At 34.1% G+C, this 70267-nt stretch overlaps 9 protein-coding genes and 1 pseudogene across 11 annotated transcripts; 4 read left to right on the forward strand and 6 right to left on the reverse strand.

The window, feature by feature from the left end:
* The first annotated feature begins 4637 nt into the window (after positions 1–4637).
* Positions 4638–5211, forward strand: LOC149512848 (defensin-like protein 37). Its single transcript, XM_089750980.1, has 2 exons — positions 4638–4748; positions 4847–5211. The coding sequence occupies exons 1-2, from the start codon at positions 4652–4654 to the stop codon at positions 5014–5016; spliced, it is 267 nt and encodes an 88-aa protein (XP_089607106.1). The 5' UTR covers positions 4638–4651; the 3' UTR covers positions 5017–5211.
* Positions 5212–8555: 3344 nt separating this feature from the next.
* LOC111306457 (B3 domain-containing transcription factor ABI3-like) lies at positions 8556–12484 on the forward strand. Of its 2 annotated transcripts, none has more exons than XM_089750316.1 (6): positions 8556–10978; positions 11134–11226; positions 11347–11447; positions 11596–11648; positions 11755–11831; positions 11925–12484. In XM_089750316.1, exons 1-6 carry the CDS (start codon positions 9233–9235, stop codon positions 12072–12074), a joined length of 2220 nt encoding a protein of 739 aa, XP_089606442.1. In that variant the 5' UTR covers positions 8556–9232; the 3' UTR covers positions 12075–12484. The 2 variants fall into 2 exon arrangements, with proteins under 2 accessions (XP_089606442.1, XP_089606443.1); XM_089750317.1 differs by having other exon boundaries at positions 11602–11648; positions 11925–12200.
* Positions 12485–13749: 1265 nt separating this feature from the next.
* LOC111306154 (uncharacterized) lies at positions 13750–17947 on the reverse strand. The gene is made up of 2 exons (XM_022904059.2): positions 14921–17947; positions 13750–14518 (listed from the first exon to the last, which is right to left on the reverse strand). The coding sequence occupies exons 1-2, from the start codon at positions 17862–17864 to the stop codon at positions 14025–14027; spliced, it is 3438 nt and encodes a 1145-aa protein (XP_022759794.2). The 5' UTR covers positions 17865–17947; the 3' UTR covers positions 13750–14024.
* A 1730-nt stretch (positions 17948–19677) lies between these two features.
* On the reverse strand, positions 19678–21799 carry LOC111305381 (alcohol dehydrogenase 1-like). Its single transcript, XM_022902868.2, has 7 exons — positions 21400–21799; positions 21234–21316; positions 21033–21108; positions 20846–20907; positions 20621–20716; positions 20254–20415; positions 19678–20151 (listed from the first exon to the last, which is right to left on the reverse strand). Exons 1-7 carry the CDS (start codon positions 21569–21571, stop codon positions 20035–20037), a joined length of 768 nt encoding a protein of 255 aa, XP_022758603.2. The 5' UTR covers positions 21572–21799; the 3' UTR covers positions 19678–20034.
* Positions 21800–33129: 11330 nt separating this feature from the next.
* LOC111305380 (alcohol dehydrogenase 1-like) lies at positions 33130–36745 on the reverse strand. The gene is made up of 10 exons (XM_022902867.2): positions 36443–36745; positions 36009–36145; positions 35378–35424; positions 34652–34977; positions 34486–34568; positions 34284–34359; positions 34096–34157; positions 33866–33961; positions 33505–33666; positions 33130–33401 (listed from the first exon to the last, which is right to left on the reverse strand). Exons 1-10 carry the CDS (start codon positions 36627–36629, stop codon positions 33285–33287), a joined length of 1293 nt encoding a protein of 430 aa, XP_022758602.2. The 5' UTR covers positions 36630–36745; the 3' UTR covers positions 33130–33284.
* A 1545-nt stretch (positions 36746–38290) lies between these two features.
* LOC111305379 (pentatricopeptide repeat-containing protein At5g48910 pseudogene) lies at positions 38291–40437 on the forward strand (annotated as a pseudogene).
* Positions 40438–43095: 2658 nt separating this feature from the next.
* On the forward strand, positions 43096–45903 carry LOC111305378 (putative kinase-like protein TMKL1). The gene is made up of 2 exons (XM_022902866.2): positions 43096–44577; positions 45051–45903. Exons 1-2 carry the CDS (start codon positions 43176–43178, stop codon positions 45689–45691), a joined length of 2043 nt encoding a protein of 680 aa, XP_022758601.2. The 5' UTR covers positions 43096–43175; the 3' UTR covers positions 45692–45903.
* Positions 45904–46658: 755 nt separating this feature from the next.
* On the reverse strand, positions 46659–50800 carry LOC111306155 (putative pectate lyase 8). The gene is made up of 7 exons (XM_022904060.2): positions 50594–50800; positions 50377–50430; positions 49978–50049; positions 47736–48378; positions 47530–47633; positions 47279–47417; positions 46659–47201 (listed from the first exon to the last, which is right to left on the reverse strand). The coding sequence occupies exons 1-7, from the start codon at positions 50692–50694 to the stop codon at positions 46980–46982; spliced, it is 1335 nt and encodes a 444-aa protein (XP_022759795.2). The 5' UTR covers positions 50695–50800; the 3' UTR covers positions 46659–46979.
* Positions 50801–54872: 4072 nt separating this feature from the next.
* On the reverse strand, positions 54873–55855 carry LOC111305383 (protein LATE FLOWERING-like). The gene is made up of 2 exons (XM_022902874.2): positions 55675–55855; positions 54873–55570 (listed from the first exon to the last, which is right to left on the reverse strand). The coding sequence occupies exon 2, from the start codon at positions 55566–55568 to the stop codon at positions 54993–54995; it is 576 nt and encodes a 191-aa protein (XP_022758609.1). The 5' UTR covers positions 55569–55570; positions 55675–55855; the 3' UTR covers positions 54873–54992.
* Positions 55856–57263: 1408 nt separating this feature from the next.
* Positions 57264–69268, reverse strand: LOC111305382 (sterol 3-beta-glucosyltransferase UGT80A2-like). Of its 2 annotated transcripts, XM_022902869.2 has the most exons (14): positions 68870–69268; positions 67324–67505; positions 65534–65770; positions 64597–64708; positions 64071–64241; positions 62842–62905; positions 62607–62664; positions 62341–62518; positions 61977–62107; positions 59888–59990; positions 59713–59789; positions 58506–58553; positions 58214–58363; positions 57264–57666 (listed from the first exon to the last, which is right to left on the reverse strand). In XM_022902869.2, the coding sequence occupies exons 1-14, from the start codon at positions 69123–69125 to the stop codon at positions 57496–57498; spliced, it is 1938 nt and encodes a 645-aa protein (XP_022758604.2). In that variant the 5' UTR covers positions 69126–69268; the 3' UTR covers positions 57264–57495. The 2 variants fall into 2 exon arrangements, with proteins under 2 accessions (XP_022758604.2, XP_022758606.2); XM_022902871.2 differs by lacking the exons at positions 59713–59789; positions 59888–59990.
* Positions 69269–70267: the final 999 nt, after the last annotated feature.

Consider the following 70267-nt stretch of genomic DNA (forward strand, 5'->3'; position numbering starts at 1 on the left):
TCTTTAGGAAACCATTATGAAATAGTCTATTATGTTTTTTTTTCATCTTATCTTGGCATTTGTTTTGTTTGTTTTTTCATATCATGATGTATGATCAAACAACTTAATCTTACTTGAAAGGATTCATTGTGCATAAAAATCATTAACAACAGAAGATGGTAGTGATCAAGGTGGGAAAAATCTTTCATCAAATGGTAGTGTTCAAAATCTATGCAGTCATCAATTTCATACATTTTAAGTTTTTTATTAATGTACTAAAATAATTTAAATGTTATTGCATGTATTAAACTTTGTGTTCCATCCATATTGGAACAAATTATGTATTTATAATATTCAGTTTATGAATTTAAGTTCGTTTTTATTTCTTTTAATATTTTTATTTAATGATAATAATCAATATTAAAAGAAAATTTTAAAAAATAAATTTTTTAATTTAAAGGCATTTGTACCTAAAAATGCCTCTAAATGTCAAAATGTGACGACGCTTTCTACTATAAACGCCTTCAAATTTAACAGCATTTTATGATAAAAATGTCACTATTTTTTTCGACACAAGAATAGGCTATACTTTTAGCAGTGTTTTTGGTAAATATTGCTAATTCTTTAGTGATATTTATAAATGCCTCTAAATATGAAAAAAAAAAAAAAAAACGCTACTAAAAGCCTAATCCCTTGTAGTGAAATGATATCATGGATGTATTGTTTGAACATAGAATGGATGCATAAGGATATCAATCAGTAGGAAGGACCACAAGATATTTTGAATGGAAAGTTTATCATCATAGTGAAACATATATACGCATGATCATAGCTTCTTGTCCATCTTTTTTTTCGTTTTATTTAACTCAGTAATGCATGGGTATTAGATATTGATATTGGTCTGCATTATTTATATTTTTCATGTATCTTCCATTGATATTTTTAATCTTGACAAGTTATTTCTCGTGCCATCTCATCTCTTTATTTATGCCTATAACTTGTGACTCACGGCAGTGTGGCCTAGCATAGGCATTCAACAGAGAGAGACTAAAATAAGAGGGAGATGTTACCCAAAAAAAAAGGACTATCAATCCATCATCGATCCAAGCCAGTGTGTGTGGCACTGAAACGATTACATTCTCACCGACAGAATTGGGACCATGCAATTCAAATGGATACAACTGGCTTGTTCAGCAGTTAAATTCATGCATTGTGATCTTTTTAGCTTTGCTGTTAAATGTTCATCAACCCCCTTTTCACAGCTCCACGCCAAACTACATGTCTTGGCTGCCACTGTCTAACCAACTCTAGCTATAATTCATTACTCACCGGTAGCTAACCTTTATAAATGCTTTGGTTGGTATAATTGGTTGTAACTATTTAGGGATGTTTCTAGATGTCCTTGGAATATCGCTTTGTTTGTTATTTGAAACTCCAAAGTATAAGATGAAACACTGTACCGTTGGAACCTGATGTCTCCGCTCAAATCTCCCTTCATCCTTATCACTTGAATCAAACCCAAGTGGAAATTAAATTTTCTTAAACCTCTCATCAAAGAGGTAAGATATTTTATCATGGCCCCTTTTGGGGCCCCTGGGAACTAGATCTTGCAAAAAAGGATCTGGACCTCCAAGTTCAAATTCATTGCTGATTTCTATGTAGAAGAGATTAAAAGTTACCTGAATTTGGCCCAAATTTGGTCAAAAAGGTCCAAAACCATATCTAGGGATTAAACTTTGGGTTTGAAATTAGAGAAATAAAGCCTATCATATAGTCTTCCTCGCTCAACAGGATCAATTTCTTCACTCCTCTCTCCTCTGTCTACTCTTCCTTCCTACTCATGTGGATCTCAACTGAAGATCTGTTTTTGACATTTTGTTACAATCTCCCATGGTCTTGGTTTTGGTTCATCATAATTCATAATGATCTAGATACATACATATATATATATTTGTGATTTGGGCTATGATTTATTTGTTTGTTTTCACTTTGCCTAATTAATTAATTTAATTGATAATGATTTAAAGTAATTAACAATTACATATTTATTCAAGGCAAGAATATTATTTATTTAGAAGTGAATAATAATTGTATTTAATTATTTTAAAAGAATTATTTCTTGAAATAAAAATGTATCCCATAAAATAAATTTATTAAAAGACACGTAATAATTTTTCAAGACCAATCACATGTTAATATTATAGATTACTCACATATAATAAATTTTTTAACAAAACTTTGATTTTACGTATTTATATTAGATTAGTTCACAATCTTTATTGGAGGAAATTTTACGTCTTGTTGAAAGCACTCATTCAAGGGGATGTTTTAAAATGTCATAAAAATAAAACATCACCTTGTATAAATATATATATATATATATAATAATTTTATGTATTCCAAATATATAATTAAATAAAACTATTCATCACAAACAACATATTTAATTGCATGCAATAATAGCTCTTATATATGCTAAATGGCAAGATGAATAATACATAATCAAATTCAATTGTCTATCTCCCCCCACCCCCCCCAAAAAAGGAAAGAAATTGACAGAAAAAATTAAAATAGTATGTAATCCCTAATTACCATAATTAGGGATTACATACTATTTTTAGCTTGGTTCTTTCGTTACTCAGGGATAATCCCTTTTATATTTAGGACACTTTGTTGTATAAATTGCAAAATACACAATTGAAAATACAGGAATTGTTTTTTTCAGCAGAGGGAGAATGACAAGAGGAAAATTTGCACCTCTAGTTCAACAAATTCTGGGAATAATATGTTTGGTTTTACTATGGAATTTAGGTAAACAATCTCTCTATCCCAAATTCGAGTGTTTGATTATTTCTGTAGCATATATATTCACTGATAAGTTTTCTTTTCTTTTTTTTTTTCGTTCAGTGGCATGGACAGCGGGTGCTTTGAACACACCAGCTTGCTTGGGACCCTGTTCAGCATTTCCCGACTGTAACGAAGCCTGTACTAGCAAAGGATTTCCAAAGGGAGGTGTGTGCATGGGATTTCGAAATTCAACTCTGGCCTGTTGCTGTACTAGCTAGAGCCTGAATCCACCCTTTTCATTTCCTTTGCGATCATTTACATGTCCATAACCTAAAATAAATAAAATACTCGAATCATAATAAACTAATTTTCCTCTAAATTTTTAATATATATTACATTATATATATATATATATGTTTGTGTGTGTGTGTGTGTGTGTGTGTCTCTTGAGGGTTTCTCTTTCTTCTTGTTTTATTCTTTCCAAATCAGAAGAGTTTATCTTTTCTGACTATTCGACAACTTAACGGAGAGCTTTGCCTTGCAATCCTCGCATAAAAACCAACCAATACAGTCCCTTCCCTTTTTTTTTTTTAAATCCCAATTTCAAAACAAGGGAAAAAAAAAATCCTGAAAGCAAATGTTGACTAGCTTCTGTTTCATTTCCATTCATTTTCAAAAAGCAACAGCGGATATAACTTTCAATGGATTTATTCAACCACCGTTGAAAGTTACTATATAGGAGTAATAAAATATTGAACCACTAAAAATGTTCTACAAAGTTGGATGTCGTGTATGATAGCATTAACCATACAAAAAAAGAACACACACACAAAAAAAAAAAGAAGGGAAAACCTTCCATTATTGCAGTCCTCCATCTTTAGACGAGGTTGTAGACTTATTCAGTCAAACTTCTTTGCTTAAAGTTTCTCCAAATTGATAATGTTTTGCATTACTTCAGTTAAAGTTCCGCAAAAAAAGCTTTGTATAAGGGATGACATTTTCCTTAAATTAAGCTAACTTTTTTATATTTTATTTATGTTAGCTGTGCTTCATAATTTATCTTTCAAAATCAAAAGAAAATCCATTTTAAAATTTTTGGAGTTTGAAAGTTGAAAACAGACAATAATTTTTTTGGAGTAGGGATGTTAATAGGTAGGGTGGAGCATTCTTATCTTTATTTTCGGATTTTTATATTATATTCATTTATGTACCTATACTAATAAATATTTTAAATTTATCTTTATTTTTATTTACACGAATATTTAATGAGTACGTGTAATTCTCATGCTCGTAACTTTTAAAAAAATAAAAAATAATTTTTATTTTTTAATATTTTTTTATTTTATCTTGTATATTTAAATAATTTTTTACTAACATATATTTTTTCAATAAAATATATTAATTCTAATTAATCTAGCATAATAATTTATATTATTTAATAAAAAATATATTTACTAAATATATATAAAAAATGGGTACAGGTATAGGGTAGATACTCTATTACCTGTCATTATTCTCATACCCAATAAAAATTTAAAATTATATCTATTTCTATCCTTATACCCATAATATAATACATATTTTTATCCTCGTTCAAATGAAAAATTGAATTCTTCATTGAATATAGATAAAATTGACATCTCTATTTTTGAGTGTATAAAAATGATTATGGATTAAAAAAAAAAGTGAAATTGAGAGGCCAATAGCATAAAAAAATATGCTGGTAATTTGACTATGATGATGACCTATACCCACAATTGAAAATTCCAAAATCAAATAAAAATTGAACCAATTTATGTATAAGGAAAGGGATTTGGGAGTATTAATTGGCACTCCCATCCAATATCAAACTAATAGGTAGCAAGCTGGAGTTACAAGTGAGAGTATGAAACTTGGCAGAAATAGAATGGGTGTTCCTTCTCTTCCCCCAAAGTGCTTCTTCTTTCTTGGTCTTCTATGCTTGGCCATCTTCTTCAACATAGGTGAAACATCCTTACCCATACTGTATATACATCAAGTTTATCATTAAATAAATATACATAATTTTTATTTCTTTTTCTTTTTATGATTTGGGTTCCAGAGAAAACCAGTGCAGCAGATCGTCCAAAGGAATGGCAAGCAGTGATGGGGCCATGTTCACAGTTCAAAGATTGCAATAAGTACTGCCTCACCAGTGGATTTCCTTTGGGAGGATTTTGCAAAACATTGAATCCAATTGCTCCACCATTTTGTCTGTGCAAATACACGTAGCCGCCCCCTACCAACCTGCTGGGATTACAACTTCAAACTAGCTTCACATCATGGCTTTGAGATCGTCCCCTATTTCTCTCTCAATAATAATTCTGCATTTGAATTCAGAATTTGACAAAAGAAGAAATAGATCAACACATGTGGCTTTTCATATATACTGTTATTTTTATGAAAGTTTCTTTGATGAAACTTTGGTTAGCATTTTTTTTTGGATGAATTATTTGATAGTAGTTTGATTATTCATGATTCTCACCGAAACGCCAACGCGATCTCAGGCAGGTCCTAAGGCAGGTTGGCTGGCACCGAATTTGTCCAACCTGATCTCTTTGACAATCCCAATTAATGTGGATTTTCATCACATTTGACCTTTGTCACCCATGATCAGATATGGGCCCAAAGAACTTCACTAATGTGATTCTTTTGATTTAGTTGGAAAGAACCCATATTCATATGCGTACAAATCAACAATACAACTTACTAAAATTGATTCTCATTGTTAATTATATAAATTCTTTTTCATAATTTTACTCGAATAAAATTTTGGGTGATTCAATATTTTCAATTTCTAGTATCAAAGGGACTTTAACCGAGTCAATATCATTCACTAGTTAGTATTTAAAAATTTTTTTTTTTTTTAGATTATTGAAGAATTTAAGTCCTCAAATATAGCTGATATTTTTAGTTTTCTACACAAACTTTCACAAGTCAAGTTCCTATGATTAGCTCTACTACATGGGAGAGTTATGTTGCATGTGTATTAGTTGTATAGGATTCCATGCTTGTTAAAATTACAACTATCTTAGACAGTAGTGTGTATTAATGTATATTAATAATCATTAAATAAAAAATGTACTACTTTCCAAATTGTCAATATCTTTTAATGATATCATCGTAATTTAAAAATAAATATATATAATTTTAAAAAAATTAAAGTATAATTATTAAAAAATTTTAATTCAATTTAATTAATAAATATCAAATTTTATATTAGACATCATTTAAATGTATTTTGAATGATTTTATGCAAGTGCATTATAAAACAAATAGAGAAATGGAGTCCTCATCAAACAAAATTTATATGCTTACTTTATAAGCATAAAAAAAATCTTTTTAAATGTCATATGTCAATGTCCATCAACAAAATGACAAATAATAAGGATATTTTATATAGGAATAGATGGACAATATAGTCCAAAGTCGGAGATGAAACAACATTTGACATATCATCCCATAATTGCACATGAAGTCGTCCATGGCCCCCGTTGCCACGTGAATATCTTGCATAACAAAACAAAATAAATATTGTCAGCTTGCAGTTGCATACGGACGGAGGCGAAAACACCCAACGCCCCAAGTAAATGTAACGATTCGAATATTTATATTATACAAAATATTAAAATTTATATATTGATATCATATTTTATATAAAATTTATAAATCATATAATTTATGATGAGATAAAAATATAAAATATAATTTTTTATTTTATTAAATTTATATATAATATTATTATAATTTTATATTTTTATATTTTATATTTTATTTTTATATCATATTTTAAATCGTAAAATCTAAGTAAAACTCCTCCATCAGTCCTTAGCTTTCAGTAATAATCCAATCCCCAAGAAACAAAGATGAGTCAGAGTACACGTGGCATGCCCTGCAAGTCGGTCAGAATTCGAAACATACCACCTTCAGTTTGGATTTTACTATTGGCCGAGTAAAAAAAACAATAAAGGCTAAGGTTACGTCAGTTTTGCATTGACACGTAGCTGCAATTTGAGACCTCCGCCGCTTCGCCCACGAATCCTGAAAAACCCAATACATCCTCTTCCAGTCTGTCCTTTTTTTTTTCTCTGAAAATTTGTTGGGAGAGACAAAAGAAACCTCTTCTCTCATTGGTCAGACTTCGGAGCTTCCAGAGTTTTCTTTAACAATTTTGATTGTCTCAACCCAAATTTTCATTTAACTAAAACTTGCTGTTGAATTAATGTATCATATGTATATAGGTTCTTTTTTTTTTTTTTTTGTTTTGAATTTGACGGCACTAACTTCATTACGTCGGCAAAATATATGTATTGAGATTAAAGTACTATACATACGAAATACGATTTCTAGGAATTCATTTTCCCACATCAGTACTTAATATAACATATAAAGGTTTTAATAAAAGCCTACAGGGTGCCGTTGAGGCTTTGGCCGGTCAATGGATTTTGATATTGATATTTAGACTTAAATTTTATTATGTATGAGTTTTAATTTAATTTTATGTTGAATTTATTTAATTAAATATTGATTTGATATAGTTAATTTATTTATTTGATTAATTTATTATTTTTATATGAATATAATATTTAATTATTATAATTTTATTTATAATTTCATATAAAAATATTAAAAAATTCTCTCACATTTAATAGTTAAGAATTAAAGTGCGATTTATATGAGCTTATTGAGATGTTTGTTTTCAAAGGATAATACATCTATGATAATTTTTATTAGAACTTAATGAAATTAAGTTTCTAAAATTAAAAATTTTTCACTAAATTCATTGATTGAAACATATTTAGATGTTGTCTAAATTGTACCGTAACAGCTTTATCGAAAGAATCACTTATTATTATTATTATTATTATATAAAAGTTCTCCACTTCTTTTTATTTAAGAAAAGAGATTCCAGTGAACCACAATAATTTATGCAAAATTTTTTTTCTGTATACAAAAGATAGCAGTAAATTTTGAATCATGTCTAGTGGCAGATCATAATTTAGAATGTTCATTTATAATACATACAAGAGATTATAGATAGAATGTTAAAATAATATATTATTTTATTATAATAGTAAAAATTCTCATATTTTAAATAAAATATAATTATATTATTGTTAATATTATCAAATACATTATTCTTTATATACATAATTAAATAATCATTCATTTAAAAATCACTTATTCAACTAAGAATCACTTATAAGTTTACTAATTTCTTAAAAAATATGTACCAAAAAAATTTTAGAGTATTCATGAAATTTTTTCTTCTTTAAATTTTGTATCTTTCAATCTTAGTAGTTCTAAATGCTTTAAACTTTAGACACGTCTCTGATCATGTCTCACACCTCAAAGTGTGGAATAATTAAGCAAAACTAAGAGTACTAGTAATTTATTTAAAATGAGAAAAATGAATGAATTGCATTAGAAGAAGAGTCATAATTGCAAACTGGGGCATGATTAGAAAAGAGCAAAGAACTAGAAAACTGAAAAAAAAAAAAAAAAGGGGTATAGTGTCAACCACTTGCTATTCAATTTTGCACTTGAAGGCTGAGGCACCGCTGCTAGGCACCATTCAAGAGGGAACGCATAGCTGATTGCACAAAATCCGGAGTGAGGAACTGAGAAAGTAGCGGCACGAGGTTTTGTTTTTGTTGTTTTGTTGTTGTTTTTTCTTTTTCCTTTTGATCTCTCTCTCAAAAACTGTCCCCTTCTCTCCCAATTAAAGTCCGTTGTCTATAATATATAAGCCCAAAAAACGATCTGAACTTATCTTCAAAAGCAAAACAAAGAGAAAAAGGAGTTAGAAATACAATTGAAACTTCCTCTGGAACAAACCGCAACCTACACATGGGTGCTTTAACTTTCAGAGGTTTTGCACATGTGGGTGTCTTCAAAAATGGTCTCTTCATCATCACAAGGTCTTCTCGCTTGGCTTCCCGGTTCTTATTAATATTTTCTTTTCCTTTCGCTGCTATATATGTTCATTGGCAGCCGATAGTGTATTGGTTTCCTGTAGTTTAATTGGGTGTTGATGTTTTCTTCTTCTTTGGTGTTATTGTTGTAAAGAATTGTTTGATCGGAGCCTCTAATAATGGTAGAATTTATTAGTAATTAATCATAGTTTAGTGAAGGGTGATGGTCGGTTTCTTTGACGGTAATTTGGGGTAATTGTTTATTTATTTCGATAGAATCATAGAATCAGATGCTTTCAGTTGCTTCGCTCTGTTGAGGTTCAGATACCCAAAGCGGGCCCTTTTTCACTCTTTTGCTTCCTTAATTAGATACAATCTCTCCTTGCACTTATCAGTACACAGAAAACTCTCCCCTTTTAACTATTTATTTTCTCTCTCTCTCTCTATATCTAGTACTCAAAAGGGTTTCAAGTTGCATATTTTTAATTTTTTTTGGAACAAAAAAAGGGGAAAAAAGAGAAATAGTATCTGAAATGAAAAGTAAACAACAACAGCTGCGAGGTGAAGATCTGCATGCAGGGGATAGAAATGAAGCAAACCCTTCAGAGTTTGATGCTGTTGAGATGGAAAGAGGGATGGGTACTGAAGAAAGAGAGATCTGGCTTGACCATGAACAGCAAGATGACTTTCTTGATGTTAACGATGCTTCAATTTTCTATGGCGATTTCCCTCCTCTTCCTGATTTCCCTTGCATGTCTTCTTCCTCGTCTTCTTCGTCGACTCGGGCACCTGTTAAGGCCATTGCATGTTCTTCTGCTTCTACGGCATCGTCTTCTTCTTCCGCGGCTTCTTGGGCAGTTTTGAAGTCAAATGCTGATGAAGATGTGGAGAGAAAGAACAATGGTTATTGTCATCAACATCAACATCGTCATCATAATCATAATCAACATGATCTGGTGGATGGAACACCAGCAGCGTTATCTTCCACCACCTCCATGGAGATTCTTCAGCCGCCAGATCATAATGTCATGGATGGTGGTGTTGATTGTATGGATGTTATGGAGAATCTTGGGTGCATGGATCTGCTTGATAACAATGATTTTTTCGATCCATCTTCTATATTTCACCATGACGATACTGGGCTAGAAGAGTTTCAGAAAGAGCAAAAGCCACAGCAGGAACAGTCGCAACAGCTGGAGCAAGAAGCACAAATGATATATAGTAAAACTGAAGATCAGACCCAAGAAGAGAAAGCTTCAGATGATTTAGCCATGGTGTTCTTAGAGTGGCTAAAGACAAACAAAGAGACTGTTTCGGCAGAGGACTTGAGGAGAGTTAAAATCAAGAAAGCTACCATAGAGTGTGCTGCCAGGCGTTTGGGTGGAGGAAAAGAGGCCATGAAGCAGTTGTTGAAGCTTATTCTTGAATGGGTTCAAACTAATCATCTGCAAAAAAGACGCATCAAAGAATCACCTTCCAGTAATAAACTTGATCTTCCCTATCAATACCATGACCGTTTTCAAAACCCTAACCCTATTCCAAACCCTACCTTAAACCCAAACCTGAATTGCAATTCTCTCCCACCATCTGAATCAAACTCTTGTTTTTCTCAGCCACCCTGGATGCCACAAGCAGCATATGTAACCGAGCCGGCAGCAGCGGTGGTGCCAGGTTTTGCACCAATGGTAGGGTATATGGGTGACCTGTTTGTAAATGGAGCTCCTAATATTAATAGCCATCCTTACCAGCCTCCAATCGATTATCAAATGCTGGAATCGGCTCAAACATGGCCAGCTTCACAATTTGCTTTTGCTTCTCGATACAACTCATTTCCTGACAGTAATCTCCATCCAGCTCCTCCTCAGCCATCTGTTTTTCCTGTATATGGGAATCAATATCAGTATCAATATGTCCACGGGCACAATAACGACCAAAGGTTAGTAAGGTTAGGCTCATCAGTTACAAAAGAGGCAAGAAAGAAGAGGATGGCTAGGCAGAAAAGGTTTGCATCACACCATAGAAATCAAATTCATCACAGTAATCAACAAAGCCAGCACCAAAATCAGAGCCTTGACCAACATGCAAGGCTCGTGAACGATAACTGTGTGGTGGCAGCCCAAGCCAACCCCGGAAACTGGGTGTATTGGCCATCGGTTGCTGGCGGTGTAGCTTCAAACCCTCAGGTTCTGCCCAGTGAGGTTGCTATGGTGCATCCTGTGGATCGACCAGTCATGCAAGAGCAGACTTATCAGCGGCAGGTGGCATCAGATAGATGGCAGGTAGGTTCTTTGATCTACGATCATCTTTTTTTTTTTATTGTGATGATCAGTTTCATTACTTTTTGGGTTTTGTAATACTGATGCATGATTAAGAAAGAACATTAAATGTAGATATGTAATTAAAGATGATGTTTGCATTTTTGGGAGTGTTTTAGGGATGGAAACCTGAGAAGAATCTGCGGTTTCTTTTGCAAAAAGTGTTGAAGCAGAGCGATGTGGGCAATCTTGGAAGAATAGTGCTGCCAAAGGTACTCTCTCTTCCACCTCTTACCACATTTCAGAGAATATATGTAAGCATTAATTTCTATATATGATAATTTTGAGTTTTTCTAATGATTACAATTCTTTTGTTGTTGGAACGGAAACAGAAAGAAGCAGAAACCCATCTCCCAGAACTAGAAGCAAGAGACGGGATCTCCATTGCCATGGAAGACATAGGAACGTCTCGTGTTTGGAACATGCGCTATAGGTATTTTGAAATTTAACTTAATAATGCATATATATATATATATATATATATACTTTTTTAATATGATTTCCTTATTTCTCTTCCTCACATCAGTTCTAAATCACCTTTTTTTCCACTGCCTTTGTTATTCTTCTTTCTCTTTATGGAGTTTCAGATTCTGGCCAAACAACAAAAGCAGGATGTATCTCCTTGAAAATACAGGTGCAACATATTAGAGTTTTCTTTTATTATTATTATTATTAAAAGGTTTCTAGCATTTATTTTACTATATGCTAATATTCAACTATTTTTTATATTTTTATTTCAGGGCATTTCGTGAGAACAAATGGACTCCAGGAAGGAGATTTCATAGTCATATACTCAGACGTGAAATGTGGCAAATATGTATGTACATTCTCTGAACTTCTTCCTTTTCTTTTTCCTACTAATTTTTAAAGGATATCTTATGAAAAATAAAGCAAATGCACCTCATTACAGTTGATACGAGGAGTGAAGGTACGGCAATCAGGACCAAAATGGGAGACCAAAAGGCCTGCAAAATCGCAGAAAAACCAGCTTGCAAATTCTCCAGCTGCTGCCATTAATGGTTCGTCGTCGTCACCTATCACACAAACAATAAAGTACTAGGGGAAATTAAAAAGAAAAAGAAAAAGAAAAAAACACAAAGATGTTGCGTACCTCAACAAACCATTGCCACATTTCCTTCATGCATGAAAATGAATGGACAAGTGGGCGGTCAAAGATCATCTTTTTGGATCCCCTTGGATAGGATTCTGATCTGTCCTGCCACATTGGTTTCCCGTCAAAATGCTAGCGTTGGAATCCCAACTGCCGAGACAATTAAGGAGTTTTGGGCGACATTACGTTAAAGGCTTTTTACTGTGGTTGGCTATAGGAGAGTAATAGGAATCACAGTTCCACTGATCTGACCCACCCCTCTCTTGATTTCTCTGATATATGTACTACGGATTTTCCAACGTGTATGTTGTTAAAGTGCAGTCTTTACTTCACGCTAATACTATTACAGAGTTTGTTTACAAAAATTATACTACTGCTATTAACAGTACCCACAGTCTCGTATTGGGTTTATTAGCTTTTCCTATATCGAACGTGAATATATGAAAGAGCTTTTCCCAGTATATTGTCTGTTGGGTTGCTGCGTCTGATCATATCAGATGTTTTTGCACAATTCGCGTCTATCAAATCAGTTTGTACAAACCTCGACGGATGGAAAAAGGTTGAGAAGTAAATATATAACTGGGAAAAAAGAAGCCATCCAAATGATTTGGCCGTGCATTTAAGGTGTCAGGAAATGTAGACAACTAATTCAGATAGACCGAGCAGACCAATTCAAATCATATATAGAACCCATTTGGATCAGTTCCTACCCAATTACGTAGCTAGAAAAAAGATTAATACAAATTTGAGCTTATATATTTTCTTTCACTTCTTAAAATATTTCCTTTATTTTTTTCATTTTTACTTTTGATAGGTCATGACAATATTTATTATATATTCTTCCATGATTTTTCTGCTTTCTTTCTTATCAAACTATGGATCCGAATGATTTTTTATGGCTTTGCACCAACTGAAGGGAAGACTGAGATCCATTTGTTTGGGCTTTATTTTGCTATGACCAAGATGACCCAAAGTCCTCTTATGTCACCCTAATTAGGCAGACAAGCAGCCTCAAAAGTCACGACGATATTCAGTAAGAGATAATAATAATAACAACAATAATAATAATAATAATAATAAAATCCTTTTTCTTTTTATAATAAGACAACAACCAGATTAAATTATCTAAATTCACTCAATAATCAAAAGCAGGGTCAGTTTATTAGTAGAAAATAACTTCACTTTTCTGCCGCTCGAGGAGGCACAGGACATCACATCAAACTGGCTATGAAGTTTTGAAAGAGGTGTATTTCTTGATTATTTTCAATTTATTCAGTGATTATGAACAAAATATGATGACAACTTCAGGCGAAAATGCTAGAAATTTTTCTATAACGTTAATGAACTAACATCATCTTTCTGTTCAAAGTACTTCTAACTATTAGTACATAGTTTGGTTCCCTCATTGATTTAAGGTCACACTTCTGAGTTCTTACATCATTTGACTATGTTCTTTTTCTGTTTTGCGTCAGCGGAGAAAACTGGAAAGTGAATTAAAATAGTGGTTGTGGTTGCTGTAAAGTACCCTTCTTTCCATGGTTGCTGTAAAGTACCCTTCTTTCCAGACAATGGAACTTGTTGAATGAGTAACTTCATTAAAACTTTTTCTTCCATCCCATGATTTATGAAAATTTACCCCTTACAAGTTATATGTCATGATTTATTTATATAATCTTCTTCCATGATCTTTTGATTCATCTTGAAAACATATCTTTCTTTTGCTGAATTTCAATCACTTATTGCAAACTTTACATATAGAAACCACAGTTTTCAACCAAAATGGGGAAAAAATAACTAAAATACTAAAAAGAGTTTTGCAGCTGAACTAGGGTGGAGTGAATTTCTTTGTATCTAAAACATAACTGCCTGGTAAATAAAGTTATTCTTACCGAGTACTGACTATTTGGAAGCTGGTTTAGCATTGGAAGCAGATGAGTATAGCAATGAAGATGCAGAAAAGCTTGTACTGCTGCTTTGGGGATATGAGTTTTGTATCATTGATGGTGGAGGCTTGCTGTTTCCTTGATGATTACATTCCCAAGAGCCGTTGAGAACCATGCTGGTTTTCATACACTCCTCCCTCTCCTGCTTTATTTCCTTTAGCATTGCTGCTACATCTTTCATGGTAGGCCTATCATCAGGGGAAGGATTTACGCAGAGCAAAGCCACCCCTAAGGTCTGCAACATTTCCTCAATCTCGGATTCAGGCCTAGCTTGTAAGCCGGGATCTAGCACTTCAATTCCTCCTCTTTTCAGTCTGACCCAATCTACAATGTGGAGTCCATCCTGTATGGTTGGATCAATTGGCTGCTTTCCTGTTAGCACTTCTAACACAACAACTCCATAGCTATACACATCACTTTTTTCTGTTATTTTCATCATATAGCCATACTCTGCAATCCACCAAATATAAAACAACATGAGACTTGCCACTGTGAAATTAGTGATATTCATAAGTTGGTGAAACATCACAAACAGGACACAATTCCTAGAATGAAATAGGAAAATAATGAGAGAACTGAGAAAGATAAAAATAAAGTGAAACCATACATGTTTATCATATCACGTATTGTGCAGTATATAAGAATGTGTACACACTATGCCAGCATTAGTTAATTTGGTCATGATATATGGGTTAGTAAATATTTTATTCTGCAATCAGTGCTTGCAAAGTTTATGAGTACAAAAAATTTCATTTTTCATATCTGTTGACAATTATCGCATGTTCTTGAGAAAATGAAAATTTCCTTCTTTGCTAGGTGATAATTCTGATCTGAAAGAAATTTTGAACTAACCTGGAGCAATGTAACCATAGGAGCCAGCAACCGTGCTAGAAGACCTAGCAAAATCTCCATTATCAACAAGCTTGGCAAGTCCAAAATCAGCAATATATGGTTCAAACTGGGGACCAATGAGAATGTTGTTGGCCTTAATATCCCTGTGAACAATGGGAGGAACGCAGTCATGGTGTACGTAAGCCAAACCTTGAGCTGCCCCCAAGACAATTCGATATCTAAGTTCCCATTCTAAGCAGCTACCACTGCGATCATGAAGAAGACTACCCAAACTTCCATTTTCCATGTAATCATACATAAGCAATCTTGTGCTTCGGTTCCAACAGCATCCTAAGAACCTGACTATGTTTTTGTGACGGATTGAACCAAGAGTTTTTACCTCAGCAGAGAAGGAATCACGAACTCCACCTATTCCAGTTTTGTCATTATGACAATCATATCCTGCTGCCATTGTCGTTGGCCAAAGCTTCTTTACAGCAATGATTTCCCCATTTTCAAGTTCTGCACGATAAACAATCCCTGAACAACCCTTGCCAACTACATTGGCTTCCACCAAACATTTCAAAACTTGATCAACTGTGAAGTTCAACTTCTGGAATGGAGTGAATTGCCAAGGCCATGAATCCCCTCCGATCTCAGAATCATTATCATCTCCTATCATCTTCCTAGCTCTAAAGACCGCAAAAGCCCCAAAGATTGCTAATGCAATGGTCAAGGTAACAAGCAGTGCAATAGCTATTTTAAGTTTTTGTGACCGTCTGAAACCACTATCACTTTGCGTACCAGTTGCTGAAGCATTGCTGAGGAAGCATGACTCGTGGCCCTTAGAACATAGCCCTTGGTTTCCTGCCAATTCTGTTGCTGATAACTGTCTAAACAACTTGCTATCTGGAAGATAGCCAGTGAAATTGTTGTAGGAGATGTTCAGAGAAACAAGATTGTCAAGCCCAGAAAGTGCTACAAGGTCACCTTCAAGCTTGTTGTGTGAAAGGTCCAATATGGATAGCTTGTTCAGTGCAGAAATTTGAGGTGGGATTACCCCAGATAGTGCATTCCAGCTTAGATTCAGAGCAATATCAAGAGCTTGAATGTCAAACAATTCCTCTGGAATTGTGCCAGATAGTGCATTGTTGCTAAGATCAAGCAACTGAAGATTTAAACAATGACCAAGAGAGGAGGGGATTGCTCCAGAGAGAGAGTTTCTGCTAATGATAAGTCTATTAAGTGAAGTAAGTTGGCCAAAACTCTGGGGAATCTGTCCCTTAAACCGATTAACAGAAACATCCAATACCTGAAGTCTCATAAGAGAAGATAAAGAAATAGGCAAAGAACCTTCAATGGTGTTGTTGCTCAGGTTCAACATCTGCAACTGAGTGCAGTTACCTATCTCATCTGGCACCGAGCCACCAAGACGGTTTTCAGACAGATCAAGGAAACTGAGGTTGTCGAGGGACCCAATCTCTTTAGGGATCCCTCCACTGATTCTGTTATTAACAAGCCGGACTCTGACAAGGGAACTGCAATTACCAATCTCCAGAGGGATCATGCCCGAAATGTCATTAGAAATTAAGAGAAGCTTTGTTAGATTTTGAAGGTGAAATAAACTGGATGGCAAGCTACCAGTGAGTGCATTGTGTGATAAATCTAGAGCCTCGAGGCTCCTGCAACCAGCCAACGCTGGTGGAATGCTTCCTTCAAGTTTGTTCTGCCATGCAAAGTAGACTGTCAGCTTCGTTAACATCCCAAGCTCTGCTGGAATAGAGCCTGATATCTGATTAGTATCAAGCTGTAACTGCATTAGGCTTGTGGCATTAGATAGAACTGGTGGAATAGTGCCGGTGATGTTGTTGTTACTAAGCATGAGCTCTTGAAGATTTGAGAGGTTTCCAAATGACTGAGGTATGCTACCAGAAAAATAATTTAAGGAAAGGTCAACAGTTACCAAGCTTTTGCAGTTTCCTATTTCCTCAGGAATACTCCCATCAAAGTTGTTTTGCCACAGCAACAACTTCTCCAGCTTCTGGAGCTTACCCAACTGTGGTGGAAGTGACCCAGAGAGATCATTCTCATACAGATACAAGTCCACAAGCTCTGAACAGTTGCCAATGTGTGGTGGAACCTCACCTGAAAGCATAGTTGTATATACTGATAGACTTTGAAGTTTGCTTAGCTTACCTAGTGAAACAGGAATTGAACCAGAAATTTTAGTATCAGCAAGACCCAGCACCTTCAGGTTCTGGCAGTCTCCGAGCTCTTCTGGAATTTTTCCTACAATGCCCTTGTTCCCTCCAGCACGTATAACTTCCAGATTTAACAATCTACCAAGTTCAACCGGAAGATTCCCACTTAAATAGTTATCAAATATGAGGAGATTCTTAAGGCTGCTGCATTCACCAATCTCTGCTGGGATCTCCCCAGTGAACTGGTTGGAATTTAAAATCAAGTCCTGTAGATTTTGGAGCTTCCCAATACTTAAAGGAATACTACCAACAAGACTGTTTGAGCTGACATCAATAACGGTTAGTTGCATGCAGTCTCCAATATTAGGTGGGATTGTTCCAGTGAGATTAGCACCAGAAATGACAAGCTTTTGGAGGGAAGGAAGGGACGAAAGATTGGCAGGGAAGGGAAGAGCTAACTCAATAAACTGGATATTGATTTCAATGACAAAGTTTTTGGTAGAACAAGTGATGTAAGACCAGCTACATGGGTTGGGGTCTGAAGGATGCCAGTTGGAGAGTGCTGAAGGAGGTGAAGGGGAACTGTGAAGCCAAGATCGTAGTGCAATAACTTCATTATTTGCTGCAGAAACAGCATATGGTAGAAGTGTAAAGAGGAAGAGTGGTAGAAGGTGATAGTAGCGGTGAGTGGTAGAAGATTGCCTTGGCATTGGCTTCTGCTTGTAGTTTTTGGACTGCCTCGGCATCGTCATCGGCATTGGCATTGACGACTGCCTCAAATCCCAAACCAGTCTTCTTGGTTTTGCATTGGGTCTCACTGTCTCTCTCACTCTCTCTCCCCTTTTGCTTATCTAAAACTTACTCTACTTGAGCTTCTAGTTAAATTAGTCTATTACTATTACTACTAGTCTAATACTATGGTTGCTTTGCAGGCAAGAAAAAAAGGTAGATAAAGAATGCTTTAAAGGTTTGGAACCACACCACCATCACTACCTTCACCTCGGGGTTCTGTTCTTTGCTTGTAATCTTTTAATCTTTTACATTTGACTATGTTTTGTTGGATTACTCATGAGCAGATACACCATGTGTTTTTGCATTGTTTTCCTCAGAATGATTAGTAGAATGGGCTGGTTTATTCTTGATAATTGAGCCAAACCTTTGAGGGCAGTCAAGCAGCTTTGATTCTTTTCCTTTTATCTCAAAGAAGAAAAATTGATCTCAAAATTTCATGAATGCTGTTTCCATTGTGTTTACCATCATTGAAAAATCTCCATGAAACTTTTTCTGTGAAGGATTCTCCAATCCCTTCCTAACAATGCTAAAACAAATCACCCAACTACCTCTTTTGGACAGCTGTTCTCCTCTCCAGCCATGATTCTTAACCTGGGATTTCTCATTCCTCAAACAGATGACTATCGCCAAAATTATAGTATAACATAAAGCAATTTATGGTACACGATTAACAAGATCAGCATCATCTTTTGTTTTTGGAAAAAGAAAAAATGGATGCAAAGCATAATCTATATTTAATTATAATCAGTGTAAGAAGTCTATACAGATGCATCATCTTCTATTTGTCCTCAGCCAACCAACCTAGTAATCAACCTTGATGTCAATGCCTCAATGGAGATTAATTGCAATCGGTTTTCCAACCATTGGCATTTGCTCTGTTCACTGTCCTGTTTTTCTTCAAATAAATTATGTGCTTAATTTATATCCCTTCAACTTGCTAATTGCTACAGTACTTTTTGTTTCCTAACTTTAGCTGGCCTTGCGTGTTAACCAAAACCAATGCTTGTGCCGGGTATATGTCTTGCTGAAGGAGCAAATGGTCAGGGTCCTCTAGATTTTAATTACTTGAACTCAACGAATGTAGTTCACCTTGATTGTCTTATTGATTTAAATCCGAATATAGTCCGACCAGACATATTACTTATTAGCCTTGAAATCGACTCAGTTAAACAGGAAATTTATTAACAAGTGTGTTCAGTTGAAAAGCAGAGACCATTATCAACACCGGGAAATTATATAATGAAATCCTAGCAAGTAGATAGAAAAAAAATTTGATCATATTATCTAGTTTGTTCATGAACAAGAGAAGATTTTAATGGTCGCATTAAACTCAAGAACACATCCTTCAACCAGAAGACTCTTTTCCACTTCTCACCAAGACGATCATTATGTCAGTATAAACCAAGAAACGTTCAAAACCTGAATAATGTTCCTAACTCTGAGACTAAACCCATGTGAATGAACACATTGTGTTCAACCATTAGCCTGACTTAAAACCTGCTCCAACTGCAAACTTTTAACCCTAGTATTATATTATTAAATCAAAATAAAGAAAAAATGTGAGACTGGCTAACGGCATTCAGGCTTAAGGGATTCAAAATGCTGAGGCAGAGCCCAGAGCTCAAGGTGGTGACCTCGGAAATCTCCCCTCCAGGGAATCTAAACACGTTTTGTTCTGTTTTGTCAAAGACCTGATTAAAATAATAGCCAACTAACTCCACTTTTAATAGCTTCTTTGTAAGCTAAAGCAGCCACATTAAAAAATCAAATCAAGAAGTCAAGAACCCACAATTTTTGGTTGGGCTTCTACAAGTCCAAGTCCACCCAAAGCTTCAGTATCTGGGCAGGGCTAATCTGTATGTGGACTCTTTCCCTCGGTGGACAGGAAATATCAGGATTCTTGACACTTACAACGGAGACAACCGAAAGAATTTCAACTAATAACAATTTTGAGTTTTAACAGTCAAATTACAATAAAAAACTACGCAAATTTTGATATATTTATTAGTCACATTTTTTTTTCAGAACGAAGGTTCGCCTTCAAATTCTTCATAATTGAAGTACAGAAAAGCTAGTCTCGATAGAAACTTGTACCCTTGTATTGAACAAGCTAGATTGATATTGCAAGTGGGCAACACAATCCTAGTCTTCCAAACTAATAATGCACCGCAAACCCTCTCCCTTAACCATGAGCTCAAATGCCTTGTTAATCTCCGAGAAAGGGACTTGATGAGTTATAAATTTATCCAACTCCAGCTTCTGCATGAAAAACCATCAATAATTTACAGTAAATGGCCTGCGCTTGTGAGAAGCAAAACCTAAAATTAGATTGTAAATGCAGACAACAAAATTGTCAAGTACCTTGTTCATGTACATATCAACAACAGATGGGAGATCAGTCCGGGGTTTGTAGTTTCCAAAGAAAGTTCCTTTCAATGTCCTTTCGTTAAGCACATTGATGGGCCTGGTCATGAACATTGCTTCCTTGCTAGGCACTCCAACAAGAACAGCCGCACCCCACCCCTGCATAATCATGAAATTAATCCGAGGCAAGGACAAATATGATAACATGACTTAACTACTGGAAGTTATGAAGTCTATTCATTTGAACAAGCTAGAGACTGAACAGCTTGTCAAGTCTATGACAGATAAACAGCATTTGCCAACCATGAATCAAGCGAATGTCATTTAGACAAGCTGCGTTGTTACATGAGGTTTAGACACATACATCATGGACACATTCAAAAGCTGAAATCATGGCGCTAATGTTGCCAGTGCATTCAACGCTCCTGTCAACCCCACCGTTGGTCATCTCAGCAATAACCTGTAAAGATTTAAAAAAAAAAAAGTTTCTGCAAACTGATATTGATGATGTCTGAAAAAGGATGCAGATAAGTGTGTGTAAATTGAAATGAACCAGGGTGAATTGACATAGAAGAGATGAAAATTTGACCTCTTGAACTGGCTTGTCATAGTCCTTGGGGTTCACAAATTCTGTTACTCCAAACTTCTTGGCTAGCATCAACATTATGGAACATACAGAGAGATGGAAAGAAAGAAGTTAGGGTCATTATTCCATCGATTATTTATACTTCTAAGTCTAGAAACAGAATTGAATAGCCAAAAGCAACATGTACTACCTTCCTCGAACTTTCTAGGATTGACATCCACCCCTATAATTCTAGATGCTCCAGCAATTCTTGCACCTTCTGCAGCCTACCAAAGAAATATGAAAAACAAGTTTTTATTCTTTTATTTTTTCCCACTTCTTCCTGTTCCAGTTTAGAAAACTTGGTGTAAGTTAAATGAACTTCTAAAAACTTTTAGGAAACTTTACTTACTGCTAGTCCAACAGCTCCCAATCCAAAGATAGCTACTGAGGCACCCTTTTTGGGTTTTGCCACATTTAGAGTAGCACCCAATCCTGAAATTTTGAAAACCAATAATTTCATTCAGTAGAGGTTTTTACAGCAATGAAGAAATGGCAATTACTATAGTGAAAACAACCTGTTGAGATGCCACAACTGAGGACACAGACTTTGTTCAAAGGTGCCAATGGATTGATCTTTGCAAGACAGCCTGAGTGAACGACTGTATACTCACTAAAAGTTGATGTGCCAACAAAGTGATTTATTGGTGTTCCATTGATTGAAAACCTAGACTTTCCATCATTAAGCATGACACCTCTGTCTGTATTAATCCTCAGCAGGTTACACAGATTGCTTTCCTCAGACTTGCAATGAGAACATTCTCCACACTCCCCTGTGAACACTGTAAGCACATGATCTCCAACCTCAAGGCCTGTTACACCTTCCCCTACACTCTCCACAATCCTGTTAACATAAAACTCAGTCAAACAAACAATTGCAAGGAAAAAATAAAATCAATCAAGTCGTCCCAAATTGGATTAATAGTATGTGAATTGCTTAGTTAGTTCCTCAATGTAGTTCAGGTTTTAGTTTACTTTCAGTGCCCGCATTGCATTTGAATTATTTTGAAAGTTGCATATGTAACACAATTTTGCTTATTATCAAATTTCCCCTACTAATTATTGCTTTTTTTTAATACGATAATGGATTTCAAATAACAGATTAAGGCTTTAAGTCAATTTCCAAAACGGGGGAAACAAAATGGAAAGTTCTAATTCCAAATTATGTCACTTGCAGCTTTATTATCCAAAGTTGATTTAATATACATAGATTCGCTAATTGCCGTAGTTAACATTTATTTCATGAAGAACCAAAATTTCAATACTGTTATGTAATGATATTGTGAATTCAATTGCTTATAAAAATAAAAGTCTATAGCATACCCGCCTGCTTCATGGCCAAATATTCGAGGAAACAATGGCGACTGGCCCTGTAAAAATCCAAACCAAAAATCTTTTTCACTAATTAAAATTGCTAAAAAAAAAAGGAATATGAATCAGTGAGAAACTCACACCAGCACCAGATAGTTACGTAGGCAGATTTTATTTTTGAAAACCACAATTACCAGAAGGGAAGAGTAAAAACTGAAAAGACATGTAGCATAAAATAAGGCCCTGAATTGTGAATTCGTGATATTCAATGACTCCTAGAGATATTTTATAAAAGGCGAGAAGACATGTTGGCATATCGCTCGTCACGTGAACCAAGAAACAGCTTTTCAAACCAAAGGTTTTCTCAATCACAAAAATTAAGATTGAAACTGAAAGGTCTCTTTTAGTTTTCCCACGTAGGAAATTGATAAGACCTTACAGAATCAGATTTTTTTAAATTCTAAACCTCAAACATGTGATGAATACATTTTCAGAATGTAGAATCTATTTGGATAAATTATGATTCCTTGGAAGAAATTATTAAAGCGAAAAAAGGGCCAAAACAAGATATTTAAGATGCATCATAGGATTCGGTTGAAAATTACACACCTTGGCTTCCCAAAAGTAGAGATCAGTGTGACAAAGTGAGGTATATTTGATTTTGATCCTCACTTCCATGGCCTGTGGTGGAGCAACTTCCACTTGCTGAATCACCAATGGCTTCCCCGCTTCCCATGCAACAGCTGCTGCAAACACAAAACTATCAACTATAATTAGAATTTAAGAAAAACATAAATGATGCCCATTTCAGGATCCATTTCCTTTGATATATCTTAAAACTCATGGTAATGCTCGTGTAAAATTCATTAGCCATTTCTAGGATAACATTAACCAACAAACCAGAAAACTTTTGCGAAACAGATAAATTCAACCAGAAACTCGAGTTCAAAATGAGGAGAGATATCTATTAACCTGAAAAACCAGAAAAGCTCACTTTCAAAGGAATGAAATTAATGTACCTTTGCAGCGAATAACAAGACCAGCAGTAATCGACATGGTAGACTTGGCTGAAGAACTAAAGGAAGACAACAGCCTTGTTTGTGGTGGAAGACGCTCAGGAGCTTTGTAAAAGAGCCGCGAATGACTGTGAAAACACCTCCCCGTTCACCTTTTCAAACAGCGTCAAAGCTTTCCTTATGTGACTCGTACGTTACGTAAAACAGATACTAATATCTATAACTACGAAAACCCTGCAATTGTTTGCTAGCCCACTAGTTTTTATATATGCTAACCCAGGTTTAATTCATATTTTTTAAAATTTATTTTAATAAGTAATTTTTTATATTATGATAATAATGATAAATACTAATAATTTACTTTGATTTTGATATAATATAACTAAAATTTAATAACTTTTTATATAATTTTGATTTTAATAACTTTTAATAAAATTTTGGTAACTTTTTATATTAATTTGATAACTTACAATATAATTTTAATAACTATTGACAAAATATTGGTAAACTCTTGATGTAATTTAGTAATTAATCTTCTAAGAACTTATGATATATTTTTAGTAATCATTGATAAAATTTGTGTTGTCTTATATTAATAATGAATTTTCGTAAGAAAGTGTAGTTTTAATTCTAATACAAGATAATTTTTTTTATTATGATAATAATAATAATAATAAATACTAAAATTTAATTTTAAATTTGATGTAATTTAAATAAAATTTGATAACTTTAATAAAATTTTAATTTTGATAACTTTTGATAAAATTTTTGGTAACTTATAATATAATTTTGGCAACCTTCGATATAATTTTAGTAACTTTCGATACAATTTTGGTAACTTATAATATAATTTTGATAACTTTCGATATTAGTTTGATAAATTAAAATATAATTTTGGTAACTATTAATAAAATTTTGGTAACTTCTTGATGTAATTTTAGTAATTAATCTTTTGAAAATTTATAACATATTTGTAGTCTTCATTAATCAAATTCGTGTGGTCACTTATTTAATAATGGATGCTCTTAAGAAAGTGTAGTTTCAATTCTTATATAAGATCATTTTTATTTTATATTATGATAATAATAATAAATACTAAAAAGATTTAATTATGTTATCCATAATCAAATGATCAACTCATAAAACATATAAATAATAAAATCATTAACAAACATGTATAGTTAATATATTAAAACAAAAAATCAAAAGGTAAAAAATAGAAATAAAAAACACATATGCATTAATGACTTAATTATGATTATCTTTAATGAATTTATTTATTAGCATAAATTAGATATACAATTGTTTTTATAACAACTAAATAAACAAACTTCAAGCAATTGTTTTATTTTTACGCATGCTAAGCTTTGATTTCATTCTATTTGTATTTTCATTTTATGTGAAAAATCATTTAACTTATAAAAAATGAGTCTAATAATAAAAAAAAGTCATTAAATTAAAATTTATAAAAAAAGTTACTAGATAGTTTAATTAATTACTTGTAATATTTTTGAACTTAAATATTTTATTGACGATATTTTAGTTAATCATTTTTAGGACTTTTTTAGTCTAATTATAAAAAAAGTCTAATAATAAAAAAATTAGTTTAAATTAAAATTTATAAAAATATTTACTAGGTATATTAAAATAAAAAAAATTGAAAGGCAAAAAATAAAAATAACAAACAAATATGCTTCAATGACTTAATTATAATTATTTTTAATGAATTCATTCATCAACATAAGCTACATATACAATTGTTATTACAACAACTAAATAAACAAATTAAATAAACAAATTTCACATAATTGTTTTATTTCTATGCACATTAAGTTTTGATTTCGTTCTATTTGTATTTTCATTTTATATGAAAAATCATTCTACTTATAAAAAAAGGAGTCCAATAATAAAAAAGTCATTTAAATTAAAATTTATAAAAAAAAAATTACTAATAGTATTTTAATCAATCATTTTTAATATTTTTAAAATTAAATATTTCATTAAGGGTATTTGAGCCAATCAATTTTAGCACTTTTTAGTCTAATGATATCAAATGGAATCCCGATTAAAGTTTGAAAATGCTTTAATGAAATAAGAATAAGATGGTTGACGAATTTTTTCAACAAAACTAGGCACACCCAAAATATGCTAAAAGAATGGAAGAAGAGCAGTCTTGTGCCTTTATACAAAAATAAAGGTAATATACAAGACTTTCAAACTATCGAAGAATAAAACTTATGAGTCATACTATAAAATTTTGGAAGAGAGTAATTGAATGTAGGTTGCAATATAAGATCATTATTTCTGAAAACTAATTTTGATTTATACCAAAATGCTCTGCAATAGAGGTGATCCACCTTTTAAAACTTTTATTGGAAGATTTTCGAGTGAAAAAGAAATATATACATATAATATTTATTAACTTAGAGAAAGCATACGATAGAGTTATTTGAGAGGTGCTTTATGTTTTGGTGGGCCTTAATGAAGAAAGAAGTCCCTTTAAATTACTTAAATATAGTTAAAAATATGTATGAAAGAGTGAAAACGAATGTGAGAATGATTAAATGCATGACAAATAGCTTCCTTATTACCTTAGGATTATATCAAGGCTCAGCACTAAATCATTTCCTTTCTATATTAGTTATAAACGAGCTTATTGGACATATATAAAATAAAGTGCCATGGTGTATGTTATTTGTCGACAATATAGTCATAGTTGTTAAAACCTATGATACCCTTAACATGAAATTAGAATTATAAAGGAGTGCATTGGAGTCTCAAGGTTTTAAATTGAGTAGATTTAAAACTGAATATATGAAACGCAAGTTTAGTAACCACAAAAAAATTGGTACTAATGTGTTAAGTTGGATGGTGAGGAAGTACCAAAAAATAGTCAGTTTTGATATTTGGGATCAATTATTCAAAGTGATATTGAGATAAAAGTAGATGTCAAACACAGGATTCAAGTAAAATAGGTGAGGTGGCAAAGTATGTCGGATGTATTATGTGATCACAACATGCTTTTAAAATTAAAAGCAAAGTTATATAAAACAACTATAAGGCCTAAATTACTATATGAAACTAAGTATTATGCTATTAAGAAACAACAAGAGAAAAAAATGAACGTGGCAAAGATAAGGATGCTTAGATGGATGTGTGGTAAGACTAAAAAAGATAAAATAAAAAATTCAAAAAAAATTAAGGGTAATATGAATTGAAAAGAATATGAGAGAGAGTCATTTGTGATAGTTTGGACATGTGAAACATAAGCCTAGCTATGCATTTGTTAGGAGAATTGAGTCTCTAAATTTAAAAAAGATAAAAAATTTATAAGTAGACCACATAAGATATGAATGCAAGTAATACAAAACGATATGATATTTAAGAAATTAGATGAAAATGTGATTGTTGATAGAAATTAATAGCACAAGAAATTCAAATTATAACCTAACTTAATTTTCTTATTTGATTTTTCATATGGCTAACCCCCAGAGTATGGGATATAAAGCTTAATATGTTGTTATTAGTCTAATCATAAAAAAGTCTAATAATAAAAATTTTTCATTTAAATTAAAATTTATAAAAACATTTACTAATAATGTTTTAGCTAATTATTTTTAACACTTTTGGAATTAAAATTTAAAATTTTATAGAAATATTTAGGTTTATTACTATTAACATTTTTTGAATTCACACTTTTATATATAAAAGATAGATGATTTATCAAAAACCACTATTTTCTTTTCTCTTTACATGTGATTCAATGTGAAGGTAGATATATATAAATATTTTGTTGATTGGTGAAAGTAAGTATAGACACCCTAATCTGTTTGGAGTTCTACTTGTTTCTATTAATTAAAAATAAAAAAAAGAAAAAAAATTAGTGATTAAGTTTACTATGTGTGTGGATTAAAAAGGTTGAGTTAAACCTAAAATTTGAAGGGAAAGTTTAAAGAGAATCAAAATCCTTTCTGGATTAAGGTTCTTTGGATCAAAACCTTATAAATACAAACCCTAATCAAGCCTAAAAAAACACACAGATTATGAGAAAAAAAAATGCACGGCAGTATTGAGAGAAAATTTCAATAAAAGTAATTGTATTTTTTTTCAAACAAAAAATTTTGGTTGAAAATATTTAACAATTATCCAAAAATGAAAATATTAAAATTTAAAATGATAAATTTTTTAAGAAATCTATAGGTAAGAAATTTTTTAAAATTTGTCTCAAATAGTAGAAAAATTTAAATGAAACTTCAAAAAATAATAGTCATATTATTTTTTTTCAAAGATAAAAAAAAAAAAAAAACTAATAAGAGTTTTTTTTCTAAACAAAACCAAATGGTGAAAATTTAGAAACAAAACTTAAAGATATTTCTAAATAGACCTAAGTGGTGAAAAATTTAGAAATAATAGAAATTATAAAAATAAATTTTGATGATGAAATTCTTAGTAATCGCAAATGGTTGATTATCTAAGAAATTTTTAGGTGAAAAAATATTTCTAATTTTGGCCCAAATGGTGAATGAATTAGATATATGTTTAACAAAAAATAAAATAAAAAATGATTAAACCTTTTTTTTTATGACGGAACATCTTCAAGAAAATAAATAGGATTCTTAAATACTTTTAAGATGAGAAAATATTTTTAAGAATTCTACCAAATTGATAGAGAAATCTTAAGAATTATTTCTAATATAAAATTTAAAACCATTAGAATCAAGACCTTAGGATAATTTAAAATAAAATGGTACCATTTTTTGGATGGACATGTGAGGGTGCTATAACATTCGCTATATGTAACCAAACTCTCGAACTTTATTCTGATTAGTAGACCAAAATTTATTTTTTTAAGGATCTTTAATCAAGCTTAGGTGCTCTTTAAAATGATAGATTTATTAGGTGGTCAATCACACCTAGTTAAAAAAATTAGTGGCGACTCTTCTTGTTAAGTCTAGCTATAGATTTATGGATCTATATATTATTAATGAAATATACTAATATTTGCCACATAACTATTATTGATAAAAGAAATCTTAATTCGAAACTTTATTTAATAAAATTTCAAAACTCCCTCCTAACAAAACCAAAACAATATTCTAAAATCCTAAACATTAATGTAATATTTCCTAAACACTACTTTAATGCCTCTTTATAAATTTCATGGCTTGCTGATAATGATCTAATGTCTCATCTAGGAAGTCAAGCAATCACTGCCCATGAGCTCCTATTAGTTGCACCACGGCCTTCAATTCTTTCATTTTTTCTTTCATTCTAACGCTTTATGTACAATAGTGTATAATTGATTGAACAAGTACCTTAGACATTTTTGTTTTTTTATGCACATGCCTTTCCATAGCTTACTCTATTTAGTATGTTTCTTGCATTCATTAGTCAAGGCTTCTACCTATACTATGTACTGATCCACTATCTTTTATAGTATTTGGCTATGTCTTTGTGTCCTAGCAGTAGTATTTTATCTTTCTACCATCTTTGTTTTCAATAATTCATTTTCTTTTAAGAGTCGAGCAAGTTTGGTTATGACGAATGGATGTGTCTTGTCTAGATCATTGAATAAGGCTTTCCACTGATCTCTTTGCTCAATAAGGCTCTAGATTTTTTATTCTTACAACTTCAAACTTTTTTCCATTTCTACCTTTAATTGCTTATTTTCTTGCTCTAGCTTATCTTTCTCAATTTAGAGTTTCCTTTTAGTCGTTTCCATTTTGAGTAAGGGATTTGAGGAATTACCTTGAGAGAATGGTCAACTATTTGTTCTCGAGGAAACATAATGTCCTTGCCCTTCTTTATATGCCATACAATATATTCTAGGGTGATATCATAAGTAAGCTTTCTCTGGTTAACCTTGATGGTTTGTTTCCATACCTTTTTTTATCATTTCAATCATTCCATATGCCTTTTTTCAATGAAAAAAAATTTCACTGGTTAAATTCATAAGTTTCTGGAATAAATTGCTCACATCCAGATTATCTTCTCACCAAAGTTAGGGCATAAGTAATAGCACCCCATAGGCTTAATAAGAAAACTCAAGGTTGATTCTCATAACTATATAACACTATATCATGACATATCCAAGGTGCTATCTAAATTATCCTTTGGCTATCAAGCGCACAAAAATATGAAACTCATTATTTTTTCAACTTTACTTTAGGTCATGTACTGCAATAAAACTCCTTGATTGAAACACTATAACAAAGATATGGTTTGCGAAACTAGCTTTCTTCACACCCAATATGGCTCTTCATCCATACATAAAGTAACTGTAAACACCCATTAAATCAACTTTTACCATTTTTGTGATAAAAATTCAAGAAACGAATGGTTTCTGCTAAAATAGTTGGTGCTACATTGACTTTGTATGCTAACTAATCGACAAAGTCTATCTCTACGATATCAACATATCCAATGACTTTTAAAAATATTACTAATCCATATAAAGCTATAGCCATTGCCACTAACCCTAGATCATCATCCAAATGCCTCTGGATAAAGTTTCGTAGAAAATCTCATGGGATAGCCTTACTTTCACCTTTTGTCTTTACACATGCATCAACTTGATGCAAGCTAAGTCTAAGCATTTGCACAAGCTTTTTATGTTAACCCACCTTATTTGACTAATAAATCTTATTTGGGTTTGGCAAATCAAAGCTAAGTAAGACCATATACTCTTCAATCGTTAACACCATATTTGTTTTATTGAAAATGAAACACCTATAAGAAAAATCCCAAAATTGAATGATGGTTTTAATCAGATTATTGTCTACATCTATTTGAAGCAGTAAAGCTATGTCCTCATATTTATTCTTAAATAGCTCTTGCGTTGTTTTACTCATGCATCCCCAAACATTACTTAGGTTAGCCAGGTCATTTTGTTGGAGATCGAGATGAACTTTCTCAAGCAATAATGAGATAAAACCTTCAGGTAAGCAATTACCTTGTTTTTTTTTACCTTCTTCTGACTTGATTTTCACTTGATGAGCAAATTCATAACGAACTGATGTAGACTTTAATTATATTTGGCTTTCCATAAATATAGGTGTGAGATTTGATTTATCAATAATTGATATGTGACAAACATTCCCTATATGAGAATGATGCAAATGACAATATTAAACATGACCATGAAAATAATGCATAAATGATATTGAAATGATGCAAATACACAAAGTCAAACAAACAAAATGGTTAGATCGTAAATCGTTTCTTCTTCTGTCCTAATTTTAAAGTACATCTATCAACGTGTAAGAGTGGCCTTATCTTAAAGCTAGCCTTTTAAGTGTAGATTATATGTAAAGTTAAGTGATTTGGACTACTAAAGGTTCTCAAATTATTTCTTACATCATTATCCATCACAAACTAGTAAGATATTTTAATCCTCACCCATCATAGGCTACCAATGAAAAAGATTCAATTTAAGTGGGAGTATTTCACTAGACATTATAGAGATTATCATTTCACGAGAACGTAGGTACTTTACTCCCTCCTAAAAAAAATAGAGTTCGGGTATAGAGCTCATGTAATGCAAATGTATGTGATAGTGTATATGAAAGAACATAAAATTTTCAACCCCATAAATCAAATGAGAGACAAAAAAGAAAAACATCAGTAAACAAATAATAGAATCTTTACATTTTAAAACCATTAGATCGAAAGATATGATAAATTTAAAATTTATGACCTGACTCTCTATTACGTCTTAAGTAGAGTCGCTAAACTGTCATAACATATAGATTCGTGAATCTATAACTAGACTTAACAAGAGGAGTCACCACTAATCTTTTTTTTAAGTGTGACTAGCTACCTAATAAACTTATTTTTTTAGGGACCCTTAGTCAAGCTTAGGAGTTTCTTAAAATGATAGATTCATTAAGTGACCAATCACATCTAGAAAAAAGATTGGTGGTGACTTCTCTTGTTAAATTTAGCTATAAATTTATGGATCTATATGTTATGACAGTAAGATTTAGTCCAAAAAAGTTAGAATGTGTTTGGTATATAAAATTATGAAAAGATAGGATAAGATAATATTAGGAATAAAATTAAATTAAATAATGTCATCCTATCTTTTGTTGGATGTACGTAAAGATTAATATAGGATAATTTATTTATTGATCAAAATTATCTTTTTTTTTTTAAAGTTTATACAATTTAAATTATTAATATAATTTTTAAGGATATAAGAATATATATAAATTTAATCTTATGGATTAAAAATAATCTTCTCCACCTTAAAAGGATTGAATCATCTTATACTAAAAGAATGATTAATCTTTCTTATAAATTATAATCTTATCTTTTTCTTTAGATACAAATAAAATATAGTATAAAATGATTATGATCTTATCATGTCTATCCTTTTATACATCAATATGACCTAAACACAAACAAAAAAAAGTCTTTTGAATACCATGATCTAATATTTATCCATTGTTTTGGAAATAAGATTTTGTTGGTTTATAAGGTGGGGGAAGAATACAATCATACAAAGCAACGTTTTGGACGTTTGAACAAATGGGTTTCTCCCGCGTCCATAGAGTTGGACTCATCTTATCAAGGTTTCCTTGTTTTAACTCAACTTGGTCATTCGGCTATTGCCCACTTAGTGCTTATTGGCTACTTTATTTCAGTTTTTTGCTTTGAATTTATCCCAAAAGTCACCAAGAAGGAAGGGCAAATACTAATGCGCCCGCATTAAGTTTTAGATTCGAGTTGCTTTTTGAGATTTGCCTTTGTATTATTCACCATCAAAGCTGGCATCTTATAGTAATGGTTTTTGTTCAAGGCAAAGTCAATATGTATGTTGTAGAAAGGGTGGTTTCGATACATATATTATATATGGTGGTATTTGGAAATTGGATCATGGACTATCTCCGGAGCCTTAGGAATGGGCTTTAGTTGGCCCGATTATTGGGTTTCGAGCAATTTTATTGATGAAAAAAACTGCCCACTATCCACTTACTATGAATCAACTGATCCAATTCCCTCTGGTCACAATAGATTAAAGGCCCTTGTACCCAGTTCCAACACCCGAGGGTGTCCCACATATGTCAAGTTTGGAATCTAACTATGGACTTGTAGTCTTGAGAGCCTAGAATATTGAGAGTAATAATCGTTTTTTTTTTCTAATGAAAGATGGCCCCAGTGAGAGTGGGGTTGATCACGCATGCCATGCCAGGCTTCTAGCTCATAATGTAAGATTGTTTTCTCTGCCAATCTCATTGTGAAAGCATTCAGTACCTTGGAATTGTGACTGTCATGTTCTTCAGTCCTTATGTCTAAGATATTTTGCATATTTCTACCATTAAATGAAAACCTAAAACACATTTTGGCACATCGCATTAATGTGTGTCAATATATATATATATATTATATTTGATTTATGCATTTTCATGTCATTCATTTGGGGTTATTTGGCGTTAAGCATCAGCTGCCATTTAGTTTAGAACTAATACGTGATTTTTAGTAATATGAAGATAATATAATATTTCTCCAAAAATTTAAAAATCATTTTTGTTATGGTTTAATGTAATGAATCGATTCTAAATTACTATAAGATCATCAACATGACAATATAGATAATCAAAAAAAAAAAAAATTATTACATCAAGAGAGTAAAATTCTAATACAAGTAAAGAGGAAGGAGAAGCATGATTCAAAATCAGACCTTTAATATCCTCTCAAAAGGTTTGAAGACAATAACCGAAAGAAATTTCGACTTTAAACAATTTTGAGTTTCAACAGTCAAATTACAACAGGCAACTACGCAAATTTGGAGCATATTTTGATAAATTTACGGAGCAAGTGTGGGTTGTCCTTGTTATTGTCAATGAAAACTTCCATAAGCTTTTAGTAGATTCTTTATGGATGCTAAATATCACTTCATATAAAAACATGTAAACTTGATTGAGGTATAATGCAACAGTAGTCGTATTTTATTTCAGAAAGAAGGTTCGCCTTCAAGTTCTTCGTAATTGAAGTACAGAAAAGCTAGTCTCGATAGAAACTTCTACCATTGTATTGAACAAGTTAGATTGATATTGCAAGTGGGCAACACAATTCTAGTCTTCCATGCTAATAATGCACCGCAAACCCTCCCCCTTAACCATGAGCTCAAAGGCCTTGTTGATCTCCGAGAAAGGGAGTCGATGAGTTATAAATTTATCCAGCTCCAGCTTCTGCATGAAAAACCATCAATAAGTTACAGTTTATGGCCTGTGCTTGTGAGAAGCAAAACCAAAAATTACATTGTAAATGCAGACAAAATAAATTGTCAAGTACCTTGTTCATGTACATATCAACAACGGTTGGGAGATCGGTCCGGGGTTTGTAGTTTCCAAAGAAAGTTCCTTTCAATGTCCTTTCGTTAAGCACATTGATGGGCTTGGTCATGAACACTGCTTCCTTGCTAGGCACTCCAACAAGAACAGCCACACCCCACCCCTGCATAATCATGAAATTAATCCAAGGACAAATATGATACATGACTTAACTACTGGAAGTTATAAAGTATATTCATTTGAAAAAGCTAGAGACTGAACAGCTTGTCAAGTCTATGACAGATGAACAGCCTTTGCCAACCTAGAATCAAGCTAATGTCATTTAGAAAAGCTGCATTGTTACATAAGGTTTAGCAAAATACATCGTGGACACATTCAAAAGCTGAAATCATGGCGCTAATGCTGCCAGTGCATTCAACGCTCCTGTCAACCCCACCGTTTGTCATCTCAGCAATAACCTGTAAAGATTAAAAAAAACAAAAAAACTGTTCCCGCAAATTGATATTGATGATGTCTGAACAAGGATGCAGATACGTGTATGTAAATTGAAATGAACCAAGGTGAAGTGACATAGAAGAGATGAAAATTTGACCTCTTGAACTGGCTTGTCATAGTCCTTGGGGTTCAAAAATTCTGTTACTCCAAACTTCTTGGCTAGTACCAACATTATGTAACATACAGAGAGATGGAAAGAAAGAAGTTAAGAGTCATTATTCCGTTGATTATTTACACTTCTATGCCTAGATACAGAATCGAATAGCCAAAAGCAACATGTAATACCTTCCTCAAACCTTCCAGGATTGAAATCCACCCCTATAATTCTAGATGCTCCAGCAATCCTTGCACCTTCTGCAGCCTAACAAAGAAAAATGAAAAACAAGTTTTTATTCATTTATTTTTTTTCCAACTTCTTCCAGTTCCAGTTTAGAAATTTTGGTTTAATTAAATGAACTTCTAAAAACTTTTATGAAACTTTACTTACTGCTAGTCCAACAGCTCCCAATCCAAAGATAGCTACTGAGGCACCCTTTTTGGGTTTTGCCACATTAAGAGTAGCACCCAATCCTGAAATTTTAAAAACCAATAATTTCATTCAGTAGTGATTTTTTCATCAATGAAGAAATGGCAATTGCTCTAGTGAAAACAACCTGTTGAGATGCCACAACTGAGTACACAGACTTTATCCAAAGGTGCTAATGGATTGATCTTCGCTAGACAGCCTGAGTGAACAACTGTGTACTCACTAAAGGTTGATGTACCAACAAAATGATTTATAGGTGTTCCGTTGATTGAAAACCTAGACTTTCCATCACTAAGCATGACACCTCTGTCTGTATTAATCCTCAGCAGGTTACACATATTGCTTTCCTCAGACTTGCAATGAGCACATTCTCCACACTCCCCTGTGAACACTGGAAGCACATGATCTCCGACCTCAAGGCCTGCTACACCTTCACCTACACTCTCCACAATCCTGTCAACATAAAACTCAGTCAAACAAACAATTGCAAGGAAAAAATAGAATCAATCAAGTCGACCCAGATTGGATTAATAGCATGTGAATTTGCTTAGTTGATTCCTCAATGTCGTTCAGGTTTTAGTTTACTTTCATTGCCTACATTGCATTTGAATTATTTTGAAGATCGCATATGCAACACAAGTAAATTACTTATCATCAAATTTTCGCTAATAATTAATGTTTTTTTTTAATACAATACTGCATTTGAAATGGAAAGTTCTAATTCAAAATTATGTCAATTGCTGCTTTATTCTCCAAAGTTAACATTTGTTTCTTGAAGAACCAAATTTTCAATACTATTCTGTAACGATATGGTGAATTCACTTTGTTATAAAAATAAAAGTCAACAACAAACCCGGCTGCTTCATGGCCAAAAATTCGAGGAAACAATGGCGTCTGGTCCTGTAAAAATCCAAAACAAAAATCTTTTTCACTAATTAAAATTAAAAACAAAAGCTAAAAGAAAAAGAAAAGAAATATGAATAAGTGAGAAACTCACATCAGCACCAATAGTTACAAAGGCAGATTTTTCTATTGAAAACCAATATTACCAAAGGGGAAAAGTAAAAGCTGAAAAGACACGCTAGCACAAAATAGGGCCCCGAATTGTGATTTCAAAGCTAACTTCTCGAGATATTTTACAAAAGGCGACAAGACATGTTGGCATATCGCTATTCACGTGACCCAAGAAACAGCTTTTCAGACCAATAGTTTTCTCAATCACAAAAATTAAGATTCAAATTAAGAAACTGAAAGGTCTCATTTGGTTTTCCTACTTAGGAAATTGATAGACTTTACAGAATCAGATTTTCTTAAATTCTAAATCTCATGCATGTGATGAATACATTTTCAGAATGTAGAATCTATTTGGGTAAATTGTGATTCCTTGGAAGAAATTATTAAAGGGAAAAAAAGGGGTCAAAACAAGACATTTAAGATGATCATAGTAATCGTTTGAGAAACATAAAAAATGATGTGTTACACACCTTGGCTTCCCAAAAGTAGAGATCAGTGTGACAAAGTGAGGTATACTTGATTTTGATCCTCACTTCCATGGCCTGTGGTGGAGCAACTTCCACTTGCTGAATCACCAATGGCTTCCCCGCTTCCCATGCAACAGCCGCTGCAAACACAAGACTATCAACTATAATTAGAGTTTAAGAAAAACATAAATGATGCTCATTTCAGCCTACAGGGTAATACCCATTTCAGGATCCATTTCCATTGATATAACTTAAAACTCATCGTAATGCTCTTGTAAATTCATTAGCCATTTCTGGGAAAACATTTAACCCACAAACCAGAAAACTTATATGAAACAGATAAATTCAACCAGAAACTCAAGTTCAAGATGAGGAGAGATATCGATTAACCTTAAAAAACAGAAAAGCTCACTTTCAAAGGAATGGAATTAATGTACCTTTGCAGGGAATAACAAGACCAGCAGTATTCGACATGGTAGACGTGGCTGAAGAACTAATGGAAGACAACAGCCTTGTTTGTGGTGGCAGATGATTAGGAGATTTGTAAGAGAGCGGCCAATGAGGGTGAAAACACCTACCGTTTACCTTTTCAAACAGTGTCAAAGCTTTCCGCACGTGACTCATGCGTTCATATATACGTACGTACGACAGATACTAATATATATCACTACGAAAACCCTGCAATTGTTTTTTAGCCTATTTGTCAAAAACCAAGCTCTCCTTGTCTCCCCTGCTTGCGATTCAATCTGAAGTTAAGGTATATATATATATTTTTGGGATTGGTGCAAGCGAGATTTTGTCCAAACACAGTTAACGCAAACGAAAAGACGAGATTTGAATACCAGGATCAAATATTGTCCCTTGTTTTAGAAATCGGATTTGGTTGGTTTACAAAGCAACGTTTTGGACGTTTGAACAAATGGGTTCTTCCAGCGTCCATAGAGTTGGACTCATCGCATCTAGCTTTCCTTGTTTTAACTCAAACTTGCCCACTTTCTGCTTATTGGCTTCTTTATTTCAGTCTGTCTTTGAATTTATCCCAAGAGTCACTAAGAAGGAAAGGCAAATGACAACTGCGCCAGCATTAAGTTACAGATTCGAGTTGCTTTTTGAGATTGGCCTTTAATTATTCACTATAAAAGTTGCATCTCATGGTTTTTTTTCAAGGAAAAGTCAATATGCTCCTTTTAGAAAGGGTGGTTTCGGTACATAAATTATATACGGTGGTATTTGGAAATTGGATCATGGACTATCTCCGGAGCCTCAGAAATGGGCTTCGGTTGCCCGATAATTGGGTTTGGAGCAACTTTATTGATTCAAAACACTGCCCTCTGGTCACAATAGATTGAAGGACCTATCGAACCAGTTTCAACATCTGAGGGCGTCCCACATATTTCAAGTTTGGAATCTAACTATGGACTTGGAGGCTTGCTTGGAGCCTAGAATATTGAGTGTAACATTACAATCGATTTTGTTTCTGATGAAAGATGGCCCCAGTGGCAGTGGGGTTTATCATGTATGCCATGCCAGGCTTCCAGCTCATAATGTAAGATTGTTTTTTCGGCCAATCTCATAATGAAAGGATTCAGTACCTTAGAATTGCGACTGTCACGTTCTTCAGTCCTTACGTCTAATATATTTTGCATATCTCTCCCATTAAAAGTAAAACAAAAACACATTTTGGCACATCGCATTAATGTGTGTCAATATATATTTGATTTATACATTTTCACGTCATTCAGTTGGGGTTATTTGGCGTCAAGCATCAGCTGCTATTTAGTTCAGAACTAATCAGTGATTTTTGGTAATATGAAGACAATATAATATTTCTCCAAAAATTCAAGAATAATTTTTTTATGGGTTAATTTGATGAATTAATTTTAAATTATAATAAAATATATAATATGATATTTGAATTTTAAAATTTTTAATATAATATTTAAATTATAATAAAAAATTTAATGTGATATTAAATTTTAATTTTTTTAATATATTATTTGAATTATAAATTTATTAATTAACATAATATTTAAAAAATTATTTATTCTTCACATAATATTATTTGAAATTAATAATATTAAAAATAAATATAATATTAATTAATAAATTTATATATAAAATAATATATTAAAAAATTTTATAATTCAAATATTATATTAAATATTTTATTATTATTTAAAATCATTCGTTAACATTTTCTTTTTGTTATTTACCCAATAATATTCCAGGCAGCAACATTCAACGTCATGACTTGGCACACCTGCATTGTTGCCACCATGCGGTATTCACTTACACGGTCACACCCGCCATATATTTGGACGGAAAAAAAAAATAAAGAATCTCTTCCACAGCTTGAGAAAAACTTTGTTGTCTCCCTCCTCTGAACCGCCTGGATGAACCTAACCACAATCTGCAACTGCAAAGACGCAGCCGCCTCACCAACTCAGCCATCATCACTCTTCCCACAAATCACAAGATGCAAGACCATGAGAGACCTCCACCAAGTCCATGCCCTCTTCCTCAAAACAGGCCAAATCCACCACCTTTTAACTGCTGCGGAAATCCTCAAATTCTGCCCCCATTCCACCCATCGCGACCTCGATTACGTCCGCAAGGTTTTCCGCCAAATGAGCGAACCTATCTGTTTTTCTTGGAACACAATCATCAGAGCTCAAACAGAATCTGATGAAAACAATGAAACAAGTGAACCGTTAGAAGCATTGTTTTTATTTATTCAAATGGTCTCTGACGGTACCGTTCTGCCTAATAGATTCTACAAGGGGAACAGGTTCACGGGTTAGCGGTGAAATTTAGGTTTGAGAAAGATGAGTTTTGCTGCTAGCAATCTTGTAAGAATGTACGTTATGTGTGGGGCCCCCGGAAAAAGCTCATTTTGTGTTTAACAAAATGATGGTTGAATTTGAAAATGGTGGCAAATTAGTTAAGGATTAGAGGAGAATAGAGGGTAATATTGTTTTATTGAATGTGATGATGGTTGGGTATGTAAGACTTGGGGATTTAGGGGCTGTTAGGGAATCGTTTGATAAAATGTCTCAAAGAAGTGTGATTTCATGGAATGTGATGATTTCTGGGTACGCGCAAAATGGGTATTTTAAGGAAGCAATTTAAGTTTTTCGTTTGATGCAAATGGGGGAAGTGTGGCCTTATTATGTCACATTGGTGAGCGTTCTTCCTGCCATTTCAAGACTCGGGGCACTGGATTTGGGGAAATGGTTGCGTTTCTTTGCTGAGAGAAACGAGATAGTGATTGATGATGTGCTTGGCTTTGCATTGATTGACATGTATGCTAACTGCGGGAGTATTGAAAAAGCAGTTTAGGTCTTTGACAGGATATGTAAACCGAATACAATTACTTGGAGCGCGATAATTGAGTGTCTTGCAATGCATGGTAGAGCAAAGGATGCTCTTGATTAATCTTCAAGGATGGAATGTGAGGGGGTAACTCCTATTGATGTTGTGTATATTGGTGTCTTGAGTAATTGCCGCCATGCAGGGCTAGTGGAAGAGGAGCTTTTATTCTTCTATCGTATGGTTAACGCGGTTGGCTTTGAACCTAGGCTTGAACACTACTGGTGTATGGTTGATATAGTAGGCCGTGCTGAGCCATTGAAAGAGGCTGAAGAATTTATATTGAACATGCCAATAAAACCAGATGATGTGATATGGAAGGCCTTGTTAGGTGTCTGTAAGATGCATGGAAATATTGAGATGGGTGACCGTGTGGCTGGGATTTTGATGAATATGGCTTATGATGGCGGAGCTTATGTGGCATTGTCAAATATGTATGCTTCTTCCAGAAATTGGGAGTCAGCTGCAAAGGTAAGGTTAAAAATGAAGGAGACAGATAAGGAAAGACCCTGGATGCAGTTGGAGCTTGATGGAGTCGTTCATGAGTTTCTTGAGGAAGATGATTCGCTCTCTAGAGCCAAAGATATTCATTCAATACTGCAAGAAATTGCTGAGCAAATGAGGTTGGTAGGATATAAGCCAGATACCACGCAAGTTTTGCTTAACATTGAAGAGGAAGAAAAAGAAAGCACACTATACTACCACAGTGAAAGGATTGCCACTGCATTTCGCTTAATCAGCACAAGCCCTGGAATGCCACTCCGGATAGTCAAGAACCTCCGTGCATGTGAGGACTGTCACTCTTCAAAAATACTAATCTCAAATATTTATAAACGACAAATAATTGTTCAGGATCGGAAGCGTTTTGACCATTTTGAGAATGGTTCATGTTCGTGCATGGACTACTGGCAATACCCTTCCCAATTTACGTAGTTAAGTATATCAATAACTTCTTTAGTGTTCGGCAATTTTTGGCATTAATTAATCCATTGTCTCTGTATCTATGATTGAATCAAAACTTTTGGAAAAATATGAATAACATAGGAAAAATCCATTAACAGCCAACTTTCCCCATCTTCACGAGTCCATAACTGAGCGTTTTATAGTTTTATGTTTCATTTTGTCAACCTTCCTCGAACTTTAGACAGGTTTCAAGGAATATACTAGTACTTTCAAGGAATATAGAAGAGCTTAGTCATGAGCAACAGAACATCCTAAGTGCTCATGTTTAGCAAAAGTATATGTGATTTAAAAGGAGCTAAAGGCCAAAAAAATCAATACTCATGAATGTATACATTTCATACCGAAAATCTTAAATAAAGCCACCATCTACCTAATGATTATGTATATACTTGCAATGGCCTCGTTAAGTGCTTAAGCAACTGACTTTTGGGTATTCTCTGGACAAGCTCATTGCCCATGATATTATGCCCATCAGTATGTCTCCATCATGCTGAACAGAGGTCCATGCAATAATAAAATTTCCATTTGTGCTTTCGAAGTGTCAATACAATACATGTGTACATTCATATGATTGCTTCAATACTTGTATTGAATGAGTTTGAATTGAGCTTGTTTATTCTTCTTTCAGTCCCATACTCCTGAAAATTGTTACAGGTGTATGTGAAGAAAGAAAAGCACTAGTATATATAATATATTCTTTAAAACCTGTCTAAAGTTCTGAGAAAGTTTGATGAAATGAAATATAACTTGTCTAAAGTATTTATTTCAATGATCATTGATACATACTTTTTCTGTTTAAGGAGCTTATATTTGACTCCCTTATTTTCCATATAAGATAAGATTCACTAATTTCAGGAAAAATGGTTTCGGAGCAGCATTTGTTGAGGGCCACCGAATTCCATATATCCTTTTTACCTTTCAATTAAAAATACTTTGATAAGGATTAATACTTGGTCAAAAGACTCTTTAGAAAATCTGATCACACTCTCATTTTGAGACTACAAGACAGAGAGACAAAGGCTAAAGATTATAAAAAAAGATTGATGATTGATGAAAATCATGTTTGATTAAGGAAATCAATGATTGCTTAAGACTGGCGTGAATTTGAACAGTGAGATGCCGACAAATTGTTTTTCTCTACAATTACACCTGCTTATTTTGCATGGAAACACCATAAAAGGGCTACATTCTTCTTTTTTTTTTTGAATAGGAGTTTATTCCCGGGAGACATAATTGGAGGTCCCATTAAACGAAAGCACCCTCAATTATTTGTGTAACGTTTGAAAATAAATGATTTGTTTTTCGTTGTTCCTCCAGAAAGAAAACTTTGGTAAACCCCCCCCCCCCCCCCCCCAAAATCCCCCACCAAAAGAGGTGTGTTTAATTTCAAATTCCAAAAGAGCCGTCGAGCATTTACACCTTATTGACAGTTTTGAAGAAAGAAAGGCTTACTTTAAATTTTATTTGTGAAATTTGTAAAGTTTTTTTATTAAAAATAAGTAAATAAAATTAAAAATTAAAATAAATAGTTGAGAGATTTTATCACATAAATTGTGTAAAATTTAAAAAATAATAATAAATTTTGACATATTTATTAAATAAATATTTTTAATAAAAATATTTGATGAAAAATTTATCATTAAATTAATATTAATTAAATTTAAATTATAAATAATTTTTTTAATAATTTTTTTTTACATATTATTGATTTTTACATTAAATCTTATTAATATATTAATTTAAATTTTTTATTAAATTTTTTATTTATTTATTTTTAATAAAAAATTTTACAAATTTCGTCTATAAAATTTCATATAAAATTTATGTGATAGAAGTACTCCCAATTCTGGAAGGTATTCTTCTTTCTTGTTTCCCATGCATTTATTTAAACTGCATTATTATCAGAGGGATGAAGATAATCATTGCTTAGATTTGTTAAATATGATCTCTTTTTTTCTGTGAGATCCCACTGGATTGAGACATAAAACTCTCCTCCACTGCAACAAAACTACTAGTATTAAACTCCTCGTTGGCCCTTTTTCAGGGCTAAGGTGTAGACATAGATTAACCTGTTTCCTCCTTCCTTTGCTTTTGTACCGTGACCCACAAGCTTATAGGCCCACCGAAATCCATAAACTACTTTTGCACTTGTACCAAGAGCAATGCACTCTCTACAAGTAACTCTTTTTCCTTCACTGACTCAAGTCCACTGACTGATCTTTAGTTTCAGGAGCACTACCATTGAAAGATGTAGGGCGGTGATGAAAAGGGCAACAGATGAACAATGATCTGCCCTGGAAAAGGACAAGACTTGTTGCCTGTTGGCTTTCCCTGCATGGAAAACCTTCCCTTCTTTTTCAAAGAAAGCAAAGTTAGGAGAAAAAATATATATTTGGACAAATTCCCAAAGGTGAGCGTGCAGAGAGAATTAATAAAAAAGTATATAAGTGTATAAAGCAGACTCAATGTAATTTAACAATGTAGATTACTAACCTCTCTTTCGTTTTTTTTTTTTTCTCAATTCAGGTGCATCTTTGCCCTTATTGACCGTCCGATCGTTTACATTTTGTCGTGATGCGATTTTCGTTGACATTTTGATGGTATAGAATTTACAAGTGGAAAAGGCCGTAGGTTTGAACTTCTGTACAGCCTGGATGATAGAATCATGACCGTAGAGTTACTGGACTAGGAGCTAGTCATAGTCAACACTCTGTCAGCTTTCCCAAAAGGAAAACCTCTCCCTCATTGAAAACACCACTAAACAACATTAAACTTTGCACCTTCTTTTTCTTTCTTTCTTTCTTACTTCTCTTCCCTTTCTCTCTCTCTGGTACTTTCATGGAGGTGTTCAAACTTTATTCCTCTATTTTCTTGTTCTTCTTTGTCTTGACCGAAGGCTTATCTACAACACTCACTGAGTCATTGCTTTCTTCTTCTTCTTCACCAGATGTTGAGCTTCTCTTGGGAAAGATTAAAGCTTCGTTGCAAGGTAACACTGACAACTTACTCTTATCTTCATGGAACTTTTCTGTTCCTCTTTGCCAATGGAGAGGACTTAAATGGGCCTTCTCCAATGGGAATGTTCTTTCTTGCACTGACCTTTCTTCACCACAATGGACTAACCTCTCTCTTTCCAAGGACCCATCTTTACACCTTGTTTCACTTCAGCTCCCATCTGCTAACCTTACTGGTTCACTCCCTAGAGAGCTTGGCGAGTTTTCTATGCTTCAAAGTCTTTACCTTAACATTAACTCACTGAGTGGAACCATCCCTCTTGAACTTGGTTACAGCTCTTCATTATCCGATATTGATTTGAGTGACAACTTGCTCACTGGGGTTTTAGCTCCCTCCATCTGGAACTTGTGTGATGGACTTGTTTCTCTCAGGCTTCATGGTAATTCACTATCTGGGTCTCTTTCTGAACCTGCATTACCAAATTCTACTTGTAAGATTTTGCAATCCCTTGATTTGGGTAACAACAAGTTTTCAGGGAATTTCCCAGAGTCTATAACTCGGTTTCAAGCTCTTAAAGAGCTTGATCTTTCAGGTAACATGCTTTCAGGTCCAATTCCAGAGAGTTTAACCACTTTAAACCTTGAAAGATTAAATCTTTCCCACAATAACTTCACTGGAGCGCTGCCTATTTTTTATGAAAGAAAGTTTGGTGCGGAGGTTTTTGAAGGTAACAATCCAGGGCTTTGTGGATTACCTCTAAATAGTTGCAATGGAAGGTCTCAATTGAGTCCAGGTGCAATTGCTGGCATTGTGATTGGTCTGATGACTGGAGTGGTTGTTTTGGCTTCATTGTTTATTGGCTATGTGCAGAACAAGAAGAGGAGAAGTAGGGAAGATAGTGAAGAGGAACTGGAGGAAGGAGAGGAAGATGAAAATGGTGTTGGCGATGAGGGAGGTAGTGGAGAGAGCAAGCTTACTTTGTTCCAAGGTGGCGAGCATTTGACATTAGAGGATGTGCTGAATGCAACTGGTCAAGTCATGGAAAAGACAAATTATGGGACTGTCTATAAGGCAAAGCTTGCTGGTGGAGGAAATATAGCATTAAGGTTACTGAGGGAAGGTAGTTGCAAGGATAGAAGCTCATGTCTGCCAGTCATAAAGCAACTGGGGAAAGTTAGACATGAGAATTTGGTTCCACTTAGAGCTTTTTACCAGGGGAAGAGAGGGGAGAAGCTTCTTATTTATGACTATCTTCCAAATAGAAGCCTACATGACTTTTTACATGGTATGCATATTTTGACTTTTCTTTTTGACCCTTTCTTATGAATTGTATTTTATCTCATATCTATCTATCATTATATAAAACTGGGATAATTGGAGCCCCTCTTATTGTGATTGATACTAAAATTTCCCTGTTCTAGAACTAATACCTCATAACTCCTTTAATTGTTTGATTTGATTGATACTGTCATTTGGAACCTTACTTTCATTGGCATCAAATAATCATTTGAAAGAGACTCAGAAAGAATAAAGATTTCCAATTTTCAGTACTTAAGACGTGTTAATGGATACAACTTTAAAAGTTCTTTTTGGAAAGAACTATGCTTGGTTTGGGAATGGAATTTGGAAAGAGAACTTGGATTTTGTTTGATATGCAAATTGTGAGGATGAATTTGTTGGATCTTTGCTGCATCTGAGTTTATGGCCGCTGAGTGCAAATTTATTGAATTATTATTGTATATTTCTGATTAAATGCAGAATCAAGAGCAGGAAAGCCAGTTCTGAACTGGGCTCGACGGCACAAGATTGCCTTGGGCATAGCCAGAGGACTAGCATATCTTCATGCAGGTCTAGAGATTCCTATTACCCATGGGAATGTTAGGTCAAAGAATGTGCTTGTGGATGACTTTTTTGTGGCCAGGCTCACTGAGTTTGGACTTGACAAGCTAATGATCCCATCGGTAGCTGATGAAATGGTGGCCCTTGCAAAGACTGATGGTTACAAGGCACCAGAACTCCAAAGGATGAAGAAATGCAACTCCAGAACAGATGTTTATGCATTTGGGATATTGCTATTGGAGATTTTGATAGGAAAGAAGCCTGCGAGAAATGGAGGGGGCAATACTGCTGTGGATTTGCCTTCAATGGTGAAAGTAGCAGTTTTGGAAGAGACAACAATGGAGGTTTTTGATGTAGAAGTCTTGAAGGGTATCAGGAGTCCAATGGAAGATGGATTAGTTCAGGCATTAAAGCTTGCAATGGGTTGCTGTGCTCCTGTAGCTTCAGTTAGACCCACCATGGATGAAGTTGTGAAGCAGTTGGAAGAGAACAGACCAAGGAACAGATCTGCCCTATATAGCCCTACAGAGACAAGGAGTGAAGTTGGTACCCCCTTCTGAGCTTTGTTTTCGAGTTTTTCATCAAATTATGACTTTCATTTGCCTTACTGGTATTAATATCTGCTTGTCGAGTAGGAAGTGGCGGTGAATGATTAATGTTTCTTCAAAGAGGTTATATTTTTCAATGGTGGAAATTTAATCTTAGGGTCTATGTAATTCATGACAACTGATCCCTTAAAAGTTATTGTGGATTCTTAAATAGAAATTTGAAATATGCTCGGCATTTTCTGTACTTACAAACAGCAGCAACATCAAAACAACAGTTTTATTTGCTTTCTTTGAAGTTTGAACAACATCGCTTATACACCACATGACACAACAAAACAAATTAACTTCTGAACATCTAATCTGTGATCTTAACTTGATCCTGCTTCTAATTCAGTGTTATTATTTATTACTTATTGCAATCCATAAATAAACGTGTAAGATATGATTAAAGAATAAGCAAATTGTACTTTTCAGCGCATTGAAAGAGGATTGAAGGCCAACTTATACTTGCTGTGCGTTCTCACAGAGTTGGAACTTGAAAGTGGATTTTGAGCTTTAAATTGGATCAGAAAACTTTGGTTCAGCCCCATTGAAAACAGTTTCAATGAGCGGAACTGCCTGCCTTTGTAGATCACTTCAAACAATTTTTTTGCATAAACCTTCTTTCATTCAAAGGAATTTCAAAGTCAGATGAAAATTTTGGACTAAAAGATTAATTCAGCTTTAACTCTTCTTCTTTCCACTTTTTTCTCAGTTCAATAGGTTCATGGCCTAAACCCTAATCCTTAATGTAAACAAGTTGGCAAGAAAGTGCTACTGCACATGCCTTGAGCCGTCTTCCCTTACAGGCAAGCAATGTGAACCATATGAAACATTAAATTGTATATAATCCAAAAGCTATGCTCACAACATAATTCTGCATCCATGTCCTATTTATGTGCTAACTAATTAAACATAGGAGAGGATACTAGGACAAAAGTACAAAAACAGGGGAAACCGCTAAGGGAAATAATAATTACAAAGAGAAGCAATATAGAAGAGAACAACACTACGGCACCCCAAGCAGGCCGAGGTCGATCAATGGTATTTATGACAAGTGAAATGATCGTATACGAGGGTGAGAAACAGGACAATATCTAAAAATTTTGTACACTTGTCATAGAGGTGAAGCAGATTATATAGGGTTGAAAACTCAGGGAATACTACTATATAAACTGATATATATGGGAAGAAAAGTGAGTTATTTTTCATCTTCGATTTTGGGTTGTGGTGGATAGCGAGGAGGAGACTAATTTGAGAATTAACAGATGCGGCCATGGCGGCAGGAAAGGGCACCTGCATTTGAAGTAATGGTGCCAACGAAGGAAGAGGATTTGGCCCCTAAGCTCGAGGCCTTGGCATAGCTGGCCGCTGCTCCAGCTCCTGATGGAGTAAAATACGCTCCATTTAAAAACAGGTCTCCTTCTGACCTCCAATTCCAATGTCTCCATTGACCATTATCTGTGGCCACTCTCTTTGTAACCTGAAGACATCAAATTCAACAAATCTATCATCATTTCTTTATCATAAGGGGAAAATTTGTAGGTTTGTTTTATATACCTCCTTAGCAAAGGGGTTAACAGGGGCAAGGTAGCGGTTGCCCTGGCTGTTAATGGTGGGATTAGCACTTCCACCAATGGCATACATCTCCCATTTTGTGTAGTCATTGTTCACTACATGGAAATATCCATGTCTACACCTGCAAGATTTGGTAAAGAGGGCTGGCTGAGTCAAATTTATGTGAAAAATGGGAAAAATCCTCAAAAAGGAAAGGAGAAATTACAGTAGTGGCCATATTTAAAGTATGTTACCTTGGCATTCTCTGGACAAGACCCTCACCAAAATGATTATAAGCAATGGTCACTTGCATCTGCTTGTCTCTTACGTAAGAGTCACTATGTCCCAACAGCATAACCTGTCATCAAATTTATTTGGACGAATTAATTTAATCCATCTAATACATAAATTAATTAACTTAAAAAAGAGAGAAAAAGATGTATGAGGAAATCTATCTGACCTCATTGTGATGGGTGAAGTAGTTGTTTGAGATGGTAATTGCAGTGGAACCCATTATAGCATCAATAAGTCCATCCGCACAATTCGACAGTGAATTATGGTCAATCCAGATGTGGCTTGATCCAAAAATCGAAATGCCATCCCCATCAGCCATGGTTCTCCATCCGTAATGAGATGGGGAGCTTCGAACCATGGCATTACCGGTGGGCTTACAGTCATGAATGTAGACTCCATGGATGATAATATTTGTGACAAACTGGATGGTGATGCAGGCCCCATTAGCGATATGCACATCGGCACCACGACCATCAATTGTTTTAAAACTGTTCATTATAAGCTCTTGCTTCAATGTGATCACCATGTCACGCTTGAACACGATCCAAAGAGGCCTGTCTTGGATAACAGCATGACGAAGGGTGCCTGGTTTGGGGTTCACAGGGTCATCATCGCCAGGGTTACTTACCACATAGTACCTTCCATCACGACCACCAATGGCATTGCGTCCAAAGCCAATGCCACAGTTTGCAAGTCGCTTTCGCCTAAGATACCAACGCCGGTCACACCGCCAGCAATCGTCAATTGGATTCCCTGTTCCACATGAAAAATATCCCAAATTTCTCCTTTCCGTGCTATTTCTTATGGTGCTGAAAATACCCAAAAAGATTTAACTCATATTTTATTAATTACTTGAAATAGTTAATTAAGCATTTGAAAATTGTAATAAGATTAAATGGTGGACAATTATTGTGACAAAAATTAATGTGTTTGAAAAGAATTTAATTCTTGATTCTGTTACATACGGTCCATACGGAAAATTTGAAACATTTTTCCTTGACCATAGTTTCCTACCAGTATAAAAAGCAGTAAATGATAAGGTGGGAAATAATAATTCCTGCCTGGTCCTCATCTGCGTCGGTGAGTGCGACAAAGGAAAATTAAAAGATTCAATACGATCGTGGCGGTGTCATTGAATACAACTAGTTTTTGTCACTTATGCAGCTACCTACTGGATCAGTGAAGAATTTAGCTAAGGTTTTTTTCTCTCTGAATGCATGGAAAAGCAGATCTATGATTTGTGGATTTTTCAAGTTCATTGCCATCCTTGACAGACTGTAGAGGAGAACATATTTCAACAAAGGTAAAATCTATGAAATTTTACCCCACTTTCCTAGATATATACATATGCATGATTATATCAGGAATTACACCAACTTGTGGATTGGCAGGATATTTTAACTGCTGAGTTTAATCTAGCTGACTGAATTGGCATGATGGTTTTCATTGAAGTGAAAACATGGATCACTTTCAGTACAAAAAAAATTCTAGTTGCACTAAAAAATTTCAGGGTATCAAAAGCATGGGGGATCAAGGACACAAATATTGGCATAAAAGAAATATAAAGGCACAAGAACAATGGCAAATTGGTGTATAGGCAGAGAAGGAAGGAATGACAAGACAGCATTAAGAGCGAGACGAGCGGATCTCAGGAAATGGGCATGTGCTTAAGCTGGCTACAAATTAAAAAGTGGCCGAGAGAGTAGATTTTGCAACAATGAAGAACACGGCAATCGATTCCTCAAGAATCCTATGTAGAATTATTCTATAGGAAGAACAATTATAATGAATATTAAATCAGAGATTTTATACCTTTCACTGCATAGAATTAATAGTACTACTTATTGCCGAGTTAGGTTGCCCCTGCATCTGCTAATTAATTTCAATTCATTTTTCATCTATTTTCTTTTGGGACGAGTTGTTTTAATGGGAGAATGAATGATAGTAGGACGTAAGAGAAGCTCAAGTTCAGTTTACAGCAAGGCTGAAGTTAGATATGGCTGAATTTAGTGTTGAAATCTCAAGTTTTAACAATGAAAGTGGACAAAACATTGGGTTATTGGCTGCAACTGGAAACAAAAACTAGATATGAGATACGTGTCAAGAGTCGACCCTTAGTTTTGACTGATTAATTCTTTTGATTTCCCAAGTAAGAAAGAGAACAGGAGAAGACGGGAGAAAAAGACCTGTCAGAAACTACACATTTTGGCAAGTGGGGGTCCAATTGGAGTCTTCATGTGAATCAATCCTCTTCTCAATTTTCAAAAATTTAACTATTAAGCACTAGTAATAATAGTAGTAAATAATTAAGAGAACTTTTTATCTAATAAAATTCCAAAGATTATTTTATTACGAACTAATTATGTAAAATAAAAAAGATTATGAATTTGATAATTATGGAGACTCACATATCAACCATAGATGCAATTTCCTCAGGATTGTCAGCTGCGTGCTCATTTATCCATTTATCATCACCAAACCTGAAAAAATAGAAGAAAGTTGAAAAGTGCAAAACTACTTTGGCAATCCCAAAAGCATTAACGAAACAGATAAGCAAAACCCATGTAATGCAATGCACGTTCAAAGGGTGTTTTAGCGTTTTTCAGAGGAGTTTAGAAGGAGTAAGTTAGTTGATCAACTGAAAGTCTGTAACCTTCTTCACCAGGAGTTAAACACCCCATATAGCATTAATTAACGATCCTGTTATGATACCTGATCAGAATTCAGATCCAATCTCAACCGCATATACTCTTCCCAAGTTAATTACTAGAATTTTACGTTGAAATTTGGTGAAATGGATTACTCACCCGTCTGCCATTGACGTGTTCTTCAAGGCCTGGAACTTGTTTTCTTCAGTAAGCCTGCCATAACAAACACGAGGAAAGTCAAAAACCATGCATGTGTATGTATGTGGCTAGCTAAATTTGCGTTGACAGTGCTTTCCGGGAAAGTTTTCCTGGACTGAAAAAGCTAATGAAGCAGAGAGAACTCAAGCTGAGCTGATTGTTTTCCTGGAAAATATACCTTGAATTCCGCTCTGTTTTCTGTGTTGAGGCCTTGACACAAACGAACAACATGATAAGTAGCAATGCAAACAAAGAGATGAATCTCCGAGAAACCCCCATTGCCGACTCTCTCTCTCTCTATGTTACAGTACTGAATATGTTTAATTTTCCCTGTTTGGAAGAAATGGAAGGAGGAAAGAAAGAAAAAGAACTATGGAGACAATGGAAAAACATAAATGGCGCACTCCTTTTATAGCGAAAAAGAAAGAAGAAATAACGATGCATTGGATCGTATAATCATATAAACTTTGCCCATCTCCGTTAAATCTTGGTTAAGTCAAATTAACCTCTTTTCATTGACCACGTTAAAAATTTTAACCAAACCAAACCTCACCTCGTCCCTAACCGCCGCTAACTGCAATGAAATTTGACGATACCACGCGTCGATGTATCCGTCGATCACGTGCCAGTCCATTTCCCTTCTGACACTTCAGCTATTCTCGTGGGGTCCATTTCTTCCACGTCAGCCTCTTAATTCTTATTGGACGAAAGGTTCTCGTAACGTACTTGCAGGTGACGGTGGAGAATTATAGTCGCTACAAGATGAAAGCCACGTGGCCACATTGACCACGTGGTATCATATAAGTGTACTAGGATTATAAAAGAACTCTGCCAATGAACAGATGTCTCGCAATACTGTACAGATTAAGTAGGATGCATTTCATTTATAATTTTTATTATATTGTTATTTATTTAATTATAATAAAAAAATGTAATCACTCATTTTTTTTATAAATGCAAATTTTATATAATTTTAAATTAAAATTAATTAATTGTAAATAATATAATAATATAATTTAAAATGATATACTCTACCATATTGCTTTGAAACTTGTTAATTAACTTGAAATTAAAAGTAAAAGAAAAATAGAATCAACCATTTGTTTTTCTTGTGCTTAATAATTTTCAAGCATGTTGTCTAATTAAGATTAAACAAATCAACCAATTAAAAAAACCCTTAAAACAAAAGTAAACAGAGAAATCCCTAATGCAAAAGATTATGTTCTTATGCTGTGGGAGACTGCATCTATCTGTCCATAACTTGCATGAGACATCCTTCATGCAATTTATCATTAAATTTTTAGTTTCCAAATCACTAGAAAAAAAAATGCAAATAAAAAAATTTATTTTTATTTTATTTCTCTTTATTTATTAAGAATTAGTTATGAGTCATACTTTCTTCTATTAGTGTTTTGTACCCAACATAAGAAAACATAGAAAAAGCAATGAATCTAATGTCGAACTTCCCCCTAACTACACATTCCATATGAAAGTCAAAATTTTTGGCTCAAAAGTTTGCATCTTTTAAGCCATTGAAAAAGATTTACATTATTAAATTTTCTGCATAATTAATCTTTAATAAGATATACAATAAAATGGGCTTTTTTTTCCCCTTAAATAGTTGAGTAAATAAGAAAATTAAAGTAAAAATTCATTTAAAATTTTTTTAATTTCAAAAAATATATGTTATTAATCCTGACAGTAAAGTTCAATCAATTGGTAATTTCTCTTAAACTTATTAAATGAGTTCAAACAATCACATCAAATTCTTTTTTTAGAAAAAGATTTACCGAAGAAAACCCACGTGCGTGTAAGATCAGATTTTCTGGCAATTAAACTTTGTTGGTAGAATTCCATTTCAATCCGTCAGAAATTCAGTTAAATGGAATAGTAGTATGTTGGATTTTCAACTGTCGATGCCAAAAAATACATGACCATCTACTCCAAAAGGGTTCTTAAAATTATTTTGTTTCCCCTTTCCTTGAATGCTCAGAAAAAGAAAAAATCAATGGAAAAGTTTATTCTGCGAATCAAACTCCGACCAATCTTGACTAGTCCAAAATTGTAGCTGCTGAAAATTTATCTTCCCTTCACCTGTTTTAGGCCTGCCTAACAAATGAAGTCAAAGTTATCAATGTCAAATTGACATGTTCATTACTATTTCAATAAAATTTTCTGTTCTTCAATTTTATAAATTATGACGAGTGACTTCAGGTTTAGGCTTCCGACCAACTTCCTCTATCAGGTTTGTTCAAGTTGCCACCACCAACATCACATGCATGACTGCTCACCGTCAATCAAGGCCTGGCTGCTTGATTCTAACCTTCTTCTTTGTGCTTGATTGCCCGCATGAATTCAAGTCAATTTTTCTTACAATTGAACTTAAAATTAAGAGTTTCTAGATACTGGAGTTAACAGTTTGGCAAATGACGTTACATAAATTTATAAATTTCAACTAATGCTCAACATATTTTGATTAGAAGGTTGACTAATTTGGAGCCTAACCCTGGTTTTGGACTTTTGCTTTGTTTACCACATTGCAATGCTAGTGCTTAAACAATTGGTAGTACACAATGGTGGAAGCTTGCCATCATGTTACTTTGTTCGCTGCAATTTAAAAAAGAAGTTCACACTTCATATCAAAGAATTTAAAAACCATTTATGATTAAAATGTTTGTTCTTCAGCTTTCCACAATGAATGATCGGTAAAAAAGTTGCATTAAGGGGAAGATATGATTTGTGGGAAAGTGGTTTTGGCATTAAAAATTACACCCACCCTTGTAGTTGAATGTGTTTGGTAAAAGAGGAAGAGAATTGAAGAAGAAACCCTTAGTTGAGCCAATTTTGGAGAAGATAATTAAGTGACTTGTTGTTTTCATGCAGCATTTAGACAGAGATTACAAAGTGGTTCAAAGAAATCAAGCAGAGAAGAGGATCACTCAAAACCTTTCTATTAGATAATTGTATTATTCATAACCAACAATCATGATCTTCTTGGAATTGACCATGGAACAAAGGTAAATGGGTTTATACATACTTTTAAGATGTTCAAAAACTCTTTAACAAATCATTTTGGTTGGTGATAGCAAAAAAGGAAGAAGATGGGAAGCTCCATGATCTCCAACCTAACACAACTGCTTGTCTTTTCAAAAGCTTGATATTTTGTCAGCTCCAACGATGGATTTATGATCAAATGTTACTATGCTCTTTGATTTAGACCTTTTTAGTATGCCAATAAAAACAACACCACAATCTTTTTTTTTTTTCAAAAGTTAGCTAAGTGAGATTGTTTTGGCCACTTCAAGAGGCCACTAAAACTCGTGAAACTAATTGCTGCACGCCGGGAAATTAAAAATAAGAAGCAAAAAAAAAAAAATCAGCTGAAAATATATGGATCAGATGAATCAATATTGGATTTGAAAAGAATATCAATTTCCTCAATATATGGTACTCGTTTTCATACAAATATGTTACTTGTCTGCACTTAACAAGGCCTTGAATATTCTTGATCATGAACTAAGAAATGACATCATGGGAGAAAATATTTGTTTTTCAACTCCTTTGCTTAAAGGAATTAATATTGATTTTAAAGTACATTTTTTAGGCTGTTGGAATTGTTTTCCATTTTTTTTTTAATTCTAGGATGAATCTAGGCTTTGGCATTTTGCATTTTTTTAGTATGAATCTATATGTACGTATACATATACATTTTAATTAATTTCTACAAAGATTATCCAAATTCTTGGCACATTACAACATGGGCGTTTCATCCCAGAACATAGGGGTAATGGGGGTATGGCATGTATACAATCTTTATATGATTGGTCCACATGGGTATCATTTGTTAAATATTTTTTAAGATCCATGATGATAACATGCAAAATATGGTTCCCTATTTCATGAAAAAATGATCAAACCACATGAGTTTTTTCTTCTTTTTTTTTCTCTAATTCGTTTCTTACAAGCAGTTTTTTCAACAGTCTATAATAAACCAAATCATATGGAATTCCATTTTTCTAGATTAGTTTCTTCATGCCAAAAAAAAAATTGCCACCCAATTGAACCAGGCCAGGCTTCTCTCCCTCCTTAGGCTAGTTAGACCATAGCCCATTTACCCATCCCCATTCACCTAAGAGCTCCAAAAGAATCAAAACCAATCCAAAGCTTTCTAGTGGCCGAGTGGAATTTCTAACATTGGGTTTCTTTAACAAGTCCACAATATACGTGGGAAACGGCTTCAGGTCCTACTTTGTCCTTGAATACTAACATCTGACCCAAGAAAAAGGGGAAAACAAAAGGGGCCCTTTTAGTGCTCTGCTGGGCCTACTAACAACTCTGCCATAGATGGATTCTCAGAAAGACAGTTATTCTTTTTCAATGACTTTTTTTGAAAGTACAGTATTTATTGAACAAAAACCGTTTTTTTTTTTCTAAGAAGTATTAAAGAACATTGGAAATGACTGATATGATTCAAAATGAAGTCATGAAATCTTTTATTGTAAAAACATGTAGTAGAAATATTAAAGCAAAACAATAATAATTACTCAAAAAAAAAAAAGCCATCATTCTCTCTTAGTTCATAAGTGAAGAGATAGGTCAAGCTTTTGATCTTTGTCCTTACGATCAGCTCTTCGAATGCCTTGATGATTTTTATCCTCCGTCATTGCTAGCTGTTGAGTCAAGCCTCTATTGCATCTTATGCTCCTCTGCCAATTCAAGTAACTTTGCTTGTCTTCTTCAAATAGATGATGGTGATATCCATTGCTACTCCCACCATAAAACACCACATTACCATCAAACCTGGCTCCACCATTCGACCCGAGTCTGTCCGATGAATGGTGATTGGGGAAATAACGGAAGTTGGCAGCATGAGCTGTTATATACATCGGAGAGTGTAAAAAGCCCAAATGGTGGCTTGCTGGTGCATAGACCATTGGTAATGCCGGAGAAGATAAGAAGCTGCTGGTTGGTCCATATTCGGATGCCCTTTTAGCATTTCTTGCAGCAGTTCTCTCTTTCTTGTGAGCATTTTGATGGCCTCCCAAGGCTTGAGAACTGTAAAACTTTCTTGAACAGAATAAACAAGGGAAAACCCTCGTTGTCCCATCGTCTAAATTGGGTTGGGAAACTGTCTCTCGATGATCATCTTCCATGCCTGTGGACAAATTAAGATTGATAGAAGTCATCAGTTTTCATGATGCAGAATAAAATAAGACAAAGAAATGGTAGTAATTTATTGAAAAGATAAGAAAATAAAACCTTTGAAAAAGAGAACAAGAAATGGCAGGTATGGGAGAAGTACTGTAGGAAAACTGAATTGAGTAGTACCAAAGCTTTTGGTGGGTGATGATCTGATTAAAAAATAGAGAGAGAGAGTAGGGGAAGAGAGTTCAGAAGCCGCGTTCTCAAGAGTTGGAAAACGTGAAGAGTCTGAATATAATAATTATTAATTGGAGTGCTTGACACAAGAGTAGTGTATGGGCTTGGAAACAGAAGAGATAAGAGAAAAGAAGATAAGTGGCTGGGAATATGTAAGTATTCTCCAAGACGTTTCTGCATGCTGAGGCCAAGTGTGTCATTGGTGGGAAGAAATGTTTTTCTGGGTTGGAAAGTGGAATCTTTCTCCTTCCTACTCCCCTTCTGACAATTATCGTTTTCAAGATCATTTGTGTTTTTCTTTTGCTTTTTTCGCTGGAACTTTAACCCTTCCATCAGTTCTCAATTTGATTCCCTCACTAGTGATATTAGGATAATTCATGTTCTCTACTAGCGAAAAAAAGACATTGTTTTGCCCATGCCTTTGGCATTGCAATATAAGAGGTAGCTTTGACTTTGTGTTACATTAATCTGGGGCTTTTTGTTTCTTTTTTCAAGCTTAAAGACATCCACATGGTAGACACTTGTTAACATTATGAATCAATGGAAGGCAGAGTGTCAGAGGGCTGAGCCTGGAAGATCAGGTTTGTGATCTTCAATGGCCAATGTGGAAGGATTGGGTGCCTTAAAAGCTAAAGTCAGTCCCCACTTGATCTGAAACTGAGTGGTGGTTGCCTTAATATTCAGCACCCCTTTCTGCATGCAAATTGGCTCTTGTGCTGCATTCCTCTGCGCTTTTTAAAATTTTGTTATGGGGCTAACAGAAACTAGTGCTGCGTTTTCCACCGCCAATCCCATGCAATTTGTCGCTTTCAATCCACTCCTTGCCTTGCACTTTCTAAAGCTAACGTTGAGAACCCAATGCGCTTCATCTCGTCTCGGTCCCTGTGTTTCCCCCCCTCGCAGCATCCGTAGGTGTTTTTTTCTTCTTTTTTGCAATGCTGAATCTCAAATAAGAAATATACAAATTCCTGGTCTAATAGTTTAAAAAAAAAAACCAAATTATTATTTATTAGTGAGCTAATGTCTTAAACAACTCTTAAATTATAATAAAATATTTAATACAATATCTAAATTTTAAAATTTTTTACTATAATATTTAAATTATGAATTAATTAATTAATGCAATACTTCAAGTATTATTTTATTTATCGTATCATCTCCGGTCATCACGGGACATCTCCCCCTGAAACAAGGGACAAAAGCAAAGAATCATGGCTAGTTATTAATGGCAAAAACTCACTAGTCATCACCGAATTGGTTCATCTGTAGATGTTATACCATTTTACATTCGATTCAAATATGTTGCTAACTCAAAGACCACAGACTGATCACAGTAACATGAAGGATTGCCGCCCATGATTTTATGACATCACGCTTCCAAATTTTGAAGGCTAGATCACACAAGTATAATAAATGCAACCGCTGGCGGAATTACAGACTCAAATCCAGCATAGATGTGAAGTCAAAGATTAAAAAAAAAGAAATGGACCTTTTAACTTCGAGATGAATGAAATTTCGTGTTTTACACTAAATGTGTTTGGCCCGTAAATAATTACATTTCTGGAAGCAGGGATGGGAATTGGTAGGCGAGGGATTCATATATGTAGGATTGACGTGAGGAAAGAAAGCACCATGGAGTATGAAGGACACAGCAGAACACACAACAACTTAAAAGGAAGAAACAAACATCCATACGGAGATTCAGGAACAACCAAAACATTTACTAATGGAGAATAAACTGGATGGCTCTGGTGATATCTCTGGTTCAGGCTTCATGCGGGGAGGAAGATGCTTAAAAAATGCTTTTACTGCTCCAGTCACCCCATCCTCATTCACCATTGCCTTGGCAAGTTCAATGGCCCTCTCCTTCACCTGACATACTTCTTGGGTGAGTTCATGGTAAATTTTCCAATATCCTCATGCAATCATCATATTACCAATCCTCTGCTTTCAACATTTTTTTTATTAATTTTTTTTACTTAAAATTGTCATCATAGAAACTAGATGATATCAACATCACAGCAGTTAGAATGTAGTCAACTTGTAAGTCTCAAGTTAGAACTTGGAGAGGGGGGAAGAGAGAGATCTACCTCTCTGTGTTGTCAAAGCCCAAACAAGTTCCCACATGCACTGAACCAAAAAAAAAAAAAAGAGAACCAACAAATAGCTGCTTGTGGAAACTCCCCAAGATCAAGCTCTCTTGATAATATTTTACTAGAACTTGGCAGCAATCCATCCCAACCACTGTCCCCCCCCCCCCCCTCTGCCCTCCAACTCAAAATAAAAAAAAAGAAAAAGAAAATCCCCCCATGGAATATCCAGAAGAAAATAAAGGAAGTAAGCATAAATGGCTAATTCTAAAATGCCTACACTAATATAAGTTAAACAACTAAATCTGGCATCTGAAATTCATAATTACCTTTGGGTCTAGCATGAAGTTTATTGCATCGACCAACTTGGGAAGTGAGAATTCATCGACTGGGATGGGTGCAGGTCCCACTCCTCTGGCATGCACTTTCTCTCCCCAGAAAGGTTGATCACCGAAGAATGGTACAATGGTTGTTGGGCACTAAAATTGAGGACAAAATGTGTGGATCAAACAGGTGGACATCAAACGAAACCAAAAGCAGCAGAATATCGTGCAGGCAAAACAATGAAAGCACCTAGCCATGGAACTAGAAGTACGTAAAATAACTGATATTTGCTCTTACCGCAGCTCTAAGACCAGCAGCTGTTGTTCCAGCACCTCCATGATGAACCTGAAAGCAAGGCAAAAAGACAAGATCTTGCCATTCAGAAACAAATAGGAGAGAAAGGGTTTGAGAGAAACTACTTTGAAGATGCAAAAGGAGAGTAATATATGAATTTTAAGAGACCTAAAAGATAACAATTCCAAGGTTAACAGGCATGATCAAACACTTGCACACCCTCATACCTCATGAGCATGTTTTACGGCTGGATGCATGCCTATCTCTTTCTGCAACTTTAAGTTATTTATGCTTTAGCAATTTAGTTCTCATATTATGTGTTAATAATGGCTTCTGCTCTAATCTTTTATCATGACTTCCCTTCGGCCATATGTGCCAAACTTCTTTGACATACATGACCATCATGGTAATTCGAGCATCCACGATACCTTAGATATCCATCAACATTTTATATTTCCAAGACCCTCAATGTTTCACCTTTTTTTCATTTCAAACAAAGACCACATATAGATTGAAATATCTAAAAATGTCAAGTATCAACAACATATTGGTACAAAGTACATAAAATAATTTGTTGAACAAAGAGAACTCCACTGATATGACCTCAGTGAGAATCCCTAATCTTTGGACGCGTTTCTTCTAAGATGAAAAAAGGTTGCATCAGCTGGTGTCCATATTTCACTTAAGATAAAACATTGGGATCTACCTCACTAAAGAAAAAACATTGGGATCTCCTTGCCGATAGTAATGATCTTATCACAGAATGCCAGTACAAAAAAAAAAAAAAAAGAAAAGAAACAATGTTTTTCCAAAAGTAATCAGTTATATTATTCCAGGCAGAGACAAAATGTGAAGTAGGAGGAGGGAGCGGAGCCAAAGTAATAATGGTGTAAAAATATTTAGTAACTTTTTCCCTTTTTTTCAAGACAGGAGGGAGTGAGAGAGACCGGGGCGGGGGGGGGGGGGGGGGGGGGAACCATGAGCAGTGGACAGAACTTTATTCCCCAATGATAGCTCTCAAAGGAACTTGGAACTATAAACTGTGGCCAAATAAATGACCTAGCATTCCATGCCCATTCCCAGTGAAAAAGAGGCCAGGCTAGGAGTTATAACCACAAAATAGACATGCAATTAATTTATAAAGAAGCTTAACGGATATAACAAGAAAGAATCCTCAGAAATGCTCTGTTCTTGTAATATGTGGACTCACCACAGCCATGCATTGCAAGAATAGCCAATCATGAGGGACGTTGTCCAATAAGTAAATATAATCCTTGGGCTCAGCCACTGAGAAAAAAAGAAAAAACAGCTAACCAAATATGGGCACAAGTGCTAGGTTAATAAAGAAACGTTTAAAAACCCAAATAAGAAGAAAAGGAAATTACATTCACCAAGGCCACCCCAGCCTTTATTAATGATACCCCTCTGTCCCGTTTGTTCCAAAGCATGCACAATTATTTGGGTCATTTTTTCTGGTTCTTGAACTGGCTGACATGAGAGAAGGAATTATTCAAAAGATCAGAAAATAAACAGCAGCTATATCATGTCAAGTAAGTGAAAACAAATCTCATAGCAACCTACTTAACTGTGATATCCATAGTCCATACACTACATTAAGGATAAAATCAGTATATTTTTATGGTTAAAGTGACAGATCTTTATCCAAAGAAAAAGAGGAAAAAATTGCAGTCATCATTGCATTCATCAGGCTTGGCTTTATGTTAGCAACACAAATAACTCATACAAAATTTGCAAGAAAACAAATCCTTTTTAAATCCTATGCTTAACAGAATGGACAAAACTCAAATTCCCTGAGAACACCAACAAAGAGTTCTTTAAATTCTGTTACACCTTTCTATTTCAAATCTAGGATGTTTGTGCTAAGAATTGTACCATGCTCAATTAAAGTAGCATAAAGTGACAAAGAAGCAACCAAATATTAGAAGAACTATAAAGGGAAATAACCATATAACTTCAAACAAACTGCACCTCAGCCATTAGCAAACAAAATGTAGTTGTACAAAGAAATTTTACCATGCCCATAGTAGAAGAGCTAATTAAAAAGATAATAAAAGGTAATCATTCAATGTTTAGGGCTCACAACCTCGTAGCTCATAATGTCAGTAAATAAAGAAGCAACGAAATTGCCAATAGCCATGTGGTTTGTTGGTATAGTGCTACTAGACTTTTAGTTCTAGCGACCATACTTCAATCACTGGCAGTCTCAAATACAAAAAAAGAAGCAATGGAATATTTGGTTGTAACATATGATACCTTTAGAGTACACAAGTCATGATCCAAAATTCTACTATTATTTATGAGCAGCCTCCCTAACTAACATACTTGCAGATGTCTGGAGCAATACAATGCAGGAAACCTCAACGTAAGAAATTAAAAGAGAATAATTTCAAGAAGAAACAAAAAGAAAAGCTTGAAATCTAATAGGAAAATGAGCAGGAAATGACCAAGCACAGCTAGACTTAAGGTTGAAAATTTCAAGAGATTTTTTTTAACAAAATATTCCTTAATGGATCCATCAACATTGAAAGCCACGTACTCAGCTTGAATTAAAATGGTTCTCTGGCAAAACTTTACAACCAAAGCCTTGTTAAAATCCTTAATCTATCACTCTATTATATTTGATATTTTGATAGAACTCTAGGCCTGTTAAAGGAAAGGAACCCCATCTCAGGAGACCAAACTTAAGATGTAATTTTCAACCAAGGGAAGCAAGCATTGTACTCCAAGTCTCCAACTCTAATACGAAACCCCTTAGATAAATCTTAGATTTCCTGTAATAGATGGTCCTCAAGATTATTTTATCGTATAGATTATAGAACAAGCAATCATTTTGTGCTTTACATATTAATTTTACTAACACATCATATGTTAAATAGACTTTGAGCCTCGGTGATTTTCTTGGACAATATTTCCTAATGTTACCTCCACAGCACCACCAAACTTCTATCATACCTCAGAATAAATTCAGGCATATGTCATTAAGGTTTCCTAGGACTTTTATATGGTAGTAGCTAGAGGGGCACTAATACTGAAGGATTGAATTGTATGATTAGCAGCATGTTCCCAAGGAACACTATAAGTGCTTGAGGGTCAGGACCACAAATAAAGGGTTTCACTTACTTCAAAAATAAAATAAAAGAGAGAGAGAAAGAGAGAAACAAAAATACCCTCAGTGGGAAAGTCAGCATTTGACTTGCAACCATTTGCTATAAACTCTAAAATAAGTTGAGAATTATATTATTAACAGGTAACGTTTACACTGAATTTTACAATGTAAAGAAAAACTTAAAATTGTCAAGTAGGCTCTGCTAGAAATATCTGATACTTAATAGGGGATTGATATTGGCCAACAAATAAATAGGGGATTGATAAGCAATAATGAGTTAAATGACAAAAGAAAGCAAACTCACAAACCACAGAAAAGAATAGTAAGAGAAAAGAAAACAAACTCACAAGGCTACCAAATCCAATATAAATAGGCTTTGGACCAACTTCAAGCCACCTTATGAGTGATTCTGGAGGTTCATAATTTGTTGCAAGATCGAGAAAGCAAAATCCTACCACGTCAATCTTAGGTCCCCAATCTGGAGGAAAATAAATGTATCATCCTTCCATTTGAGAAAAACTTGCCATGTTATGTTATTCTACAATATATTGTTTCTTTTAAAGAAATATCCTAATCCTTTATTAAAAAAGCTGGAGAGAATGAGAACTGAAATAAAAAAAAATTAACAATAAATCCTGCATGCTTAAATAAAAGACCACAGTTATAACTGTTTAAGATTTTCACTCTACAATTAGATCCTAAGCCAACTACCTTTTGGTTTAGGAACAAGGTGAGGACTCCATATGTATCCATGTGGCACATCGGAATCAGAGCCTTGGGAACCACTCAAATATGTGACTGGTCGTAGCTTCAGCTTTTTCTTTCTAACATCATTTATCATGTCCCTTATCCCAAGCCAAATCAGTGAGTCAACAATTTGATAAGAAAGCTGTAGCAGACAAACAAACAATATAAAAAAAAAATAAAGTAGGAAAAAATATAAAAAGATAAATATGAATAAACTTCACAGTGCTCACTCGATATCCAGCTGATTGCTTCACACGGGACAAAGGATGTGGAAACTCACTCGTTGGCCTGGAGGAAACAATAATGGATTGTGCAAAGCAGTCTGAGAGTGCCCATTAAACCATGTAATAGAACAACAGACTGATACAAAACAAGAAGAAATGACAACTGTAAACTGCTAGCTTAGGAGATGTTAAAGCAACATCTAGCTCAGCTATAAAAAAACATTACCCAGACAAGACTTACGTCCATGGCATCGTGAAAAATATATGAAGTGGTACTTGTAATGCCTCTGCGACATGCGTATGCCCTAAAAAGCATAGCCAAAGTTTCTATCAGAATATTGAACCAGTAAATACAAGTATGAATAAAATACTCCTAGTCCAGAAACGAGAAATAATAGAGGATAATAAGAGAAACCACATGATATTTTCCCACCAAACTTGCTTCTCAAAGAGAGAAAATAGAACGAATTCAGCCTTGAAAGATTATCTATTCTTTATACTGTTAAAGCAATAAATATAACAGGAGAAGCCCACCCTTGAGCCTGCAGATAACTGCCATGACATTCATTAACATGACAAGGCCTATCTTTTGTCTAATGCATTCGGATGCAAATCATCATCCCTTCAAGCCTAAATTTATAGAGATGAAGTTTATACCGGAACTCATGAAAATTAGTAAATGCTGCAAAATTTCAAATCATTTGGCAAGCCAAGACAATGACTTCCTATCTAATTAATTGCCCATTCAAACAAAGAGGGTGAGAGGGGAGGAAAAAAATAAACATACACATACAAAGTTAAGACTCCAGCAAGATAGCAAAATAAAGTTCTAGTCGGAAGTTATGTAAACCATTCTTGCCTTTTACAGTTTATAATTTTTGAATGGAGATAAATGCTATGTAAGCACGATAAATGATTTTTGATACACCACAACTATGCTTATGCCCTTTGCAGCACATGCTTCGTCTGAAATTTTGTGGGGCAGTTGTCTGACAACAGGGTGGGCTCATTAGGAATCTCCTTGTTCCACATTACAGTTATGATTTGGTATTAAACTTTCACTACATCATACTATGACATCCAAGAAGTTAAAAGCAGAGTTCTAAAAGGAGAAAATCTAATATATTTTCTTCAATACTGCTGAAAGTCCTTTATGCATGCATGAGAAATAAATGCAAAGACCAAAGATCCATAGTAAGTTGAAATTGAAACAACAAATCTTAGACAACCACAATATTTCCATTATACAGAGTGCTAAAATGACAAAATCTAAAATTTTGCTTCAATACTGCTGAAAGTTTGTGCATACAAGAGAAATATATGAAAAGTCCAAAAATCCACAATAAGTTGAAACCGGAACACCAAATCTTAAACAACCACAAGATTTCCATCATACAAACTCAAAAACATATACCGTCATGCACAAGTATAAATAACACCACTATGGCTTGAAACGTAATGAAATCTAACCGCATGCTGGGGGATTGGCAATGATTGCATCTGTCTTAAACGGGATACCAGAATCAGGATCAGGTTCTTTGCAAGCAGGAAGCAGAGAGTGGATAATTTCCTTTATTTGATGACGTTGAATGGGTATCTCAGAAGGGCCTGACGGCAAGAAGCCTTTATTTTTAACCATATCTGCTCAGGGGAAAAAGTCGAGAAAGGAAATCATTAAGAAGCCCTGCTGGAAATCCAAACTTCTGACAACTAATCGCTTTAAATTTAAGTCAAATATTGCTTTATGCATAATGGAGAATCTTCAACAGAAAACCTACATATTCTATATGAAGCTGTGTTATGGACAAATTTTAAAATAACCAGAAGGGTCCCATGCTGCAAATATGCATAAAAAAACATCTTGCAATTATGTACATGTTAAATGCTCTTCAAGGTACTAATCTGAATTACATAAAGGAACAATCTGAAAATAATCTTATCAGAATCCATATAAGGTTACACCAGAAAATTATCAAAGAATGTTTTAGGTACATACAACCCGCAAGAACTTTTGGATCTCCACCTAATGGATAGAACTCAAGCCCAGAAGTCAGCACAAAGTCTCTGAAATTTGAATGAGTTGCCAATCTTACACGATGGCCATAATCCTGCATGGAAAACATTCTTTTCCCAAGGTAACATTTCAAACAACCAATAAAAAGGATTGAATTTAATTGTTTCACATTTTTCTTTTCATTGCAAAGCAGTAAGCACAAACTTGTAAGCAAAAAGTAGTATGCATATAGTTGCCAATATGCAGGGTTTCAAAAGGAACATATACCCTATGAGACAAAATGCAAAACTGGTACTGTTACCATCTTTTGCAATTATACGCCAATAAAGGTTTCAAAAACTTAAAAATTTATTTATTTTAAATGTCAAAAATGAAATAAATTCAGGGAAATGAATTAAGACAGTGGCAAACAAAGAAATTCAGCACAGCGTAGCATTCTATATTTCATAAGCAACAGTATTGATCGGTAAGGGCAAGCAATGCTTTGATCCTGATCAACAAAAAACTACCATAAATAATCATCACCCCAGAGCTACACTTCCGAAGTCTATAAGCAAACTGCTCATAACAGAGCTTCCTTCTATGGACCATAATAGATATTGTGTTTCATCTAGTTTACCCTAATCAATATGAGGAGCAAGAAGCATTTCCTTAATCTTCAATATAGAGAAATTTATTTTAGTGTGTGTGTGTGTAGCGAGAGAGAGAGATAATAAAAACAAACAAGAGTAATAATTCAGTCTTCAACTTACTGGTTGCAACTGAAAATTGTTCCATTTTCTCAATACATACATGTTACCAGAAAGCCCAAATGAGGGTTACAACAAAGTTAAAGGTTTTAAACATACCTCAAGAGATATTCATATTATTAACTGGAAACAATGAAAAGGGCCTCATAAAAATAAAATACTTTCCCAACCTGAAGACGTTTGCCAATTGCAACAAATGGCTGCACATCTCCACGTGTACCAACTATAAGCATCACTATTTGCAGTGGTGGAATACACTGAATATCATTTTCAAGTGACTCTTCTTCAGCAACTTCAGAATATGCATCTCTTGGTACACCAGCAAGCGCATGGGGCTCAACATCTACTGGAACTTCAAACTCCACAGTCCCATCTTTCACAGTAACCATTCTGTTAAACAATTTAAGCTGCACAAATTTATTAGATTTAATAACATTGCCAGATGCACAAGTCTCAAAAGATCAAGCTGTAACACCATCCAAGAAAACCATTCATCAAGGCAATCCATAACAATAATCACTGAAATACCAATGATGATGACAATAACAACAACAGCAACAACATTAAGAAGACAGGGCAAATCCCCATTAATGATTCGGCCTTTCCATGACAAATGAAGAGATTATTAAACTACACCATTTAGATAGATCTTACTGAATATCCATATCTGTGCTAAATGTTAATCCATACTAGAAAAATAACTCCTAGCCTTGACAAGAATAGTATTTTAAAACCACTCAAGCATATCTACATTTAGTACATAAAAGAAGAGAAAATACTTAGGACTCTAGCATCTCCTATGAATTTTGTCTTGTTGCTATTACCATCCCATAAATTTCCATACATCTCCCTTATGTCCTCCCACATGGAGGCACTGCTATCTCAAATTGTTAAGAGTGCATAAGTGCTATTGTTGAATTTATTGTAAATTTAGTACGTTTACTAACATGTACGTAATTCCAAACAATCAATGACAACAACATTTTGTTCTTATTAAGCAAGAATTTAGTTAATAAAATATACATATGTACTTAGACGCATAAAGAAATCAACTTAAACTACCACTAAATTCATAAATACCCCTCAAGTATGAAGCACGAATTTGGACATGACAGATTCACATGATGATATGGACACCACAACAGAAAATTTCTCAAAAATTTAGGATATAAACATGGGTTGGATGCTTGGGTATTATTATAAAAAAAAAAATTTGAACACCATATATTCCTTTCGATAAACATGAGTTATGAAATCCTTCACACCAATGGAAGCCTGATAGACATAGCCAATTTTAAAACCTATTATATAAACTCATTTTTTCTCTTACTCCTTCAAAGATGCAGCCCATTTTTTGTAGATAATAGAATTCAAGGAGCATTCCATCACATCATTTTAAATCTCTCGGTTTTCTCCCTTTTCATCTCTAATCCGATCCTCCTGCATATAGATCAGAGCCACCAACGGCCAAAGTAAGTCATGATTTAGCCACTGTTTATAAGGGTGAGAATTTTCTCTCTGTGTAACAGGGTATCTCATTCTTTTTGTAAATGATGGAAATGTTTCCATTAGCTCAGTAGCATATCCATAATTTTTAAAAAAAATTTCCAGCATATTCATAGTTACGATTACTACATGATGTTTTGGAGGGAAGTCATGTTAGTGCTCCAAAACCCTTACTCAATCACCCATAATGAATAAAATGATGTAACCATCCTCTTTAACCATTAGTTATTTAATTCTTCCACCAAAAACTTACATGCATTTAGGTATTTAAAAGCTCTTAACAAAGAATTATCTAACTGAGACAAAATTAAATCAACCAGTGTCATGCAATCATTCTTCAAAAACATCTAAAACTGAAATAACAGTCATGCAGAAGAAAGCAAATTGGTGTACCATAAATAAAATTTGAGACAAAGGGGAGTGGTATAGGTTATTCATCCAGAAAACTTAATACCTTCTGTTGGGCAGACATCTTATTGTCAAAAATCAGCGCTGCCTCTTCACCAAATATGTTTCGATGTCTTTGTGCCTCAGTTTTTGATTTATCCAGTTTAAGCTGGCTTAAATCCAATTTTTCAATGTTTGAAGGGCCCACAGGCAATGTTCCAACCTCAGAAAAACTTCTACGAACGGTGCCTGAATGTAGTAAGAAATATATGAACTTAAACCGGTACATAACAAAGAGAATACATATCATAAAGTTTAAGCTTAGTTAAAGATTAATCCTCTGAAAGCCTAAAACTAGGACTACAGCCCCATGATAGAAATTGCAAACTTCTCCCAACAATAGCTCTCTGCTAGTTCTACCAAGTGTAAGCACTTGCCTCTTTGTAGACAATTATATCCAAATGGAAGAAAAAGGAAAAAAAAAATGTTTCCTGACAGTTCCACCAACTTTCAATAATCCTCCAGAATGAGCAAAACAAGCCAATTCTTAAATCTTTTCTCATGTAAAATTCAAAACTTAGCAACTAGATTAGCATCGTGTCATCATCCAGCTTTAAAACATTAAGTATCATATACAGAAACTTCAACACATCGACCAGATGCCTGGGCATGACCATAATAATCCTCCTGAGTGAGCAAAACAAACCAACTTTTTAGTACTTTCTCATGTAAAATTCAGAAAATAGCAACTTGATTAGCATCGTTCAGTATTAAAGTGTTAAGCATCACATCCACAAAAGAACAGGAGAGAGCATTGGTAAATGTAGCACATGAGCAATACATTTACACTTCATTTAGTGGGAGAAGGAAGAAGGATAGAAGATAAAGTTGAGTACCATTTACTAGTTAAGTTTGAAGAAACTAAAAAGAAGGGGAAAAGGGAGGGCTCTTCCTCATTCCATGCTTAGAATATCCAATTCTTCCACAAACAGGATGAATGAAAGACATATTTCCACTCATTAAAATGAATTCTTGTATTTGACATTCTATCCCCTATCCTTCCCTTTCCTTCTATTTTATTCCTCTCACTCCTAATTTCCCCTTCCTCTCCCCTTTTTCCCCTTTCCTTTCTTTCTCCTTTACTTTTCTCCAGCCAAACATAGCATCGATTTCCTTCCTACATGCACATCTATGATATCTTTTTCTACACAAAAATTACAATACATTTGCCTTATAAAAGCAATATCCAATAGAAAGGCTCTAATGCCTAAACATACCACCCACTAAAGACATCGAAATCCTATAAATGTGTAAGCCAGTGCTGGACTGTTATTGCAAATGATAAAGAAAAACTACCAAGTACCACCCAATAAATAGTAGCAAATTAGACTATCAAATTTAACAAGAAGGAATAATCATCGATGGGTAATATGCAATTAGAATTGCCACACATACAAAGTTCAACGATAAAGTCAAAATCAGGTCTAAATTTCAGTCAAGCTTGACCAAGTTAATCATAGACAAAGTCCACAAAGTAACTGTGCAATAAAACGTTCGAATTTTGAATTCTATTACTAAAACGAAGCGAAAGTCACGTGGGGAACTCAACGCACCTGAAGACTCGGCGCCACAGTTATTCATTGCAGTGCGATCAACTCCAGCGCAAGAATCATCGCCAGTGGCTGCTTCCGTGGGGTCTCTGCTACTATCCATAGCCTTATCATCGATGCATATTTCTTGCTCGATTTTCACCGGAACTTCTTCGGCAGAGGAAGAAGATGAGTTCCGGCGATTCTCCGGCGACGCCGCCATCAGCGACTCCGGATAGCTCCCTCGGTCGACGAAGTGAACTCCTTGTTCGCTCTCCATATCTGCTCAAATTCTTTCAACAAAGTATTTCTCGTCGTGATCTGATGAGTGTTTGGATGCCGATAATCTTTTTTCTCGGAAGAAAGTCGGGAACCTCGACAGAGAAAGAGAGAGAGAGAATGCGAGAGCACGTTCGGATGCGTGGGGGATGGGTCTGCTAAAGATGAATATTTAGTTGCGGGGGATTCCTGACGTAAGCAAACTATCCATCTGCAGGGATATTTTGGTCAATTCTTGTCTTGAGAAACCTGGATTCGAGGTGAATGAATTTTGTTACGTCGTAAACTTGGTTACGTTAAAAGCACAATTCTTGGCACGAAAAGGAAAAGTGTTGGAATAAAGGAAATAAAGGAGAAAATTATTCTTTACTTAGGCTTTTAGCATGCGAGATCTGATACACTCATAAACAAGCAACGAACATGTAAATGTGAATAAACAAATGAAATGGAAAAAAAAAGATTAATCTATTAATTTAATCAGTGTTAAATTCTGAGTGAAAAAAATATAAAATATAAAAAAAGTGAAAAAAAATTATTGTTAACTATAAAAATAGTGGTTATGATTTCAATTGAAAGTTTGAATATTTTTAAAATAAATTAATTTAAATAATTTAAATATTATATTTTTAAATTACAATTGTAATTAAAATTTTATCAATATAATTAATTAAATAATCAATTATTATATCACAATCAAATTATAAATAATTAATTAATAAATTAAAATATAATTATTTAACCGTGCAATAAGATTTGAATTTAAAATTTTATTAATTTAAATAAATATATTTAATATTTATATTTATATCTTTTATTATGTATTAATTATGATATATTTAAAATTCTAAAATTATTTTTTATTATCTTGCTTTTCTTGGGTAAGGTTTTTATATTTATTTATACATAAATAAATTATTATTATTTATTTTTTATAGTTTAAATTCTACTTGTATACAAAAAATCTTTTATTTCAGTTGAAAGATTGAGTTTTATAACAGTGAACGCCACCTAAATTTTTTTATTCACGTAAAGGATGAATTGGCTTTGTAACTTATTTTGTAATCAAACAAAATTATTTTTAAAAAGTCTTAAAAATTTTTCTTTTTTTTTCTTCTTTTTGGCTTTTGGTTCCTTAATTTAAAT

The sequence above is a fragment of the Durio zibethinus genome, chromosome 21 (genome assembly GCF_047325235.1).
Source record: "Durio zibethinus cultivar Kanyao isolate XHJ-2024 chromosome 21, ASM4732523v1, whole genome shotgun sequence".
Taxonomy (NCBI): domain Eukaryota; kingdom Viridiplantae; phylum Streptophyta; class Magnoliopsida; order Malvales; family Malvaceae; genus Durio; species Durio zibethinus.

Coding starts and splice junctions, on each gene's coding strand:
- LOC111305380 (XM_022902867.2), bottom strand. CDS start 36,629: ATGAGTCACGTGCGGAAAGCTTTGACACTGTTTGAAAAGGTAAACGGT. Junction 35,425..36,008: donor TCTACTTTTGGGAAGCCAAG/GTGTGTAACACA, acceptor GGATTTTTACAG/GACCAGACGCCATTGTTTCC. Junction 33,402..33,504: donor TTGATATGTACATGAACAAG/GTACTTGACAAT, acceptor TTTTTCATGCAG/AAGCTGGAGCTGGATAAATT.
- LOC111306457 (XM_089750316.1), top strand. CDS start 9,233: ATGAAAAGTAAACAACAACAGCTGCGAGGTGAAGATCTGCATGCAGGG. Junction 10,979..11,133: donor TGGCATCAGATAGATGGCAG/GTAGGTTCTTTG, acceptor GGAGTGTTTTAG/GGATGGAAACCTGAGAAGAA. Junction 11,649..11,754: donor GTATCTCCTTGAAAATACAG/GTGCAACATATT, acceptor TTTTTATTTCAG/GGCATTTCGTGAGAACAAAT.
- LOC111306155 (XM_022904060.2), bottom strand. CDS start 50,694: ATGGGGGTTTCTCGGAGATTCATCTCTTTGTTTGCATTGCTACTTATC. Junction 50,431..50,593: donor AAAACAGAGCGGAATTCAAG/GTATATTTTCCA, acceptor TTGTTATGGCAG/GCTTACTGAAGAAAACAAGT. Junction 48,379..49,977: donor ATTGCATCTATGGTTGATAT/GTGAGTCTCCAT, acceptor GGGTATTTTCAG/CACCATAAGAAATAGCACGG.
- LOC111306154 (XM_022904059.2), bottom strand. CDS start 17,864: ATGCCAATGCCGATGACGATGCCGAGGCAGTCCAAAAACTACAAGCAG. Junction 14,519..14,920: donor CTATGGTTACATTGCTCCAG/GTTAGTTCAAAA, acceptor GGTGGATTGCAG/AGTATGGCTATATGATGAAA.
- LOC111305381 (XM_022902868.2), bottom strand. CDS start 21,571: ATGCTTAATGATGGAAAGTCTAGGTTTTCAATCAATGGAACACCAATA. Junction 21,109..21,233: donor TGGGAGCTGTTGGACTAGCA/GTAAGTAAAGTT, acceptor TTTCTTTGGTAG/GCTGCAGAAGGTGCAAGAAT. Junction 20,152..20,253: donor TTGATATGTACATGAACAAG/GTACTTGACAAT, acceptor TTTTTCATGCAG/AAGCTGGAGTTGGATAAATT.
- LOC111305378 (XM_022902866.2), top strand. CDS start 43,176: ATGGAGGTGTTCAAACTTTATTCCTCTATTTTCTTGTTCTTCTTTGTC. Junction 44,578..45,050: donor CCTACATGACTTTTTACATG/GTATGCATATTT, acceptor GATTAAATGCAG/AATCAAGAGCAGGAAAGCCA.
- LOC111305382 (XM_022902869.2), bottom strand. CDS start 69,125: ATGGAGAGCGAACAAGGAGTTCACTTCGTCGACCGAGGGAGCTATCCG. Junction 67,506..68,869: donor CTGTGGCGCCGAGTCTTCAG/GTGCGTTGAGTT, acceptor TACTACATTCAG/GCACCGTTCGTAGAAGTTTT. Junction 58,364..58,505: donor CTGCTGGTCTTAGAGCTGCG/GTAAGAGCAAAT, acceptor CCTCAATTTTAG/TGCCCAACAACCATTGTACC.
- LOC111305383 (XM_022902874.2), bottom strand. CDS start 55,568: ATGGAAGATGATCATCGAGAGACAGTTTCCCAACCCAATTTAGACGAT.
- LOC149512848 (XM_089750980.1), top strand. CDS start 4,652: ATGAAACTTGGCAGAAATAGAATGGGTGTTCCTTCTCTTCCCCCAAAG. Junction 4,749..4,846: donor GGCCATCTTCTTCAACATAG/GTGAAACATCCT, acceptor TTTGGGTTCCAG/AGAAAACCAGTGCAGCAGAT.